The sequence below is a fragment of the Mauremys reevesii genome, linkage group 3, assembly GCF_016161935.1.
Source record: "Mauremys reevesii isolate NIE-2019 linkage group 3, ASM1616193v1, whole genome shotgun sequence".
NCBI classification, from domain to species: Eukaryota; Metazoa; Chordata; order Testudines; family Geoemydidae; genus Mauremys; species Mauremys reevesii.
In genome coordinates, this window is record NC_052625.1 from 174,775,904 (window position 1) to 174,847,992 (window position 72,089).

Genomic DNA, 72,089 nt, shown 5'->3' on the forward strand with positions numbered 1-72,089 from the left:
AGACATTTGATACAATATCAATAGCCAGGCATTCTAAGGAGGTCTTTCAGTGCACACTGGAAGGGACCCACAACATTGTTGCCTTTTTTTGTCCCATCTAGAAGGAGAAAACTTAGCAGAAACAGATAGTGGCCTGGAGTTTTTTGTGTGAACTTCCAGTGAGGTTTCAGAGTCCTTTCAGAGAAGAACTCCCACCTGGGAGCTAACAGAGTGTAGCTGAGGCCTGGTCTACACTACGCGTTTAAACAGATTTTAGGAGCGTTAAACCGATTTAACGCCACACCCGTCCACACTAAGAGGCCCTTTATATCGATATAAAGGGCTCTTTAAACTGGTTTCTGTACTCCTCCCCAACGAGAGGAGTAGCGCTAATATTGGTATTACCATATCGGATTAGGGTTAGTGTGGCCGCAAATCAACGGTATTGTCCTCCAGGTGGTATCCCACAGTGCACCACTGTGACCGCTCTGGACAGCAATATGAACTCAGATGTAGTGGCCAGGTAGACAGGAAAAGACCCGTGAACTTTTGAATATCATTTCCTGTTTGCCCAGCGTGGAGCTCCGATCAGCACGGGTGGCGATGCAGTCCCAAATCCAAAAGGAGCTCCAGCATGGACCGTACGGATGTGATCGCTGTATGGGCAGACAAATCTGTTCTATCAGAGCTCCATTACAGAAGACAAAATTCCAAAGCATTTTTAAAAAATCTTCAGACAGAGGCCACAGCAGGGAGTCAGCACACTGCTGCGTGACAAGCATAACGGAAAGCCAAAGAATCAAATGGACGCTCATGGAGGGAGGGAGGGGGGGACTGAGGACTCAAGCTATCCCACAGTTCCTGCAGTCTCCGAAAAGCATTTGCATTCTTCGCTAAGCTCCCAATGCCTGTAGGGTCAAACATATTGTCCGGGGTGGTTCAGGGCATAGCTCGTCAATTTACCCGCCCCCCCCACCCCCAGAAGAAAAAGGGGGAAAAATCGTCTCTTGACTCTTTTAAATGTCACCCTATGTGTACTGAATGCTGCTGGTAGACGCGATGCTGCGGCAGTGAACTGTAGCATCCTCGCCCCCCCCCCTCCTTGGTGGCTGATGGTACAATATGACTGATATCCATCGTCATCATCAGCCTTGTGGCAGATGGTACAGTACAGAAGGACTGGTATCCATCCTCATCATCAGCCCATGAGTGCTACTGCTTCCCAGTAATTGGCACAGAACGGCTGGTAACCGTCTCCATCATAGCAACAGGGGGCTGAGCTCCATCAGCCCCCGCCCTTCATGTGTAAAGAAAAGATTCTGTTCTGTCTGGACTATCATAGCAGCGGGATGCTGGGATCCTCTCCCCCACACTGCTTAATGTCCTGTCTGGACTATCATAGCAGCTGGAGGCTGCCTTCCCCTCATTTCATTTCACTAACAAGTCACTGTTTCTTATTCCTGCATTCTTTATTACTTCATCACACAAATGGGGGGAAACTGCAACGGTAGCCCAGGAAGGCTGGGGGAGGAGGGAAGCAACAGGTGGGGTTGTTGCAGGGGCACCCCTGTGAATGGCATGCAGCTCATCATTTCTGTGGGATCTGATACGGAGCGGCTGTGGTCTCTGGTTCTCTGATACACTGGTTCTCTAGTACACTTGCCCCATACTCTAGGCAGGACTGATTCTATTTTTAGATACCATAAAGGAGGGATTGACTCGGGGAGTCATTCCCATTTTTGTCTTTTGCGCCCCCGGCCGACCTCGGCCAGGGGCACCCATGACAGCAGCAGACAGTACAGCACAGAAGGACTGGTAACCGTCATCTCATTGCCAATTTACAATGTCAGCAGAGGGTACAGAACGGCTGATAACCATCTCTGCTATCATGCAAAAGCAAATGAATGCTGCTGTGTAGCGCTGCTGAATCGCCTCTGTCAGCGGCATCTAGTACACGTACGGTGACAGTGACGAGGCAAAACAGGCTCCATGGTTGCCATGCTATGGCGTCTGCCAGGGCAATCCAGGGAAAAAGGGCGCGAAATGATTGTCTGCCGTTGCTTTCCCAGAGGAAGGAGTGACTGACGACATTTACCCAGTGTAACCCTTCTGCCCCTCTGAGTTGGCAGCAACAAGGGCCGGGTTCAGTATCCAGGGGTTCCGTTTCAATAACACAATGCAAAACCGGCTTGAGCCCCCACCCAGTGACCTGGGACAATTACCTACCACCCCCCCGGGCGCCTCTAGGAGGCAATACTTCCCCACTCGCAAGCACGAAGTCTGAGTGTAGCAAAATCCTTTTAATAAAGGAGGGAAACAATGTGGCATCACGTTGGAGAGACACCACAAACAGGACTATACACAAACCATAAGCAAAAACCCACCTCCAAGTACATTTGGCACTGTCCTTAGGGTCTTAAGTCCAATCACCCCAAAGTCCAACAACCCAAAAGTCTCAGTCTCTGGTCAGTGCCACCCCAGAGTTCAAAAGTTTATCTGCAGAGTTTTACCCCCCCCCCAGCCTGGGTGGAAATGGGGTCACACACAGGGTGCTAGGGACACCTTACGTGGGCCAGGGCCGACTGCCCGCTTCTCCGTGGAGTTCTGCTGCAGCCTTCACCACGACTGGCTCCACTCCACCAGCTGTGCCGCTCCTCCAGCAGACCCGTGAACCACGTCAGCCGTCCCCCACAAACCGCTCCACACTGCTCACTGTTCCATGGGCTGCTCCAACTTGCTGCAGACTGCTCCGCTCTGCCAGCTGCTTGGTGATAGATCTTCAGGCTCTCCCACTACTTAACACAGCACTCAGTGATCTTAGCTTAGTAAGCTTAGCTCTTTTAGTGATTTCAGCTCCTAGTGATTTCAACTTGTAGTAGGAGAGCCCCACTGCCACATGGCCCAACGTGAATTCAGGTCAGCAGCCTCTAGATGGACTCCTAAAGAATTCAAAATTAGCTCTGCTCTTTAACAGTGGAGAGAGGAGGAAGTGCAATTGGTGTTCCAGGCCCTCAAAAGGGGCCCATACCATCAGGTACACACACCAGTCCCCAGCCTCTCTCCCTTCACTGGGTTTTGGAACCCCTGTCCCTTGTCTGGCAAGTACTATTTAATGTAGGTTGAGTCATTTCTGTCATAAAGCAGTCTCATAGTTCCTCATTCACATAATTAAGGTAACAGCCCCTTTTTTTCCTTCCTGCCCCAATAACAAAGAAATTGGGGATTCCACAGTGTGAAAATAACCTTCCCATGCTGCTGTGTGTTATGCTAAGTGGAGTGGGTTTACCAATGCAAATGCACATTCCTAAAATTCCTTTGCCCACTCCTCATAATGTACCACCAGATGTCAGGGTAGGGCTCATCCTGACTCTGCTTACACCAGAACCACCCGCAACAATTATTTTTGCCCCATCAGGCACTGGGATCTCAACCCAGAATTCCAAGGGGCGGGGGAGACTGCGGGAACTATGGGATAGCTACAGAATAGCTACCCACAGTGCAACACTCCAGAAATCGATGCTAGCCTCAGACCATGGACGCACACCACCGAATTAATGTGCTTAGTGTGGCCGCGTGCACTCAACTTTATACAATCTGTTTTACTAAACCGGTTTATGTAAAATCGGAATAATCCCGTAGTGTAGACGTACCCTGAGTGTAGTTAGGCTCAGCACCTTAATGTGAGGCTGGAGTGCTCCTGTGGGATAAGGTGTGTGGTTTCTCTGACCAGAGCCACACTAGGGAGTTCTGAGGTGTAACAAAAGCTAATCTGTTTGCACAGTTATTTTGAGTTCTTGATTTTTATCCTTACATGGTAGGAATGCAGCAGCCAAGGAGTTTTGCCAAGTCTGTGTTTTAGTTAAGCCAGAAGTCCTGAAATAAAGATGAAACCCAAGGAGGATGGGATGGATGGATATTTAAACCTCAGTCCCCTATGAATTCTTTTTATAACAGCTCAGGCCATGGGCCTTCCACACTGGCAAATAACAGGCCACTGTCCATCTTTATCCATAACAAGTTCACTTAAACAAGAACTTTGCTGCTCGTACTGTCTTAGAGCAAAGCAACTTGGGAAACCGACTAAAATATTCTATATCACATACAAAGGGCCTTATCCTGCACAGGGATGAGTGCAGGACTGGGTCAGGCTTTTCGTTATTATTTATTAGTTGTATCGTGGCAGCGCTTTGGAGCTCCAGTCATTGACCAGGATCCCATTGTGCTGATAATGGGGCCCTGTGCTGGTCTCTATTTGTGATAGAGACAGCGGAGTCTGTATCTGCACAGGAGTGGAGGTGTGTTTGAATGCTGTCCTCGTTCCTTGGCTCTAGAGAAGCTTCTCTGTGGGGTTTCAGTTCCAGGGAGTGTGGCTAATACTGTCCTTGATTCAATGCTTCTTCTTAAACCCTTGTAGGGGAAGTGGGACTGTATTAACTTTCACTGGTTTGCCTCTAAGTGTTGAGGACAACCCCTGAGGTTTGATTGGAGTGGATGTCCAAGCTAGATGTGGCTGGTGAATCTTTGGTGGCAGCAGGGCTTCAAATGGGGAGTGGGAGTGGGCACTGGTTGGCTGCTTCTGAAGGGAGAAACACCATTTCCCCCGATGGAAGAATTTCTAGGAAACTGTGAATTGTTTCCTCTCTCCCTTCCTGGTTTATTTTGGAATGGGTCCTAGTAATGATTTTTTGCATTAAGAGCATGGAATTCTATGGGGATTTCTTTTCACAATGTGCTTCATTATTGGTCAGATGATGAAACAATCATCACAGTGGAGATAGTCACTGACCGTCTCTTTCATGTGTTTTTGAGACTATCCACATTTCTAAAAATAAATAAATAAATCTAAGCACTTTTAAAATCCTGGTGCTGAAAACAAAGCTTGCTTTTAGAGAGAATCCCCAATGGAATGACTTTCAGCAGAATAATGCTTTGTCTTTTTTATTGACAGGTTTTAGCTACTTTATGCCTCTCTGCTCACATCAACCTTGTTATTTTTTTACTTTACAAGAAAGCAAACAGCCTGCAAATCTTTTCCGCAGACAAGTCAATACATTTTTATACTTTCTGGTGTTTTATTTTCAGGAAAGTTCACGTGGAGGGGTTGGGCATGAAGCCAGATTGCCTGAAGGTAATTCCTAGAGCTGTGATACACTAACGACTTCTGTGAACAAATCCCTCCGAATGGTAAGCACACTGTTGCTTGTCTATTGAATTTGTATTCAGCAGAGAGAGGGCTCATGATCTGAGATGTTCTCCCCCCATGCACTGCATTCTGCTCAGATCCTATACTGGAAGAGAGTTAAGTTGCGGGAAGATGAGCATTGGTGGGAGGCTGGCTTTTTGAAGGTTTTAAAGAAGATAATACATAGTAGCATCATGCAATCAGGGATAACAGAGTGAGATCTTGTGGGTGGGACTGAAAAAAGGACATTGGTTGATCATTTAAAAATTAGTATATTTAGAAGCTGGTGATCTAGCAGCTGGATGGGGGAAATGCACAAGATCATTTATATTTGATATTTTAAAATTTTCTTAATAAAAATGAGTGTGTGGACATTCCTGTGACATCTAGCAGGACTTTTATTTCCTATACACGTTTATGTATAAAACTGTAACTGCAGAGGAACCAGACAGAGAATCTGCAGCTGCCCCTACCTGCTGGAAGCAGCCAAAGCAGGGACTGCTGCACGGGAAGGGAGGGGAGTAAAATGGGGCCCAGCTATCAGCCTGGTATCTCCGGAGCCAGAACTATGAAGGAAGATTGCCTCACACCATGGGGCACTAGGACCTAGATTGCCTCACACCATGGGGCACTAGGACCCAGATAGCATCTGCCCTCACCAGGTGGTGGTTGGGTGGAAAATTGCTGAGAAGAACCAGCCAGAGACTCCAACAGAAGCAGCCAAAGCAGGGATCTTCAGAGATTCAGAGAACTTTCTACAGGTTTGATTTTTCTCTGCCCTGCGGTGATTGGCTGTTGATGCCAGTCTTCTCCCTCCCTCACAATCTCTTCATCTCAGCATCACTCTGCACCTGCACCTCTTACTGTCTTCTTCCATGCCATATCCTTGCCCCCATCCTTCAGCATCCCTCTGTCTTCACTTCTATTAACATTAAGCTGGTATGCTCCCCAAAACAACAGCACTCAGCACCCCCTCAAAAAACCCTCCCCAAACCTAGCTACACCTACCCTCCAAAACATTATGAAACTAACATGATGTTTGCTTGTCATCACAGTGATCACTTTGCTTGTGTTTTATACTCCTTCCCGCATCCTGCATCTGTCTTGTCTATTTAGATTTAAGCACTTGGAGCAAGGACTACCTGTCACTCTCTATTTGTACAGTGTCTGCCACAAAGGGGCTCCATTCTTGGTTGGTCCTTGGGCATTACTAGGGTGACCAGATGTCCCGATTTTATAGGGACAATCCAGATATTTGGGGCTTTGTCTTATATAGGCACTTATTACCCCCCCACCCTCTGTCCCGATTTTTCATACTTGCTGTCTGGTCACCTGAGGCACTACTGTAATAAACATGATTATTAATAATATTTCATGGCATGCAGGTAGTCCCATTTGAGTTCATATACTTCTCGTGTGTGTTAGCAGGATGATGCTCGTGGATTGCATATTGAGAAGTCTGTTTTATTTATTGCATCTAGCCAAGTATTGCAAACTTTTTGAAAAGTCTTATGTCTCTGCCTATAAACCAGTGAACTGTGAAGTTTCACCAGGATCACTTCTTTTTTCTATTGCCATCTAATTTTGGTTCAGTTTGATGTAACTGTATTTGCTGGGATGGGAACCTAATCATTTACTTTGTTTTTCTCAGTTTTTCTAAAAAGTATGTTTGCCAAGGTTGCCCCCACAAAAAACATCCTACTATAAATCCTTTACAAATAATTAGAAAAAAATTCATTTTTCTGAATATCAACAACCAAAATATAGAAATCTCAACAGCTTTGAGATTTGGTACAAAATCTCAATGCCAGGTGACTCAGCTATGATTTCTCTCTGAAAATTGCTCCTTCATGTCCAGTATAATGTTATTTTATTTCCTTCCAGTCTGGTCACACCACATGGGATGTGATGTGGTGTGTTGTGGTCTCCCTACAAAATCTTAAATCTGTTGAAGTTAAGATGCATGTTCTGTGGTCACTGCTTTAGTAAAAGATGCACTGTAAGGAGGAAAGAGTGGGCGCTAGCAATCTTAAAAATAAAGAATTTATGTTGGAAATCAAAAGTGGGGCAGGAGCACACAATTCTACCCACATTTACTTACTTCTGTGTAGTGCATTTTGGTTTCTGCATGGTTTTTATGGCTTCATCCTCTGGTTTATGAATCTGATTTTAGGCAGCATTTGTCTATTAGCCCATCTATTTTTTTTCTTATTGAACCCAGGCAGTAAATGGTCTTTCCTACCCAGACTGAAGCTTGCATGAGAGCTAGCGAGGTTTGCTGGTGTGGTGGTGGTGGTGGGGAACGTTCAGTTCAGCGGAGATGATGGAGGTGATATTTGCTTGTTTCTTTTATTAACAAGGTTTGCAATCTGGGGGTCTTGCGAAATCCTTGGCTGCTCCTTAATTCCAATGTAGACCTCACCATCATCATCCATGCCTTTGTGAGCTCTAGATTGGGTTGTGGCAATATGCCCCCAGTGGTGCTGTTCCTGAAGGCACAGCTAGTGAAAAATGTGAGACTGCTTGATTTGCAAGACTGGGTAAAGAGCACATTACACCACTACTCCAATAACTGCATTGGCTTCTGTTTGTTCTTGGTACGTTTTATGGTAGTGATATCCATCTTTAAAGCCCTATACAATTTGAGTCTTAGCTACCTGCGAACTGCCTCTTTCTCTCTCTACTCTCATGACAGCTGTGCTCAACATGCTCACAATCATGGTCTTTAGGAAGTCTCTAGATTTCAATATGTGGGAGCCGACGGCAAGACTCTAGACTTTGCTTTCCTTCATAGGTCCAATAGTGTTTTAATCTATTGCTCTTCAGAACAGTGTAAAGCTCATCTGTCCTTTCAGGGTTTTGCCTGAAGAGTTAAATGCTGAGGGTATTTGTAGCATGATTGGGTGGTAGGCTCAAGAAGAGGAGTGGATAATATTAAGACAACAATTGAGACATTGTAAAACAACTTTGTAAACAGTTATTCTATTTGTAACCCTTCTGCCTGTCAGAGTTGGCAGCAACAAGGGCCGGGTTCAGTATACCGGGGTTCCATTTCAATAACATAATGCAAAACTGTCTCAAGCCCCCACTCAATGACCTGGGACAATTACATACACCCCCTGGGTGCCTTCCCCTCTCGCAAGCACAGAGTCTGAGTGTAGCAAAAGCCTTTTAATAAAGGAGGGAAACAATGTGGCATTATGTTGGGGAAACACCACAAACAGGATTTATAACACAAACCATGAGCAAAAGACCCACTCCCAAGTAAGTTTGGCAGTGTCCTTTTCCCATTTCCCAGCAGCTCAACAGTCATCCCACCCACAGTTTCTGACCTTGTTCAGTGGAGCCCCTCCCGAGTTCAGAAGTTCATCTGCAGAGTTTACCTCCCCCTGCCTGGATGGAAGTGGGGGAGGTATGGGGGGGGCATCTTACATGCTCCGCTGCTCGGGTTGATGGCTGATTGCCATGCCTCTCTGTGGGGTTATGCTGCAGTCCTCACCACCAGCTGCTCCGCTCCACCAGCCACCCTGCTATCAGCTCTGCCAGCTGCAACTCTCAGCTATCTGCTCCTCTCTGTTAGCCATCCTGCTAGCCGCTTGCCAGCTTGTCTTCAGCCCACCCACACCCTTAACACAGCTCTCCGTGATCTCAGCATTTGGGCAAGCAGTCCATCATGCTTGGCAGGGTGGGTGTGCTCATGCAAACAAGATCAGCCCCTGAAGTTCTTTTCCACAGCTCACCACCAAATGTCAGGGTAGAGACCATTCTGACTCTGCTTACATATTGATATATATTTAAATGTGGGTGAATTTATAACAACATAAATGTCAATCTACTAAGGGAAATAGTTCATTTGTGGTGTATAGACTTGATTAAAAACTGATATTTATAACGGCAAAATTTTGGATTCCACAGACAATTAAGAAAAGCACATGCAGAAAATAACATTTGATGGTTTCCAATGTTAGCATCCTGGTGCACAATTTTGCTGAGAGTTACAGATGCCTCATAGAATAACATCCACACTAGACTGACCCAGGTTCTATGTGGTGTATAACTAGCACTCTAGAACTAGCATGGGCTAGTGTATAGAGGACTGGACTGAGATTCAGGAGACCTGGATTCTGTTCCCAGTTCTGCTACTGGCCTGGTGGATGACAATAGGCAAGTTACTTCTCAAGTGCCTATATTTACCTCCTTTATAATGTGCTGTAAGATCTATAGGTGTAAAATGCTATAGAAGAGCTTGACATTAATATTAGACAAGAGGGTTAGATCCATACTACTCAAATACAGAAGAGTGTACATTATGCCCTCTAGAAGACTGGACAGTTACATATTCTCTAACTTACATGGCTATATGTCATTTGATTAAGGGGAAAGTTTAATTAGTTTAGTTGTTCCTGATTCACATCAATATTAGTGAGAGGATAATCGGAACCATTGCCATTAAGAAGGTAGGTGGGAACAACAGGAAGGAAGTAGAATAGAGAGGGAAGAAGGCTTAGTGAATTTAACCACTCTATATTTTGTAATACATCAGCAAAATTATAGAAAGGACTCAAAATAAACATACTGTGGCAGATCTTTAGCTGATATAAATGAACAGATTTATTTCAGAGGATCTGCCCTACATGAGCTGAGGATCTGGTCCATTATTTTTAACCTGGCTGCAGATTAGGGATCTGATGGGTGAAGACATCAATTTATTTGTGAACTGTGAATTACTTGGGACCTGAACTGATCAGGAATTTTTACATAAATAACTATTTTTTTTTTTAAAATGGAAAATGCAGTTTCTACAAAATCAAAATTTCCTCAGGAAAATGTCTGCAAAATTTCAATTTTGCAATCAGGAAAATCAAAACAAAATATTTTGTTTCAGGTTAGTTCAATCTTAAACATCGTTTTCAGCTGTCTAAGGAGCCATGCTGCCTCATAGGAGTTGTAGATGATTCATGCCCCCGTTTTGTCCTGTGAGCTGAGTTCCTTCACCAAAGTAGCTCTACCATGATGCAAGGTCTTCCCTCTGATGGACCCCAATGATGGATCATGGGAGATATAGTGTGACTAGGGATCCCAGCCCACTGGAACAAATGAGGGTACAAAGCACATACACTACGACTTCCAGGAAGCTCTATCACACTTTGGCAGATGCAATTTTTAATGTCAAACTGACTCAACCTGATATGAAACATTTTGATTCAGATCAGCACTGAAACAAAACATTTAGATTCAGGTATGGTGAAATATTTCAGTTGAAAATGTCTAAACATTTCAGTTTGCCATTTTAGAATCACATCTTTTTCAGAACTTTTCATTCGGTGAAAGATTGATATTTTAACTTTTCATCCCAATTAGGGACAAAAATAAATGTCAAAATATCAGAATTTCCCACCAGGGAGAAATTTAGATCTTTCACTCAGCTCTAATTGGGAGCTAATTCTCTGAGGTTCTAAATCTTCAGCTTTCAGCTTGCATCTATGCATTTTTATTAGTAACACTGAATCACACAACTACTTCTCCCACTCCATAATTTTCAGTGAGGAGCAGCAGCATTTTAACAACTTTATTTCTGCAAGCTGGGTGGCTATGAAAAGGGAACCTGTTGGCACATTTTTAGGATTATCTGATGATTTTGTGAACACTGATTTTTTTTTCCATAGACATCCACTGACAGATATCAACAGGTAACGTAATTTTTTTTCCCCAGCCTTCACTTTTGCTTTGTAATTAAGGCGAATGGGAATTAGTTTTTATTCCAGAAAAATGCTGTGAAAGATGTTTGCTGTAAGCTTTAGTTATGCTATAAAAGTATGCTAAAATGAATAATTGGATTGAAGTTTTCTGTTGCCTTTAAAAGAAGCAAAATATATTGATCTCTCTAGTGATTTTTTTTGTAACAAGTTTGTTTATTTATTTAAAATAAGTTCTTCAAAATCAGCACAGTTGTTACTATGCTGCTATAAAATTGATAATTGGGCACCTGGGAACAGTAAACCTGCAGACGTAGGCTATTAGTGGACATTTGAAAATTTTGTACTGCTATGAAAATGCCAAATTTTCAGAAAATATCTGTTGTTAGGTAATCATATCTTCTTGTGCATCCCAGATTTGTCCTTCTGACTCATTCTGTCAATAATTTAATGTTTAATCTTAAAAAAAGCAAATTTGGAGGAAAAAGGTGTAACAGGTCTGTACAAAATGTGATGTAGTGAAATAGTTCCTATGTACAGTAGATAAACTGGCATTTCACTGTTATGCAAATAAGGCTGGCAGAATTTCTGCTGCTCTCATTCTCTTGCATCTAGATTTATACACATTGACATACCTCACCAGTAAAAACTCAGGAACTTTGCATACTTCAGTGCTCTCTGATGTCATGATCAAGTAGTTAAGACCAGCAAGGAACTATTTCATTATAAGATGATCAAAGGGAAGTGGCAAACACACAGATATTAGTATTCAAGAATGATGTGACACACAAATAGGGAAAGTGACAATTTCAGAACTTGCCTGCTTCGGAGAATTCTGGGGCTGCTGGAAAGCACTTTGCTCGTGCTGCCCCTTGCACCTTGGAAAAGACACTCTTGATGCTGATGGTTGGTGTTGTCTAACAGCCTGCAGGCATTGGCATTGGAAGCAATATGCTTACCTTGAGAGGACTCCTCAGTCCTTTTGTTGTATATGGGCACCAGCAAGGATTACCCAAAGAAGTAATTCCTGAGGGTATCACAGATGGAAATGTTTAACCCTGGTATGGGTAGCTGTCTCTGGAGATATGGGTGCCATTTTTGTCAGATACGGTCCCAAATGCTTAAATACTCTTCTGAGTCTCAGTCACTTATACATGTCCTTCAAAAGACATTTATCACTTCCTGCAGTATGATATTGTGTACTCCATTTTACTATGGAACTGGAGCCTACTGCACAGCACATATTTGTACAGATATGCAGACTACCCGTTGAGCCCAACAATCTAGCCAACTTTCTATCCACCTTATTGTCCATTCATCCAGCCCATACTTCTTTAACTTGCCAGCAAGAATACTGTGGGAGACCGTATCAAAAGCTTTGCTAAAGTAAAGGAATAACACGTCCACTGCTTTCCCCTCATCCACAGACCCAGTTATCTCATCATAGAAGGCAATTAGGTTAGTCAGGCAAGACTTGCCCTTGGTCTAATTCATGCTGACTGTTCCTGATCACTTTCCTCTCCTCTAAGTGCATCAGAATTGATTCCTTGAGGACCTGCTCCATTATTTTTCCAGGGACTGAGGTGAGGCTGACTGGCCTGTAGTTCCCCAGATCCTCCTCCTTCCCCCCCCCTTTTTTTTTTAAAGATGGGCACTACCTTAGCCTTTTTCCAGTCATCTGGGACCTCCCCCAATCACCATGAATTTTCAAAGATAATGGCCAATGGCTCTGCAACCACATCCACTAACTCCTTTAGCACCCTTGAATGCAGCGCATCTGGCCCCATGGACTTGTGCTCATCCAGCTTTTCTAAATAGTCCTGAACCACTTCCTTCTCCACAGAGGGCTGGTCACCTCCTCCCCATATTGTGCCACCCAGTGCAGCACTCTGGGAGCTGACTTTGTTCATGAAGACAGAGGCAAAAAAAAAAAAGCATTGATTATATTAGCTTTTTCCACATCCTCTGTCACGAGGTTGCGTCCCTCATTCAGTAAGGGGCCCACGCTTTCCTTGACTTTTCTTCTTGTTGTTAACATACCTGAAGAAACCCTTCTTGTTACTCTTAACATTTCTCGCTAGCTGCAACTCCAAGTGTGATTTGACCTTCCTGATTTCACTCCTGCATGCCTGAGCAATATTTTTATACTCGTCCCTGGTCATTTGTCTAATCTTCCACTTCTTGTAAGCTTCTTTTTTGTGTTTAAGATCTGCAAGGATTTCACTGTTAAGCCAAGCTGGTCACCTGCCATATTTAGGATTCTTTCTACACATCGGGATGGTTTGTTCCTGCAACCTCAATAAGGATTCTTTAAAATACAGCCAGCTCTCCTGGACTCCTTTTCCCGCCTCATGTTATTTTCCCAGGGGATCCTGCTCATAAGTTCCCTGAGGGAGTTAGTCTGCTTTTCTGAAGTCCAGGGTCTGTATTCTGCTGCTCTCCTTTCTTCCTTGTGTCAGGATCCTGAACTCGACCATCTCATGGTCACTGCATTCCAGGGTCCCATCCACTTTTGCTTCCCCTACTAATTCTTCCTTGTTTGTGAGCAGCAGGTCAAGAAGAGCTCTGCCCCTAGTTATTTCTTGGTGCAAGTGCTGGAGGAAACTGTCCCCAACACTTTCCAAAAACTTCCTGGATTGTCTGTGCACCATTGTATTGCTCTCCCAGCAGATATTGGGGTGATTTGAAGTCCTCCATGAGAACCAGGGCCTGTGAACTAGTAATTTCTGTTAGTTGCCGGAAGAAAGCCTCGTCCACCTCATCCCCCGGTCTAGTGGTCTATAGCAGACTCCTACCACAACATCACCCTTGATGCTCACACTTCTCAATGTAATCCAGAGACTCTCAGGTTTTTCTGCAGTTTCATATCAGAGCTCTGAGCAGTCATACTGCTCTCTTACATACAATGCAACTCCTCTACCTTTTCTGCCCTGCCTGTCCTTTCCGAACAGTTTATATCCATCCATGACAGTACTGCAGTCATGTGATTTATCCCACCAGGTCTCTGTTGTTCCAATCACATCATAATTCCTTGACTGTGCCAGGACTTCCAGTTCTCCCTGCTTGTTTCCCAGGCTGCTTGCATTTGTGTATAGGTGCTTAAGGTAAATTGCTGATCGTCCTGCTTTCTCAGTATGAGGCAGGAGTCCTCCCTCTTGCGCTCTCGTGCTTCCTCCTGTCATCACACTTCCCTATTTACCTCATTTGGCTTAGTTTAAAATCTAGGTAGACAAACAATACCATGCAGTCATGAAGTTCACCAGCTGATCTGAAGCTGGATTTAGCACAAAGTGGTGCAACTATTTTAGGAATTCAGTGGTGATTGGATCTGGAATAGGTTTAAGTGAATTTTTGGGTGCAAGGCCAAGAAAGGATGAGTCTGGATTTAAGGCTAAAACAATTCACAGCTGTTGTGAGATTTTTGGAACCTTCGTAGTGGAATTCTTGTGAGATCAGCTGCTGTTGTGAGATTTCCACCTCTTTCCAAATTGGAACCAGAAAATTGACCCCCTCTGTTTTGGATCTGACTGGGAGTTTGAAGTGTTTCTGATCTGAATTTATGGCTTTAGCCTGTCTCAGTCCTATTAGAAATAAAAAATAAATAAAAGGCAGATGCATAAATTTTGCAAGTGTGGAAAGCATCTCCTCATCAACTTCCTAGGGGGGAGAGCATTATTTTTAAAAAGATCCACATGATCATTTAAAAAAAAATCTCTCTACCTGGCCCCCAACCTTGTAGGAATCTCCCAGTGGATCTAAAAATCCACAGATGTCTATTATATCTTAAAAATGCTACTGATATGACATGTAATACAAAGTTTCTTATTTGAAACATAAAAAGTTAAATGGAGACATTGATATTTAGATCCATAACAGTTACTACTAGAACTGATTAATCAAGCTGTATTTGTATCTTTGTCATAACTTGCAAAAATGTTTTACAAACATCATAAATCCTGCTGCTAGTTCGTTAGTCAAAATCCCAAGCAATAATGATTTTTATAAGAATTTTTATATACTATCTTAGGCCCGGAGCTGTAAACTTTAAGTCCTTAATTTAAACAGAAGGCTGGTGTAGTCATTAGCTTGGTATTCTACAATCCCAGATAAATACTATGTAATTTGCTTCCCCCATGGTGCACATGAAGCAAATAGTGTGCAGTAAACAATGTACTGTAAAAAAACCAAAGAAACACTTCTTACTGTTTTGCAATGGTTCTTCCTTGCAAATACAAAATGTAGAGTATATCTGATTAAAAAACAAAGTAAATTAAGTGTAACCCTTCTGCCCCTCTGAGTTGGCAGCAACAAGGGGGGGGGTAAATAACACAATGCAAAACCGGCTCTCAGCCCCCCAGTGACTGGGGGGACAATTACCACCCACTCGCCCCCAGGAGGCAATGCTTCCCCCTTCCCCACACCACTAGATGAGAGCAAAAAAAATTTAATAAAGGAGGAACAAACCAGAAAAAAAAAAACCCCTCCAAGTACATTTCCTTCCTAAGGGTCTCTTCTTCCAATCAAAGTCCAAAAAACCCAAAAACCCAAAGTCTCAGTCTCAGTGTCAGTCCACACCCACAGTCAAAGTTTTATCTCCCCCCTCCCCCCCCTGGAAATGGGGAGGGGGGGCACACACAGGGTGCTAAGGACACCTTGGGCCAGGCCTGGCCGGCCTCCCCGCTTCCGTCTGCTCTGGCTGCTGCTTTCTGCCTCCACCACCACCACCACCAGCCAGCTGTGCCGCTTCCAGCAGCAACCCGTGCACCACGCCGAGCCATCCCGCCAACACTGCTCCACTGCCTGCTCTGCTCCAATGGGCTGCTCTGCTGTGCTGTCTGCCAGCCTGCTCCACTCTGCTCTTTGCTGATAGATCTTCTCAGCTACTCCTACTACTTAACAGCACAGTGATGTCCTTTTTTAGTTCTTAGTGTTTTTTGTGACTCAGTCTTAGTGTGATTTCAACATGTAGTAGTAGGAGGCCCAATGCCACATGGCCCAATGTGAATTCAGGTCAGCAACCCTCTAGATAGACTCCTAAAGTTTCAAAAATAGAAGTGCAGGGAGAGAGTGGAGAGGAGAGGGGGCAGGCCTCCGTCAGGCCCTCACCAAGGGGGCCCCTCTCTCTCCCACACACACTTCACCCCCTCTCTCTCTCTTTTTGGAACCTTACTAATAAATGTAGATTGAGTCAGTTTTGTTTAATGTCTTGTTTTCATAATTTTTCATAAAGTCTCAAGCTTCCTTATTTTTATAATTAAATAACCTTTTTTTTTCCTTTTTTGCCCCAAAAGCAAAAATAAATTCCCATTCTGTGTGTTGCAATGTGCATGCTGCTGTGTGTTATGGTTTGTGTTTCCAATAAATTCCTTTGCCCACTCTCATAAATGTACCACAGATGTCAGGGTGATCTCATCCTGACTGCTTTACATCCCCCCCCCCAATTTGTTGTCGTCCGACAAATCACATTCCCTACTATACTACTTACACAACACCTCTCCTCCTCCTCAGATAGCCCACCCACTTTTTCTTGCTCCTAAACCTGTGTCTCCTCACTAATCACTAATCAGGTCGTAAGTGCATCGTAGTTAGCCACTGGTACTGTCTTATTACTCTGTCTCCTATGGAGAAGAATCTCTGTTGCTGTGGTAGGGGGGGACCTCTTGAGTGAGGGATGGGGAGTTTTCCCTGTGAGACTCGGATAGCATAGGCATAGGCATTTCTAGTTCTAGTTCTGGAGGAAGAGGGAAGGGACAATAATCTGTGTAAGTCATTACACGGGGTTCCACCAGTGGCTCAGGAGTGAGGAATGGGGGCCTAAATTCTGCCATGGGGGGGTTTAGGGCGAAGGGGAGGTAGTCTTTGATTCATCATCCTAGGATACACCATGGTTGTGTCTTCCCTCTCAGACTCACTCTCAGATGTGCTTAGGGGGTGGTAGGTTGCAGGGGGGGGGCCGCCTCCATTGGGAGGAGGTGGCTTGCACAGCACCTTCTGTTCTGCCCATGCCCTGGTTGTGGTCCATCTCACAGGGCTGCCTCTACCACCCCCCCGAGCAAAGGTATGGGTTCTATGTTTTTGTCTGCGTCTGCCCCCTGGACTCTCTTGGTTTGATCTTGTAGACCTCAGGTCTTTTCCTTCACTCATCAAGGTATTGCTATTGCTCTCCATTCCATCTGTGTTTCTTAAATTTGCCCCAAATTTCAAAGCAGCTCTGTCCCTCCTGGCCCTGGCTGCACTCTTGAGAATACTAGAATCATCTGCGATGTTTGTTGCGGTCTGCATTCTTCCGAGCTGCAGATGGCTCCCGCAGTAGCATCCCCCGCAGCTTTTTTTCATGTACAGGATAGCGGGTTTGATTGCTGCCATGTTCCCGCCAAACATCAAGAGATATGGGGTGACTCGTCCGCATCGTTCTTGGTGGCGCTGTAGGGCGTGCACCAGAAATGCAACATGCTCTGGCATAAAGTCCCTAACATATATCTAGGGGGGTTTTGTTGAACCTCTGGCTGAGGGTCACCTGCGGGTGATAAGGCGTTGTCCTCGACTAATTCCTGCTATATCCTCGCACTCCTTCAAGAAGGTGACTCTCAAGTCTCGTCCCTGATCCGGTGTATCCGGCTGGGAATCCATAAACTGAAAATATTTTCCCCATAGTACTCGGCGACAGTGGTGGCCTTCCTGATCACGTGATGATATGCCTGCGCGCCGCACCTATGTAATGGTCGGTCACTACTAGAATGTTCCCATTCTTTTTGTATGCAGGGCCCTCATGGCCAGCCCCTGTACTCTTTCGGCAGCACTAGTTGGTTCCGTTGCCTTTGTAAGAGTCTGGGTCTCACGGGTGTGTGTGTCCCCTGAAGTTTTTTTTAGGTCCATTCTCTCTCTCAAATAGTTGCCTGCTGGGTAGGTGGGACAACCGCAGCTGGGCCTGCCTCGCCCCTCCCTTGGCTTTTTGTGTATCCATATCACAATGTGTATTTCTTGCAGCTGCTTCCTGCCAGTCAGCAAGGAGCAGCATGGAGGGGAGATTGGTCTCCAGAGCAATATAGCACACAAGCAGAGAAGCAGCCATTCAGGCAGGCAGGCCCAGAGCAGCATCCATGCTCCATCGCCTGGGCCTGGGCCTCTCTCTCGCGCTCTCGCAAATAGCCTCACTCATCACAGCGCTTGCTTGGGTCAGCAAAGACTGACAGGGGCATTCCACCGTGGCCCAAAGGGGTTCAGGGGCCATAGCCTGTGCTGTAGAAGGTATCCCCTGGTAAGATCATTGAAGGTTTTTACAATTGTAGCATAGTTTTTACATCTCTGGTATAGCCACTACTAACTACAATAGTTGCTTGACGTGGGCCATGAGTGAGTGCTTTTTTATTACTACACCCTCTTGGGACACGATGTGGCCCACATATCACAAGGTCCTGCACTTTAAGAAGTCTTCTTCATGCTCTTCAAGGAATTCATGTCTCCCACAACTTTCTCCATAAGAGCTGAAATGTGTGCAGGGTGAAGAAATCCCCTGGGGGCATGAACTGTATCCACCGAAGATCCCACACAGAGAACCACTGGCTTCCAGCAAACAGTCTAAAGCATCTTGGACTCGAGCATTTGTGTACTGGTCAAACCACAGTACGGGCGTTTTAGGTGCGTGTAGTCAATACACCAGATTTTCCATTTTTTTTTTACCACCACCCAATGGGTGGCGTGAGGAGCGCGGGGACTCTCGGAGAGAGCAAGCTCCTAGATCTCTCTGAAAGGTCGGGAGTCATGTCCTTTTCCTGGCTTCAGCAGGGTAGGTTTATGACTCACTGGGACCAGCACACTCTTCCCTCTCCTTTTAGGGTCAGGGCATATAAGGCAGCTGTGTCTACCTCTTCCCCCTCCCAGCGTGTCAAGCACGGCTTACACTCCGCCCCTTCATTAGACACCTTCGCTTTTTCATACATCGACCCCCCCCTCGCAGCATTTGGACTGGGGCCCAACAAACCCCCATAAACAGGTGCTTGCGTAGGGTACTGACCCAGGGATCCCGGAGCCCCCCCCAAAAGGGAGGGGTCGCACACACAGGGTAAGGGACACCTTCGTGGGCCAAGCAAAGTACATTAAGCAGCTATGTACAAGAATACGACTGGAGTATATGGGCATGTGCAGATGAATAATTAAATGTAGGTTTGTAAATAAAAAAGCAGACTTTTCCCCTTTTTAATGCCATAATTAGGGTTATTTGGATAAGGTCTTTAGCTAGTGTTACGCAGAAGATCAGATTAGATGATCATAATGGACCCTTCTGGCCTTAAAGTCTGAATCTAAATCTTTGTAGTCTTGTATTTAACATAAGCAAATTAGGAAAGCACACCCCTGATACCATTTAGTTATATTTGTAGTAGCTACATAGAAAAGCACTCATCCCAGGATCTAGGAACAAACTCTTAAAAGTACAGTTCATACATTTTGATTGCTACATTGTGATGCTGTCACAGACTAGATTTGTCTCTCCTCACTTAGATTTGATATAACACCATCTTCCTACATTTCTATTTTTTAAAGTTGCATTTTATTGCATCTTGACATTTTAATGTTGGTTTTCAAAGTCTTGCAGCGACATCAATTTCACTCTTTCGCTTTTTGTGTGTTTTCCTTTTTGTAATACAGTCTTCCATCATTTTCTGGTATAAAGTCACAGAGTTGTGACAGCTAAAATGAACACAATTTCCTTTTAAAATTTCAGAGTTGTTCTGGAGGTGGTGGTGATCAGAGTATTTTGAAACAAAGTCAATACCAGTGAATTTTCTAGTCTTTCCATGGCAGAACACTGGATGCTTGAAGCAATTAAAAGTCCTGCATTACCCCATAAAGGACACTAGATGGCTTAAAAATGGCTTTTGGTTAGTTTCTTGTACCATGACAGTGTAGTCTGGTTGTTAAGGTCCTACAGGCTGTAAGGTATGGCACATAACTTACTGGCCTTCATACTGAGTCTTGTTGGGCATACAGCCCTCTTGAACCAACTCTGCAGTAATCCAAAGAACCTTCTTTTCCTCTTAGTATCTGGTTGTGTGTTCTGTAGTGCATAGCAGTATAGTGATCACTTGCCTGTGTAAAGCAGACTGTAAACACTTGCTCTTTTTCTAGGTTTTAAGGCAAAGCAAGTGAATGCACATGAACAACAACTAACTAAGTTAATATCTGTTGGAGTGGCCTGTGCTCCAGTACATTGATTTCCACAGCATAGTGCTTTCCTGTTTAAAACTTTGGCTTTATCAGCTCTCTTTGTGAGTCAAGTAGACATTCATTCAGATAAAGAATGTAATTCACTGGGTGAACAACCTTGTGACAGATTTTTTTTGCAGAAATTATCTGGTGCTTATCTGGATGTAAGAGAAGGTTGCTTTCCATTTCTCTTGCTAACTTTATATTTATTCCCTCTATTAGTAGAGTGCAGAATTTGATTTGTTTGGATTTATTGAGCTCTGTTTAAGATTTGAAGCGTATGACTTGACATAACTGGGAAGTATTCTGGACTGAGAATAGGCAAATTTAATTCTCTGTTAAAGCAGACATGTGAACAAACTTCTCACAAGTTGCAGAAGATACCAAGCTGGAGCAGGTATGAACAAAACTAAATGACTTTTCATTGATGTGTAGCAGCATTTTATAAATGATTTTTAATGCCCAGTTGCACTCCTAAATGATCATTCAATTAGGAGCTCATTGGCAAATACCAAAAAAAAAAAATCCATAAGAAATTTTGTGCTTGAAATTGTACATTGATCAATTCCCCATGCTCATTATTAGTCTGCTCCAATTTCCACTTATGTCAATAATAGTGGGGATTGGATCATCCCCTATTTCTATTCGCATTTCATATAATCAGTTTCTAACCATTTCTTTTTGTTATACAAAAACCCTCCACCAATCATCACTGGAGTTTTTATGAATGTCGAGTCCAAAGTATTTTCCTTAAAATGTGAGCTACTTTTTTTTTTCTTTCAATACCCCAATTGCTCATCCCAGATAGTGATTGTAATTTATTTTTCAAAACCTAGTGTAGCCTCTTTCTCCTCCTCTACTGGATCATCTCATGGAAAAATTATATTGACATTTATTTAACATGAAGAAAACCTTACCCTTCAGAATAAACTGCCACCTAAAATGGTTTCCCACCCCCTCACTTCACTGTGTGGGTTCAGAGAACATATGGGTAAACAGTGCTTGCACATCTGTACAGCACTTGAAAATGCCAGTAATGATCATTACAACAGGATAGCAATAGTAGTCCATAATCAGTCGTAATTTTTAATACAATCCTTTGCTTCTGTTTAAAGAAAAAGGAATGTTGATTTGAATTCCAATCCTGGACTTTGTGGAGATATGATCAAGATGTGATTTGATATTACCAGTCTACTGTTTTCTGAATGCCTCTAACTACAGACAACAACAGGCTTTCAGAATGGAAGTTGAATTTTTTCCTACCTCTGGTGATCTAAGGGAGACAAACTTGTTAGTTCCTAACATTCTCATTTTCAGTTTTGCTTCATATCTCATTATTGCCTGCTAATTTCTCTCCCTCTGCTGTTGTTCCATTGTTGTTTATATCTGTACTGTGTTTTGTGATATGCTTGGCATGAAAAGATGATATATAAAATGTTTGTATTGTAGATATAGGCCTTTAAGATCTTGTACAATTTTTAAAAAGATAATAGTTGGTAGCATTAGTTGAGGTAGGCATAGAGTTCCGGACAGAGTCACCACTTGTATGGCACTGATTTTTCCCAAGCCAGCTGAACTTTTAAGTTAGGTATGTTAGGAAGCATTAGGAAAGGGATGGATAACAAGACAATATCACAATGCCACTATCTAAATCCATAGTATGCACTCACCTTGAATACTGCATGTAGTTTTGGGTGCCCCATCTCAAAAAAGATAGATTAGAAAAAGAAAGGTGCAGAGAAGGGCAACAAAAATTATTAGGGATCTGGAGCAGCTTCCATATGAGTAGAGATTAGAAAGACTGGGACTCTTCATTTTAGAGAAGACGACTAAGGGGGGTATGATAGAGGTCTATGAAATCATGACTGGTGTAGAGAAAGTGACTAGAGATGCATTATTTACTCCTTAATATAACACAAGAACCCGAGGTCACCTAATGAAATTATTAGGCAGCAGGTTTAAAACTAATCTAAGGAAGTACTTCTTCACACAACACACAGTCAACCTGTGGAGTCTTTGCCAGGGGACGTTGTGAAGGCCCAAACCATAACCGAGTCCGAAACAAATTAGATGAGTTCCTGGATGATCTGTCTACCAATGGACATTAGCCAAGATGGTCAGGATGCTCCATGCTCTGGGTGCAGGGGCGGCTCTAGGCACCAGCAAACCAAGCTGGTGCCTAGGGCGGCCAAATCTAGGGGGCGGCAGGCTGGGCCGGTGGACCTGCCGCAGTCATGCCTGTGGGAGGTCCACCGGAGCCGCGGACGACCGGACCTGCCGCAGGCATGACTGCGGAGGGGGCGCTCGTCCCGCGGCTCGGCTGGACCTCCCGCAGGCATGACTGCGGCAGCTCAAGCGGAGCCGCCGGACCCGCGAACCGTCCGCAGCCGTGCCCGCGGGAGGTCCGCTGTTCCCGCGGCTCCGGTGGAGCTCCCGCAGTCATGCCTGCGGCAGGTCCGCTCGTCCCGGGGCTCCGGTGGACCTGCCGCGGGAGCTCCACCGGAGCCGCGGGAAGAGGGGACCCGCCGCGGGACCGAGGAAGGGCGGCGCAGCACACCGCGCTGCCTGGGGCAGCCTACTTTCTAGAGCCGCCCCTGTCTAGGTGCCCTAAACCTCTGATTTCCAGAACCTGGGACAAGAGAATAGGGGATGGATCACTCTGACAATTGCCGTGTTCTTTTCATTCCCTCCCAAGTATTTGGCACTGGCCTCTATTGGAAGACAGGATACTGGGCAAATAGATTCAGGTTCAGAAATTGGGTGTTTTTCTCACCCCTATCATTTCTTGCTCTAAACAAGCAGTTATTAACTGTAATGAGGGGAAGTAGGGTCATTAACTGTAGCTGAATTCTTTGAATATTATTTATCTCTGTCCGCTACAGTCACAAGTCCCAGGGACTAAAAATTAAGCAGAGGCCATCTAAGAAGATCAACTTATTGCTTGATGGTCTTCAATTTTAAATTCTGAGATTGGATATAGATGGTATATGGATCCAGATGGTTCTGGAAATACTTTTCACATAAGAAATAATGATATTTGAATGATTTTATAACTGAGAGGCAATACTTCCCCACTCGCAAGCACAGAGTCTGAGTGTAGAAAAGAAACTTTTAATAAAAGGAGGAAAGTTAACTCAGCCTTAATTTGGGAAAACACCACAAACAGGGTTCATAAACCTAAACCATGAGTAAAAGACCCACCCCCAAGGGGTTAGGCAGTGTCCTTTTCCCCTCAGGTTCTTAAGTTCAGCAACCCAAAAGCCCCTTTCACATGCCTGACCCTTCTCTGCACCCCACTCACAGTTGTTGTCTTTGGTCAGTGCAGACCAAAAGTTCAGAGGTGCATCTGCAGAGTTCACCTCCCCCTGTAGGTGGGGTAAAGAGGTACCTTACTCGCTCCACTGCTCAGGCACTCACTCGCCACCCCTCTGTCAGTCACCCTGCTGGAGGCTCATGCCAGCTTCCTGCTCACTGCTCTCACTGCGCCATTCCACCAGCCGCTTGCTGGCTGCTCATCGTGCCTCTCTGCCGCACCAACCACTTGTTCACCAGCTGACTGTCAGTTGCCTTCTGCCTCTCTGCTGTGACCTCTTCTCATCAATCTCTTAGTAATTTTCAGCTCTTAGCAGGCTGGGCAGAAACACTGTCCCATCTCAAGTGATTGCAGCTCATAGTGATTTTTAGCTTTTAGCAGGCAGGGCAGAAATACGGTCTTACCACAACTGATTTCAGCTCTGATTGGGCATTTAACATATCAGAGGCTCCAGATGAAGCATATATAGCTCTATTCTTTGAACAGTGAGGAGGAACAGGTTAAACCAGTTTAGGGGAAGACCCTTGATGAGGGTGTGCAGCCTCCTGGCTAGGGATACCTGTCCCCGCCCTCTTTCTTTCACTGGGTTCTGACACTTGAGCCCCTGGCTTAATGAGATTCTTTCAGCTGTGGGTTGCCCCCTCATTTGGGACAGGTTAAGCACAGTCCTGCTTTCCTGTATTCCTACAATAATTACAACATTGGTAGCCATATTTCACTACCCCTGCATTCAGTACTAAGGTGATTTGTACCCACCACCAGCCAAAGTTGATCACTTTGACACCGCTGTATCTGCTGAATATGTAAGCAGAGCAGGAGCAAACTGTATTTCTATAAACACACCCGAGTCTTCCCCCTCCCACCTAGCTGTCAGGGAAGCACTCATTCAGACCTTGCTTACACAGAAATAACACTGGCAACAAACACCCAGCAAAGACTCCTACCTAAACTCCCCACCGTCATACAGACCTCAACTCATGCCCATCTTTGCTCCCACTCTCCCAACCTGTGTTAGGACGTGTGTGTGGAAATATGCTCTCCAGGACTGCAGCTCTAAGCTCTTCTGCATCAGTAGTTGGTTCCACTCCTGAGGGCTCGTGGCAGAGCACCCTCCAATAAAGTCTTGTGCTTTGGAACCTAATTCTGCTCCAACTATGCAACTCCTGATCCAACAGTAATTACAGTCAAAATTCAAATACAGGCACCAGAATATCTTATTTCACCACAATGCTATATGCATGCAAGAAGAGATTAGATGTTTGTATGGGCAACAGTAATATCTAGAATTATAAGAAGGGATTACACTGATTCCTAACTGGCAGGCATCAGGATGAGACCTTCACAGGGGGCATATTACCTCACATTTGCCTACTGTGGGGTTTCTTGCACCTTCTTCTGAAGCACCAGTGTCAATGCTGAAGGCAGGATGCTGAACTAGATGAACCCATGGGTCTGATCCAGTATGGCAGTTTCCATGTTCACATGCAGTTTCCAACATGGGGGTCTTGTACTGCCTTATTCTCCATTATTAATAACATTTCTTATACCAGCTGTAGCTAGGAGTGTTTTGGAAATGTTCTGGCATTCCGTCTCAGTGGCACAATTGTTAGGTGCGGTAATATTAATTAGAACACATTTTCTAAAGAATGATGTGCTAGAGCTTCAAGACATCAGCTCGTCAGTTATAATGCACATCCTCTGAGAGAGGACTTCCATTTTCATTGGCATAATGAACAATGCCACTGCACTTGGAACTGAATCTAAAAGTAAAATATATCAAATGCCAAGTAGAAGATGTAGAATAGAAAAGACATGTTTGTCAGTGTCACTAATCAACACAATCTGTAGGACAATGGAATGCTGACGCTCACAAAACACCCTTAAGTGGTTGTAATGAAGATGGCCTATAAATGACTAATATAATTTTTCATGGTAGTTATGGCCCATACAGAGAAGCTGAAGTCAAACATAAAATGAAATGCACACAGAATAGCTCCCACTAAAAGCATCTTAACAATTCTTTATCAGTCTCAGGTCTTTCTGTATTGCCTTTTACCACAGTAACTAAGCATTGAACAAACTGATTGGATCCTGCATGCTGCTGTCCATAATTGACTTGATGCAGATTCCACTCTACGTAATCCTTACTGTAAGAAATGAGTGAGTGATTTTTTTTTTAAATTATGCAGGTTTCTGAACACTATCTTAACTTCTATTCTAGTGAAATCCAGTGTACTGAATTTACTTTACCAAACCTATTCTTTGTTATAATTTACAAACAAAGATGTAGCGGTTGTCGGGGTTACAGGCTGAGCTACTCTTTAGACTCCTTTTAGTCCATCTCAAGTGCATCACTTTGGGGACAGGCTTCTCTACTTTCATCCTTCTCTGCATGGAACCACATGGTGCTTCCACTCTTATACTGGATCTCTGGGCTACAACCATCCTATTTATCACGTGAGTTAATCTCATGGGCCCAATTGTGTTTGTCCTGTCACAGTAGCTGAGTCAAGTGACTCAAAAAATCTTTTTCAGCATTATTTATTCATCTAAAGGTACATAGCATGCAGAGCAAAGAGATAATACAAAAGAGACGTATGCAAATGGGTCTGTCATATACCATAGTCTTTCCTTGCAAGCTTCTGTAATTTCCCCTCAGCCCAGTTTTCCCCAGATCTGGCTGGGAGAGACACCCTGCTTGCTGCTGTTTCTGTCTGTCTCTGTCAGGGAATCATCTCCAGGTGCTGCTGACAACTCAGTCAATGCCCTACCCCGTCCCTTCTTTTTCTAGGCCCACCGTCCTTTAATGGTTTATTATCCCCTTTGATCCTAGGCTCAGCCCTGGGAAGGATAATTCTTGCTAGTCTGGATGGAGCCATGCAAGGGCATTCCCCAATTCATGCCTCCCCCCCCGTTTCCTTAAGGAGCCTTGCCTATCTCATTGTTTCATTTTCTGTTTGTTTCCCCCAATGGCCTCCTTTGTTTTAACTCTGTCTTGCCAGACGGCATAATATCAAACATGTCAACTAAGGTGCATGTGATATTTATACAAAATAATACACAACTCCCTGATTCTGCATAGATGGATGTATCCTGTACTTAATTGACTGCCTCTTTCATTCTGCCATACTGCCACAGTTGCGATCAATGGAGCTTCTTGAGCTGGATCTCTAATGATTTAAAAGACATGGAGCTGGTGGTAAAATGTCTTCCATGAGGGGTCTTCACCTCTGGGAAAAGCTTCCCTTGTGTTTTGAAATATCCTATTTGTCTATACAGCAAGGCACCTCTATTTGCACAGACTGCAGTGGAAGTGATTAAGAGGAATCAGATTTACTGGGGCGAAGATTTGTGTTTTACTGGCTGTGCAATTTTATTTGTTTGTATAATTTGTGGTTGGGGTTCCTAGAGCCTTGCATCAGTGACCATCTTTGTTGAATACATTTAAGACAGCCTGTGATCCTAAAGAGGTGTTGCCCCACCTATCCCGCTACTCAGCATTCTGCCTAGTAGAGAGCCAGTTTTCTGAGTTCTTCACTATCTTTTTGTTTTATGTTTTGGAGGTTGGGAGGAGTTATGAAGTTTCAGATTTGAATCCAAATTCCCCCAGTGCTTAAGATGTTCAGATCTAAGGCTTTAGTTCAGGCCCATTCTATCTTCTTCCATGGAAAAACTTAAAGGTGATGAGCCAAAGTCATCAATGGATTTGAATGGAGTGATTCCAGAGAGGAATTTGGCCAAATGCAGTTTAAAACTTGAAGTCTGCCACAACAGTTTACAGAATTTTAATGAAAATAAAAGTAGTTTACCATCAATAATCAAAGAAGTAGACATGGGGAAACTGTTTTGGATAAAATATTTAAAACAAAACAAACCCCACAACATCGCACTTTGCTTAAATATCCAGATTAGTTCATGTTAATATGGAGGCAACATGATATTTTCTGTCCTATCCCTTTCTTAATTATTCCCAGCATTCTGTTTGCTTTTTTTGACATCCACTCAATGTGCAGCGGCAGTCAAAAAAGCGAACAGAATGCTGGCCATAATTAATAAAATATGGAGATAGATATATCTCATAGAACTGGAAGGTCATCAAGTCCAGACCCCTGCTTCCCTTGTGTTTTGAAATATCCTACATCTCTATATTCATTAGCAGGACCAAGTACTGATTTTTGCCCCAGATCCCTAAGTGGCCCCCTCAAGGATTGATCTCACAACCCTTGGTTTAGCAGGCCAATGCTCAAACCACTGAGCATTAATAGATAGTAGGACAGAAAATATCATGTTGCCTCTATATAAATCTGTGGGATGCCTACATCTTGAATACTGTGTGGAGATGGGGTGACCACATCTCAAAAAAGATATATTGGAATTGGAAAAGGTTTGGAAAAGGGCAACAAAAATGATTAGGGGTATGGAATGGCTTCCGTATGAGGAGAGATGAATAAAACTGGGATTTTTCAGTTTGGAAAAGAGATGGCTAAGGGGAGATATGATTGAGGTCTATAAAATCATTACTGGTGTAGATAAAGTAGATAAGGAAGTGTTGTTGTTTACTACTTCTCATAACACAAGAACTAGGGGTCACCAAATGAAATTAATAAACATCAGGTTTAAAACAAATAAAAAGTATTTCTTCACACAACACACAGTCAACCTGTGGAACTCCTTGCCAGAGGATGTGGTGAAGGCCAAGACCATAACAGGGTTAAAAAAAGAACTAGATAAACTCATGGTGGATAGGTCCCTCAATGGCTATTAGCCAGGATGGGCAGGAATGGTGTCCCTAGCCTCTGTTTGCCAGAAGCTGGGAATGAGCGACATTATTACTGGTTGGGTCTGTCCTCTTTTTGCTCATATTAAATATAATCAGGTCATGATCCCAAGTCCTTATGCAACCACAAACTTCTAATCCAGTGATTAACTCATCGTTATCTGTCATGATGAGATGTAGAATAGTTACTGGGTGCAATACCTTTTGTGTTAGAAAATAATCATTTTTAGAAAATTTTAATAATGTTTTACTACTGGCTACATGAGATGTCCAGTATATGCTCTTATCATAATCCTCCTGTGATGGGTTCACACCTTAAACACTATAATAATAATCTTTGTACAAGGTATGCCTTGCATGGTATCATTTGAAGACCCATAACTTGCTGATCAGTAATATTATGGTAAAGGGCACACAGCAACATTATATGTAAAGTTATAAACATAACCTAAAATAATGACTGAAGTATGTTTCCCAGGTAAGTCTCGGAAGTAGTTAAATCTGTTTCTCAGGGATAAAGGGCAGCCAGGTGACAACAAAACTAATGGGCAAGGAAATGGGGCAGGGACAAAGAGATCTGCATCTAAAAAAGAAACAGCATAGAGTGTCCTCCTTCCAGCAGTCTCCTCGTTCTCAGCTGGAAATGATTTACAAAGAGGGACTAAAAAAAACTGCCCCTCCTTTTACAAACACCCCAGCACCCTCCCCCACAACTTATTCTCTGCACCTGAGAAGACAAAGGAAAACAGCCATTGGACTCTGGGGGAGGGATCCTGACCCGGTCAGTAATCCTGCTACTATCTAGTGAGAAACTTTGCTTGAATCTAATATAGTTTTGCTAGGCACTAGAAGTCATTTTATATTTATTTTTTTCTTGTAACCATTGCTGACTTCTGTGCCTCATTGCCTGTACTTAGTTAAAATCTCTCTCTCTGTGTAGTTAATAAACTTGTTTTTATTGTTTTATCTAATTCAGTGTGTTTAAATTAGTGCTTGGGTAACTCTGTTTAAGATAACAAGCTCGTGTATATTATTCCCTTAAAGGAATAACAGACTTAATATATATATTGGACTGTCCAAGAGATGGCTGGGAAGTACTAGACATACATTTCTGGGGGGAAATCTCGGAGTTGGGAGTAGGCTGGGAATCACTCTGCCATATAACTAAGACAGGTAAAAACCAGAGTGTAACCCAAGTGTGGCTGGGAGGCTGCAGTTACACTCACACTCACACACACTCTTTCTCAGCGGGAGGCTTGCATGCAGGAAGGCTGTTTGTGAGCAGCCCAGGTGGGAGCTACTTTAGCAAGGCACCCAAAGTTGCAAGGCAGGGGTGACACAGCCCCCCACTGGTCTGTATTGTACCTCGGTATGCCACACACAATTTTTCTTTCTACATGTTAGAGGGAGGGGCTTAAGGAGTAACTCATCCTGTTCGCTGGTTTGATTAATTGGTCTGTAACAACCCCCTGCCCCTAAAATCCCACCGGCTTTGGTAGTTAATACATTGATCCATATTCATTCAAGGCCCTATACTCTCTCCTGTGCCAAGTGGTGCTCAGAAGAGAATCCGTCTGATCATTCTGTTTTCCTTCATTTCTTAGGAAGTGTGTGTGTGTGTGTGTGTGTGTACTTTTGAATTAAAGAATCTATTGATCCCTGGTACCGCCCCATTCCGATGAACAAAGTCTAAATATACTTTTTATTAATGCTTTCTTCCATATGGATCACATTCCAACAGGAAACCAAGATGCCCACAGAAATGTGTATCAATGAATGTGAAGGTTGATTTTGGCATTTGCCTAACTGCTCCCCCTCCCCCCAACAAAATGCACCCAAACACTTCAAAACTGTTTTAGCACAAATATTTTAAAGAACTCTTAAAGTTGCAATGTCACTTCAATCTGGCAATTTGTGCCAGAGTTATTTTCGCACTCAGTTTTCCTCTTCCACTCTTCTGATAGGTCTATGGCAGACATCTGGACCCAGAAAATATGATTTTGTGTTCTAAATTAAAGCTTCATTGGAAATAAAGCTGCTCTAATAACCTTCTCTCTGGAAACCCACATTGGTTAATTTAAAAAGGAAAAATGTATTGCTATATGCTTTGCCATAATAATGGTAAGAAGGCCTGAGTCTGATCTCACTTATGCTAGTTTTCACACAGATTTCAGTTTAAAAGTTATGAAAACGTAGCAGGATTATCATGTTGACCTTATGCATTTCCCCCTCTCTTCCCCCCCAAATAATGTAACTTGAATTCCCATCAGAAGCTCCTCAGTCTTGCTGATTTACAAAAAAGGTTTGAGCATCTACAGTGGTTTTTATCTTCATGAAAAAAAACCTCCATATATTTCTGGTCAATTTATCTATTTTACAGTAATGCCCAGAGGCTCTAACCAGTCTCAGGGCTCTATTGAGCTAGGTTTTGTATTAACACCTATTAAGAGTCTGTGCCTGACCCCAAGACCTTACAGTCTAAATAAAACAGAAGAAAGAGAAAGCAGGGAGGTGAGGATGTATTATACCTATTTTGCAAATTGCTTACTAAAGTATAGAGATTAAGAGCTGGATTTTCAGTGTGCTCAATATCTGTAGTCAAAACAGATTTTCAAAATAATTCTGCTCCCAGTTTAGGCACCTACATAAAGTCCAGATTTTCAAATATTCAGCAGCTTCCATTGTGGTACATAGCACTCTCATTTTCAAAAGAGTTCAGTACTCTGCATGCAGCACTCTTGAAACTCTGTCCACTTCTTTAGTGACATTTAGGCATCAAAATATATATATTTTTTTAAATCTGGCCCTGATTGTGGATACTGAACTCTTCTGAAAATCTGCCCAAAAGTCACACGCAAGGCCTGTTGCAGAGCTGGGAATTGAACCTAAACTTCTTAAGTCCTAGTCATGAACCTTAAGCATAAACTCATCCACTAGCCTTTACACTTGTGATTGTGTCTTCAGTTAGCTATCACACAACCTCTTGACTGGTAGTAGTCTATGGGTAGGACTGAGAGTCCAGAAGCATGAGGCATCATTTTGTTCATTTTCACTGTTATAACAGCAAGAGAGCGTTACTGACAAAATGCTTCTGTTAGTGTGGAAACACAAATGGATAATATTCGGTTACTGTGTTTTCAAGGACTGCTATTTGCCGGTTTTTATAGCAAACATTTTGCTCTTAATGCTCTAATGGAGGGAAACATACACTCCTGTTATTCTTTGTTCTGGCGGAGGAATAACTGATATTATCTAATGAATATGCAAATAACTCAAGGCTTCTTATTAATTGTGTCTAAACCATCTGTTCCTGTAGAATCACTTGAATATTTGCCACATAGCACTATACGGATGTGTGTACAGAAGTGTTAAAGGAATGTTGAGTAGTTAAATTACATATCTTAATGAATCTGAGGTTTTATTATTATCAATGAATGCCACAGCTTCAAAATGCTAGAATTCATTAGTGAGAATAAAAAAAAAAATCTGAACTATGTTCATATTACAATAGAGGTGAAAATATGCTTGTTCAATTAGTGTATCTAAAATATGAACTTGCAATTTATAGAATGTCTGTGTTCGGGAAGTGATTTGTATGTAGGATTAAAACAGGACAGAATCTGACACACATGCACATCCTTTCATTTCAGATTGCAATGACTGGACAGTGATAGTATGAGCATAGTGTAGGACAACATGGCATTAATTTTACTCCTACCAATAGCTCACAGCAAGTCTAGGACCCTCTCTTATAATGGGGATGAACTGGTCCTTTAAAGTTGGCCTCTGATACCCATATCACTCTGAAGTAGGGCAACTGCCTCCTGAGCACTTCCCTGTGGCCAGAGGTGACCCCGCAGCACTCTGCTTCTCTTTCCCTTCTTCAGGTCCTTTTACAATTCTCTTTACACAATCTCTCTTGTGGCTACCCTCTTCACCCCCACCTAGGGTTAGTTTAATCACTGAAACAGTTAATTCTCAAAGTCCCACAGATAAAATCCATTGCAAAGATTCATACTCATCTCAGGCTCTTCTACCAGACCTGGAACTCTTCTGTCCCACTCTGCTCTTCACAGAGCTGCTACACTCAGCGCTTTCTAGCTGGAGCTCAGCCTTTGAGTTCAGGCTCCCTTCTCCTGTCAGCATCAACTCTGTTCTTGGGTTTTGTGGCATGGAAAAAACAATAAGGAGTCCGGTGGCACCTTAAAGACTAACAGTAATCTGGGAGTCTTCTGGTGCCACCGGCCTCCCTGTTGTTTCTATGGATACAGACTAACACAGCTGCCCCCTGATATGTGACATAGCAGACTAGCTTCCTGAGTCTGACCGCCATGCACTGTACTTTGTATCTTGTTCATGACTTAGTCTTGAACCTTTCCTGATATTCTTAAAGAATTGCAGAAGAGCTTAGGTGCTGGAACTAGAGGTCCTGGGGCCTGGGATGCTGTCACACTCCCTGGCTTGAAGTGGTTTCCATTATATACAGAGTTTACAGTTTGGTTCACTGGCTCTTAGCACCCCCACTGTACCTATTGTTCCAGCTCCCCTGCAGAAGGGCTGTTTTTTTAAAAATTGGGCCCTCTTTTCCTTGTTTTCTTGATAGGTGCTTCAAGGAAATGTTACTCTAAGGCCCTCCAACTTTTCACTGGTACAATCTTTACAATGTCAAAGGATAAAACATATCATTTCCTAGACCTTAAATGTTATGCACAATCCATCTTTATGTCTGTTATCGCCTCTGTTCTGAGGGAGAAAGCATGATATATACTTCCTCTTTCAGAGGGCTCCTCTTTATTGGCTGGGAGAGATAGGAGTCCTGTCCCACCCTACGTTATAAGGTTCCTGATGTTGGGCCTTTTAAAGGGACAATGTCTGAGGGCAGAGGGAGTTCACCATCTGACTACGAATTCCCAGGGACTTCTTCCTCTAATTTGGCTTCAGCCAATTCCTGCACCTTTGTTTAAGAGGCCAGTGTACCTCTACAAATAGCTGTATAGACAACACTTTGAAGTTGTGGCTCGAGCTGGAGCTCCGGATCTTTAATTCAGTCCCCTCCCTAGGCTTCAGATCCTGAGCTCCAGCTTTGAAGGGCTGTTTATATAGCTGTTTTTAGAGCACTAGTGCAAGCCGCACTAGCCTGTATCTGTCGACCCAGGCTGGGAGGTTCGCTTCCATTTGCTCCAAAATGCTTTGTAGACATACCATAAGTACCCACAGGATTGGGGCCTATGGCAGTAGTGTTTTTTGCAGCATTGATACTATTGTAATGTGAAGTATTTGCTAGAAAATTTCAAGATGCTGCAAAAGTACATTTGCTTCAAGGAAAGGTTGGCAATTAATCTATCATAGAATCGCCATGAAAGCTACAAGAAATTGGCCAGTGCAGTGGAGGTGGGGGAGAATCTCTACTTTATGTATGTTATTACAAAACTAAAAATGTGTGTGCATCTGTCTATACCAGGGGCAGCCAAACCGTGGCTTGCGAGCAGCATGCGGCTCTTTTACAGTTAAAGTGCGGCTCGCAGAGCCCCCTCACCTTCCCTCGCATTCTCCACCTACCAGACTGGGGAAGGGGAGCTCAGGGTTTCTGCCCTGCAGCGGGGTGGGGGGGTGGGTAGCCTAAGTACTTCTGCCCTGTGTGGATGGGTGTCTTGGGGCTTCAGCTCCACGGGAGGTGCCTGCCGGGGCTCAGAACTTCAATAGGAGTGGGGCTGTAGCTCCCAGTCCCAGCAGGTGCGCCCATCTCTTGAACTTCTGAAGATTATCATATGCAGCTCAGAGGGTCGGTAAATTTGGCCACCTTTGGTATATTCACACACACAAAATTGTTTGTATCTAATTGTCTCCATTCCCCCCACTGTTTGTATGTTGCTAGTGTTTGCAGACTTACAACTTTTCAATGATCACATCTACCTGTGTTTTTACAGCCTGTGGCTCATGGGGCTCTGATTCTGGGTGCTACTCTTACTTACAGGAGAGTCTCGATGTCATCAAAATGAGTTTTCACACATCTCAACGATCCCTTCAGCATCCTTGAGATTCACTTTCTCTCCTTACTAAAACATACCTCATTTAAATACCATATACTCATTACTGGGTAGTAAACCATCTGTTTTTACTTTCCAGCTCTAATTGTGCCCAAAAAAGCAACATACACATATGCAGATTGTAAGCACTAGGGATTTAATATACATAATTTGCTTATTAGGTGCAACTTTATTCTTAGTGGCAACATCATAATTACTGATTATCTAGCCAGGCAAGTTCTGTGTACCTGAATTATGAACTAAGGGCTAGATCGTGATCTGGAATACATGTAGGTACCTCTTAAATTATCGGAATCCCTTTGTGTGTTTGAGGGGGAGAATTTGTCTTTAAATGAATGCTGGGCCCTCTCTGTGTTCCTTTTAATTAATCATTTAAGTAACTAAACCAAAAGGGTTATTCTGTTCAAATAACAGATTTACAACAAGGAGACTAATGAAACAAACACAAACCCTATTAGCCTCAAAGTGCTCACTGTAGGATTTTGGAGAAGGGACACAGAAGACTCCATCACTTTGCAACTCTCTGGTCTCTGAGCTGCTGGCTGCTTATTTTAACCTCTGACATGAATTAGTTGTCTTGGGGTACAAATGGAGTCCTTGAATATTAGCCTTACTCACTAAAGACCTGAGATCTCCATAGTAGATTTAAGAATGTAAAAGCTCCAGAAAATTTCTGCTTGCCCGATCCACTCTGTGATGCATTGTTTGCCAAAATACAGAGAACATTTTTAGCAACAATCATAATGCTCTAAAAAGCAGGTTGGAGCAGTATTTCTATACTGGTATTTTCCCTGGAAATATGTCTTCCTGCTTGCTCAGTACACTGCAAGTGTATTCTCCTGTGAATTCCAGAAATGCAGACTCAACATGTTTCATAGAATGTGATTGCAGTAATACTCTAAGCGCCTGGAAGGGTTGCAGTGTGAAACGTGACAAGGCAGTTGATGAGTGATGACCGAATTAATGTAGTCAGATAAAGTATTGGCAACATCATCTCTAGCTCTGCTGGCTTTGCTCCATTTTAAATAAAAACAAGCTGTTTGTAAGTATGTGGTTGTGCCTTTGTTTGCATTCATTTGAAGGGTCCAAATGTAAACCAGGAAGTTTTAAGTATTGTGTCAGATTTTATAGCCAAATGATGACTAAAGTGATGTCCTCTGAAAGAGGAGTGCTATCATATTAAATGATGCTTTGAACTGGATGATGGGCAAAACTTCTCTTTTAATGGTCAGGACCAAGTTGGTTTGACAGGTTTAATCTGAAAAAAAAAAAAGAGCCTTACATTATTGTTCAGATTTGAAAAGATCTGTTAAATGTAAACTCCTCACTCCAATTCCCACCCTCAAATTTTGAGTTCTTAGAAGAGGCTGTAGATGAGAAAATGAAAAAATTTGGAAATTGCAATTAAACTTTTGGGTTGATTCTTCTAGTGGCAAGTGCACTAGTGGGTTGGACAAGTATTAACTGGTGTATTGGAAGGGAAATGGATATTTGTATTATTAGGAATCGGTGATCTGCTTTGGATAAAATAAGAATTGCTTTAAACTTTTTCCTTAAACTTAACTCTTTTCTTTGAATTTTAAAAGTATGTTGCTTATTTTTTCCTGCTGTGTCGCTGCACTATCTAGCTTCATCCAGAAATATCAGAAAACTGAGATTAATAGTCCAATTTCTAGACTAGACACACAGAGTTTATGGCCAGAAAACATCTGTATATTACACACCATTAAAGTTAACCCAGTTACCGCTGTATGGAACCCAGTAAATTGTTTAGCTAACACATATCACCAGAAAGGTATCCAGTCTTGATTTGAAGACAAGATATGGGGAATCCACCAATTCCCTTGTTAATTTGTTACATTGGTTAATCACCCTCACCATTAAAAATGTTTGCCTAATTTTTAATATGAAATTCTCTGGCTTCAGCTTCTAGCCATTGGTTCTTGTTACACTGTTCTCCACTAGATTAAAGGGCTCTTTAGTACCCAGTATTTTCTCCCCTGTGAAGGTTCTTTTTTTAGATAAACTAAACACATTGAGCTTTTTAAGTTTCTCCACTGTGAGGTATCTTTTCCAGTCCTTGAATCATTTTTGTGGCTTTTCTGCACCCTCTCCAATTTTTCAACATTTTTAAAAATGTGGACACCAAAACTGTACACTGTACTCCAGCATCAGCCTCACCAATGCCACATGCAGACGTAAAATCACCTCCCTACTCTTCCTAATTATAGCTCCCCTGTTCATACTTCCAAGGATCACTTCGGGCCTTTTTGCCACAACATTGCACTTGTAACTCCTGTTAAGTTGCTCGTCCACTACGATCCCTAAATCTTTTTCAGTCATTGTTTTCCAGTTTACAGTCCCGCCCATTTTGTAGGAATAGCCCAGATGTAGATGTGCCTAGATGTGTAACTTTGCATTTGTCTGTATTAAAAAACATTTTGTTTTGAATGGGCTGAGTTTAGCAAGGAATCCAGATCAGTCTATATGACTGTACCCATGCGGTACTAAATGAAATGACTTACAAAAGTCTAAGTATATTGTATTTGCACAGTCTTCTTGTAATCTCATGACAAAATTAAATCATGTTTGTTTGACAAAACCTATTTTCCATAAAACCATAGTGACTGGCACTTATTATATTCTTGTTCTTTACATTTTATGAACTGAATCCCATATTAGCATTTCCATTATTTTTTCCAGAACTGAACCCACCTATACTTTCCAAGATCATTTTGCTTGTCCTTTTGGAATATTTGTACATCATCAGCACAGTTTTCAGAAATTCCTGTAAGAGTGCTAATGTTGGTTTCTGGAATTTCTCCGATATTTCAACCTTTGTTTTAAATGAACAGCAGCGGGTCAGAGGGCTCCTCCGGGCTCTTGTGTACAATTTATCCAGGCCTGCTGATTTAAAAATGTTTATCGCTGGGAGATGTTGTCTAAAATCCTCCTTTGTTAGTACTTCATTGTCCTTATGCGATACAAGTACATCATCCTGCTTCTTTCCAAATACAGAACAGAAATACTTACTAACTGCTTCTACCTATTCTGCATCATTATTAACAATTTTACCAGCTCCATGCAGGAATGCACCAATATCATTGTTAGAATTTCTTTTGTACATAATATATTTAAAGAACTCATTTTTATTTATTTACTTAGCCCTGCCAGGCATGGATTTTCTCCGAATGTTTTTAGATTCCCTTATCAACTTGTATACTTCATATCTTCTAATTTAGTCTGATTTCTACCTATTTCCCCCCCCCCCATTTGTTTATATATTGTGTTGCTTTTTTATTTCTAATGTTGCCTTCACTTCGCCACTGCATCAGGTTGGGATACTTAGCCAAGGTTTTCCCCTTCCTGGGGAATCTTGGCTTTTTGGCCATCTAATACACTCTCCTTAAAGAACTCCCAATTTTCATTCACTTCTTTCTGCCTAATTTTTATCTCCCAACCAGTTTGGCTCATAATCTTCCTCAGCTTTGGGAAATTAGTCTTTCTGAAGCACCAGGGGTGTGTGTGTGTGTGTGTGTGTGTGTGTGTAAAATATATAATTACTGGTTGAGACTGTCCTGTATATGCCAATATTGAATATAATCATTGGTCCCTACGCAACCATCAATTTCCAGTACACTGAACAATTAATCTTTATTCCCCATAATGGGGTCCAAAATAGTTGCCTTGTGTGCAGTGTAATACCTTTTTATTAGAAAATCTCAATTTTTAGAAAATCTAGTAATGTTTTATGACTGGCTGCCTGAGACCTCCAGCATATGTCCCCCAAATAAAAGTGCCCCATAACTCAGTTTTTCTTTCCACACATTACAGACAGGTGCTTAAGGAGTGATGTATCAAATCAATTGATGGCTTGATTTGATGATCTGTAATAGACCCCCTATGAGTGCTCCCGCCTGGGCTTCGATAGTTAACACAGTGATCCATACCAATTCACAATCCAGTGCTTCTGAGTTATCAGTAGCTGTAAAATAGATAATAGTGTTTTTAATGCAGAGTCCCCCCCAACACCTTTTACCCACTTTTTTCTTCCAGAACAAATTATAACCTGTGATTTTAACATTCTAATCACACAGTGTGTCTCACCAGTTTTCAGTAATGCCAATTATATCAAATTTCTTCCAGTTCTTCTTGCTCGTTACCCAGACTTCTAGCAATTGTATATCTTTTTCTTCTCATCCCCAGGCATCTTTACAGACAAGTGGAGCAGTACAGTATTACCATTTATTCCTGTCCATGGCTAGTTTATCCAAAAAGCCCAGACCAGTAATATCCCTGAGTATGATGGTGGTGGTTAGTCTCTAGGTTGAGCTGACATTGGTTGTGTTTGCATTCTTTCTTTGAGTCCTGTCATCTGTTTGTCTTCTAAATTGTCCCCCATCATAATCTTTTTGATTGCAGCCAGTTCCGTTCCCTGATTTCACATCCTACTCTCCTTCTAACTTCTTCATTTGTCTTAAAATCATTCCACTTTACACCTCTCATCTTCTGAAGACCTTTCATCTCTACTGCCTCCAGTTTTCTGATGTCTGCTTTATTTAATACAGCTGCTTCCAGGCCACAGAGTAATTCTATTAATACACTGGTTTGATAAACCTTCATTTTGGTACCAAACATCATGTTTCATCAGTCCATAATTTCATCAACTTGATGGAATCAATGTGGATGAAGATACAAAGTGCATGTAGTAAGACGGTATGGCTTCCCTCTGAGCCAAAGGGGGAGGGACAACCCTCCATGCCCACGTGGGCAGAGTCAAGCCTGCCTCGCTCCTCCTGCTGGACATATGTCACCAGGACAGGAAGTGTAAAGGGTGGGGCCTCCCGCTCAGTTGGAGCCGAGACACTGAAGGAGGTAGATGGACCCTGCTCGCTCCCGGCCGCTGACCCTGCTGCTGAACCCTGTGATGCCCTGCCCGCCAGGGAGCCTGCTCCTGCCACGGACCTGCTGGGACTGCCACAGGCCATGTACCCAGAGGAGGCAGAGGACACTCCCGAGGGGAGTGGAGGAAGTGCCCTAGGGGCAGCCAGACTAAGGTTGGCTGCAGCTTTGCCTGAGGCACGGCCAGCGTGTTGCAGTTGGGATCCCCTGTGATCCCCTGTGACCCTGTGACCCAGTGGCAGACCACCTCATTACTGTTAGGGCCCTGGGTCAGGGTCCAGTGGAGTAGGATGGGCCCAGACCTCCCCTGCCACAGCCTCCCCTTGCCAGGCCCAGTGGTCTGTGCCCATTGGTTGTCTGCTGAAGCTAGGAAGCCTGAACCCTGGGATTTCCTCTGGCTCTGCTACAAGATCTCAGGACAAATTGAGTGCTGGGTGTGCCCTGTCTCTGAATCAAGAGACCGGGGCTAATTGATTACTGGGGCTGTTCTGTCTCTTCAGCAAGAGCACAGGGCTCATTGACTACTAGGTGGTCTTTGGCTGCATCAAGATGCCAGAGCTGATTGACTCTGGATTCGCTGTGGCCCTGTAATGAGAGTCCAGAGCAAGTTGACTACTGGACTGCTCTGTCTCTGCACCAAGGGACTGGAGCTGAGTGACTTCTGGGCTTGCCTTCAGAGGCCAGAGCTACTGGGGTTGCTCTGCTCTGGGCTGAAGGGCTTGGAACTACTTAACGCCAATGTTGGCCTGGGCCCCGAGGCCATAGACTAAGGTGTGCGCAGCTCCTGCTTGAAAGGTATGAGGGCCCTAGATGGTTGGCTGCTCCACCCATTAAACCGGTTGGGAGGTTAATGCCTACGCTAATTCCCTTGATACTAGGCAGAGGCCCTCATGATGAAGTGAGGCAGTGTGGCCTTCCTCTGGCCCAGAGAGGGAGCAACAACAGCCCCACCACTACAGTGCACATAAGATTTAACTTGTTCGAAAACTTCCCTTTTCCAAGATAAGACCACTTTGTCATCTTGGCATTTATTGTAAGTCCAGGTTAACGAAAAACAATTTTTCCAAGGTAGTGAAGAGTATTCTCACTAATTCAAATGTATCTGTCAGTTGTATGATGAACATAACTCTAAATCACCCAGTGTCATACCCACAACTCATCTACCATTCTTAGCATCCAATTTAAGAACCTGATGAAAAGCAATGGTGCTTCCATCCCTCCTTGTCACCAAACGTTGACTTGAACCACTAGTTTAATTTTCCGTCAATTCTTATGGCATGGCAGGAGTCTTCACACGTAACATTTATAATTGCAGTTACCCTATCTGGAACATTTTATTTCACTACTTTCCATAAAGCTTCCTTCCACACTGCATCAAATGCCTTTGTCAAGATGATGAAAACAGCAAAAATCTTTAATTTCCATTTTTTTCCCCCCCATCAACTGTCGGCGTCTGAATATTTGATCGATGCAACTTTGGACTGGTCTGAAGCTGCACTGTTCCTCACCTATCACTTCCTCTAATCTGTTAACAGTTACTTTCATCATGATTTTTCCTGATACTGAAAGTAAGCTTATACCTCCATAATTATTTCAATTAGCAGGATATCTTTTCTTCTGGATTGGTACAACTATTGACTTGAGCCAGTCTCCCATACCACCTCCTTGCTTCCATACCTTCTTAATCTATTTTCCTAACGATTTCATAGCACTTGTCCCACTGGCTTTTAGCAGCTCAGCTGTTATATTGTCTATTCCTTCAGCTTTCCTATTTTTTTTAACTGCTTCACTACTCTTTCTGTTTATTCTTCTGATTGTGGGTCACTGCTGATATCCATTCTGCTTTACAAGCAGTCCTGTTCATCTAGCATGTCTAGAATGCATGCATCTGGGGGAACTATAGAGTTTGGCACTTGGTTAAAATGCTCTCTCCATACCTTCAGCACCTCTTTGCAATTTGTTGCAGTTCACAAGCAGCCTTTCTTACACTTGCATTGCTGGCCTGATTGTGGTTTTCATACAACTTAGCCTGTTTTGTATGTTATTTTCATATCTTGTTTTTCTGATGTCTCTTTCCAGAACTTTTGCATATCCATTTTTTTTATGTCTTCACAACACATTTACTTCTTCCTCTTTCCCAGCAATCTTGGCTTGTTTATACTTTTCCCTTTAATTTTCTTGTTTTGTTGCTTATCTAGCATTTCTTTGTTTGCTTACACCTTCCAATAACTTCCTTCACTGTATTTTGTATTGCTCCCCTGAATATTTTCCATCCAGTCTGAAATTTCTTCCTCATGACAAATTAATGGCCCAAAATATTACCTTATATGTATCCCTTGGAGATATATCATTTAATTTATTGAGATCAAATTTGGCTGCAGTTATAGTCATCCTTTTCTTAGACTTTAAATTAATCTTAATCTTTCCCATTAGTAGTTCATGATCACTGCCACACTCGGCACTTGTATAGACTCTAACATCCAACAGAGACCTTCTGTGCTTTTAATGATGATAATATGATCAGGCTGGTTTTTAGTTTACCATCTGGTGTAACCTTATGTATCTTTTTGTGAGGAAACTGAGTACTTCCAATAATCAGATTGTGCATCTCACAACAAGTTCTTAACGTTTCCCCATTATTGCTTGCTGTCCCAATGTGGTACACTGTTCATTTGCTTACTATGTTGGCTACCAACCTTTGCATTCATATCCCCCCATTATCAAAATCATATCATGATCGGGAATGTTGTCTACAATACTATTGAACCGTTGACAAAATCCATCCTTCTTCTCCTCTTCTTCTGTTTCTGTTGGTGTTTAACAGCAGATGACACTCATGAAATATTGCAGACCGTAGTAAGCCTTGCTATGATTAACCTACTCAGGCACTAGTTTCCAGCTGTTCATTGTTCTTGTCCACTGCTATCACAACTCCATCCCTATGCTTTGCTTGTCCACTTGAATGTCCAGAATAAAGGAAAGTATAACTTCCAGATGTGAACTCTCCTGTACCCATCCAGTGTGTCTCCTGTATGGTAGCAAAAGAAACTTGCAATTTCCTTAACTCTTCTGTTAATAGCTCAGTCTGGGCTGGAACAAATAGATATTGAACATTTCAGCTTATGTTATGTTTAGCTGTTATCTGAAATCCAAGACCATTTCCTTTTGATAGGCTTGTTAGGCCTAGGTTGAAATCCATATAAGTCAGTCTGTACTCTTTCTATAACAAGTACACTTCAGATGTAATGGCTTGTTAGGCCAATCTACTCTATCCAACTCCTGGGAATGCCATGTTATAGCCTGCTGGCCTGCTAGTAACAGGAATCAGCAATTCTACTGTAGTCCATTATGTGGACAGAATTTAGGGTGACCAGATGTCCCGATTTTATAGGGACAGTCCCAATTTTTGGGTGTTTTTCTTATATAGACTCCTTTTACCCTATCCCGTCCCGATTTTTCACACTTGCTGTCTGGTCACCCTAACAGTATTTAATCTCTCCAGCATGAGGAGAGATTAAAATGACTGGACTTTTCAGTTTGGAAAAGAGACAACTAAAAGGGGATATGACAGAGGTCTATAAAATCTTGACCGGTGTGGAGCAAGTGAATAAGGAAATGTTATTTTACTCCTGCACATAACACTAGAACTAGGGGTCACCCAATGAAATTAATAGGCAGCGGGTTTAAAGGAAGTACTTCTTCACACAACGCACAGGCAGCCTGTGGAACTCATTGGTCCAGGGAATGTTGTGAAGGCCAAAACTATAACAGGGTTCAGTTATAGGGATGCAGCACCATGCTCTGAATGTCCCAAGCCTCTGTTGCCCAGAAGCAGGCAGTGAATAGGATGGTTCATTTGATGATTGCCTGTACTGTTCGTTATCGCTGAAGCACTTAGCATCGGCCACTGTTGGACAACAGGACACAGGGCTGGATGGAAGATTAGTCTGACCCAGTATTGCTGTTCTTATGTTCCATTTGCCTTCCAAGGCTAACAAGCTTGGCCTGCTTGTATTTGAGAAAAAGAGTTTTCCTTCTTCTAGACAGGCTTTCCAAAAGAGGCCCCAGTCTTAAATCAGAGTTTCTCTTCTCCTAAGTACAGTTGGTTCATGGCACCTTATTCTGGTGCTATCCTCATCCAACACCCCTGGGAAACACACACCAATGCCATGATACCCCAGCAAGAGGAACTGTATATAAGCAATTAATTTTTTTCATTTCTTTACATTCATTGTCACCTTGGTTCAATTTGTCTGAACAATGCTGAGTTTGTTTGTACCACTTTTGCCTCCTTAGCACCTTCCCTTTGCTGTTAGTTTAACACCCTCTTGGTTGCTGCAACTAGTCTCTCCATCTGAGAAGATTAGCTTTCCTACCTGTGAGATGTAGTTCACCTCATATATATATCTTATAGCCCTCTTTCTCCCATTGGAAAGTGTCCCAGAGCTCCATGACATGAAAACTCTTAGCTTCACCAGGGGTACAGCCAACCGTTCACCCCAAATATTTTTCTGCCTTCTCCATTCTCTCTCATGGAACCAAAAGGATCTTTGAGAAGATCACTTGTGCTTTCCTTTTCTTGACTTTGACATCCCTGGAGTCTTCTATAATCTGCACAGTTTCACATGATATCAAGTCATTTATTCTAATGTATACCGTCACCAGTGGATACTTGCCAAAAAACTTCATAATCCTGTCTGTTCTTGTGGTTACATCTTGTAACATCAGTAGTTCCATCAGAATCCATATCTGCTACTCAAACAAAAGGAACCACACTCCCTCCAGAACTTGTCAGTTTGCCTGGCAAATACTAAACCTCGCTGCTCAGCTCCACCCACTCATTAATAGGGAGGGATTAACTACTCAGAGACTTCAATACTGAGTCTGTTCAAAAACCCACGTCAGTTAAATGGCCCTCACTGAGCCACAAACACACATACCTGTCTCACTTGGCCAGTGTATGGCCCACAATCCCTTACAGAAACAAACAACGAATGGGCCATGCACACCACTCACCAAATTCGTCTGCCTCCAAATGCAGGAAAAAAAGCAGGAGCTTCACAGGTTGTATTATACTTAGGATTATTTAATTTAACCAAGTAATTTAATGTGAAACACTATCAAAAGGGAGATCTGCAATATGTGTTTGACTTCCATGGAAGAAGTGCATAACTAATAGCTAGTTATAGATAGCGGTAATAAACCATTTTCAGGCTATCTGCACAGGTACTACTGCGGAGAATGATTTGGAAGAGCCATCTGAAGGAAGGGATCAGAAAGAGACCCCATCAACCAGAAGGTATGAGATGCATTGTCCTAGGGATGGGGGTTCCACGACCACCACTCCCAAGAGGAGGAGACGGGTGGTGGTGGTCGGGAATTCCCTCGTAAGGGGGACAGTCATTCATCTGCCAACTAGACCGAGAGACTCGAAGTGTGCTGCTTGCCTGGAGCTAGAATTTGGAATGTTATGGAGTGTCTGCTGAGACTGATCAAGCCCTTGGACAGCTACCCGTTCCTAATTCTCCACATGGACACCAGTGATACTGCCAAGAATGACCTTGAGGAGTCACTGCAGACTACGTGGCTCTGGAAAGAAGGATAAAGGAGTTTGAGGCGCAAGTCATGTTCTCATCCATCCTCTCTGTTGAAGGAAAAGGCCCAGGTAGGGATTGTCGAACTATGGAGGTAAATGCGTGGTTACACAGGTGGTGTCGGAGAGAGGGCTTTGGATTCCTTGACCATGGGGTGTTGTTCTGGGAAGAAGGATTTGCTAGGAAGAGATGGGATCCACCTAATGAAGAGAGAGAAGAGTATCTTCATAGGCAGGCTTGCTAACCGAATGAGGAGGGCTTTAAACTAGGTTTGCCCAGAGGACTCTGACCTAAACCCTGAGGTAAGTGGGGTAGTGAGATACCGGGAGGAAACACTACCGTTGAGCCCGACAATCAAGGCAGCTTTCCACCCACCTTTATAGTTCATTCATCCAATCCATACTTCTTTAACTTGCTGGCAAGAATACTGTGGGAGACCATATCAAAAGCTTTCCTAAAGTTGATATATCACATCCACCGCTTTCCCCATATCCACAGAGCCAGTTATCTCATCATAGAAGGCAGTCAGGTTGGTCAGGCATGATTTGCCCTTGGTGAACCCATGTTGACTGTTCCTGATCACCTTCCTCTCCTCCAAGTGCTTCAAAATGGTTTAATTGAGGACCTGCTCCATGATTTTTCCAGGGACTGAGGTGAGGCTGGACAGTCTGTAGTTCCCTGAGTTCTCCTTCTCCTGAAGTCCAGGGTCCATATTTTCCTACTCTCCTTTCTTCCTTTTGTGAGGATCCTGAACTCAACCATCTCATGGTCACTGCTGCCCAGGCTGCCACCTACTTCTACTTCCCCTACCAATTCTCCCCTGTTTGTAAGCAGCAGGTCAAGAGGAGAATGGCCCCTGGCTGGCTCCTCCAGTAGCTGCACGAGGAAGTTGTCCCCAACACTCTCCAAAAACGTCCTGGATTGTCTGTGCACTGCTGTATTGCTCTCCCAGCAAATATCAGGGTGATTGAAGTCTCCCATTATAACCAGGGCCTGTGTTCTGGAAACTTCAGTTAATAGTCCAAAGAAAGCCTTGTCTACCTCATTCTTCTGGTCCGGTGGTCTATAGCACACGCCCACCATGACATCACCCATGTTGCTCTCACTTCTAAACTTAACCCAAAGACTCTCAACAGGCTTTTCTGGAGCTCTGAGCAATCATACTGCTTTCTTACATACAGTGCAACTCCTTCACCTTTCCTCCCCTGCCTGTCCTTCCTGAACAGTTTATACCTATCCATGACAGTGTTCCAGTCATGTGAGCTACCCCACCAAGTCTGTTATTCCGATCACATTATAGTTCTTTGACTGTGGCAGGATTCCAATTTTTCCTGCTTGTTTCCCAGGCTTCCTGCATTCATGTACATGCACCTAAGATAACTAGCCAATTGCTCCACTTTCTCAGTATGAATCAGGAGGCATAAGTAGAAAGCTCTGTTCCTTAAACTCCTTTCTTAATCTTAAAACCATGTTTTAGTAAGGCTATAAGCATCCTATTTCTCTCACAGGCAAAACAATAAATTATTAGCTCTGGTTGGGAAATATTTTTGATTCCGTGACAACTTTCGATGAAAACAGGAAAAAAAAATTTTTTTCATTAAAATATTTAAAAGTTTTCAGTTGTTCACCAAAAACAGAAAACTGAAACAAAACCCCAAAGAATTTTATGTAAAAGAATATTTCCCACACATTATCTATTTTGAGACAAGAACCATTTTAATTAAAAGAAAAGTTTCATATAAAGTTTCCGCTAATCCTACTGCATCTGCCTTGTTCTCCATACCCCTGACTCCATAAATGTTACCTTGCATACAAATACAGCAATTTTCGATGGAGAAATACAGCTGCCTCTCTAATGCATGCACTAGAAAAGCAGAATGGTCTGATTGCAGTACTACTAATTAATTTGAATCTTCTAAATTGATACTGTATATTTATTTGGAGATTTAGTTTCTCATGACATATTAATCCTAGTTAAAATGAGAACATATTGCAAATATGTTCAGTGACATGTGGAACAGTCTTCAATTCCTAATAATGTAGGAAAAAGTTCCTATCTGACAATCTTGTCTTCTCTCCATAAGGCCCCAAGGGCTTGGCTTCAGCAGCCTAAGAATTATGGACAGAACGAAAGGCTAATCATGGTCCTGGATCTTTTGGGGCAGAACTTTGTGAACTCCAGATTCTGAGACAATCGGTTTGGTAGCTCATGGCCTTTTGGTGAGAGGAATGAGAAAAAGAGCAAGACAGAAGGTGGGTTGCTTCCTGATATCTCTTTTTGGGACTTGTGTTTTTGGGACTCTGACTAACATGCTTTTGACCGTCAGCCATCACCCAAACACAGTACAGTTTAGCAGTTCTTCTCCTCTTCCTCTCTAGCCAGAATACACTGGTTAGAGATAATCGTGTGACCATGAGGCAGCTGAACATGCCACCAAATCAAACAATTAAAATGTTGGTGGCTGGCACTTGTAAGTAAGCACTCTTTCTGGGTGGGAATCTTCATAGTACTGTCCACTGAAATGCTGCTAGAATGGGTGAGCGCTATTGCAGAGTGCCTTGGACCATCTACCCAAAGATGTCTTAGCAGGAGTGGCAACCTGGACTAAAGCAAGTTACCTCTCAGACCCCTAATATTAAGGAAGGAGGGCAATCTAAATGCTGCCTTCCTATCCCCCTTGATGAGGATCTGTCGAGGAGGTGCTGGGTCATTACAATAGCACTGTAACACCACAGTGGGGCTAGCATAGAGTCTTCTTCCTATTTAACATTGTTTTCCTTCAAAACACGTCACTGTTTTCTTTAGTGAAATGGATTTGAGTTTTACAAGCATTTCTTAATTAGTTTGATTCCCTTAGTACATCTTCAGATGCATGTTAACACCTTTTAAATATAGTTATTAGCTTGTGTAACATACTGCAAAATCTTTTCCTTTTTAGTTTGATTTCAGGGATTTTTGTGGCTGAAAATAATTTCTCTAGTTATATTGGGAAGGGGATATCCAGAAAGGAAATGCAGACACTTATTAACCCTGATTTTTTGGCACACTGCTTTTCTTTCAAGTAATAAACCTTGCAATGATACATATTATGAAATGTACACTTTTGTACTCTACTGAAGGGCTACAACCCGATTAACCACTTATTAAGGTCCCACATATTAAGGAAAAGAAAAACTTCAGTAAGGACTTTATTAAATTGAGACTAAAACTTGATTTCATCCTAGAGGCAGTATAGTCCTGCGGCTAGAGCACAGAGAGTGACGAGGGCCTTTGTTCTGTTCCCAGCTCTGACTGTGACTCACTGTGTGATCATGGTCAAGCTACTCACCCTGTTTCAGCCTCTTTCCCATCCTGTAATACTGAGGTAGTTCTTATTATGAGGCTTAATTAATTGATTTTAATAAAATGCTTTGAGATTGTCAAGTGGAATGTGCTACATAAGTGATCAGTATTATTACTCATTTATTATATCACTTTAGGTGTTGACGCCAGATCAAAATTACCTATTGATTTTGGACCTTGCTCCTACAGTGTCCAGTTTTGATTCTGAGTCCACCAATTTCTTAGAATTGCTCCAGGGGAGCTCAGATTTAGAGCTTTCATCCATGGAAGAGGCCCCCTCCCTCAGACAGCAAGGAGCTTAAAATAACAGTTTGCCATTTGGTATACATAGTCTATATGTAACCCTTGGCAAAAATAAATATCTGAGCTGGTTAACCCTTTGGCTTGTTAGATTGGACTCCGGATCATATAATCAGTAACGTTAAGTATACATTCTTTTCAATTTGTTAGATGTAGTGTTATGTGATCTGTCCCTACTGTAATTTTGAGTGACAGATAAATGGCATTCACAAAAATAAACTTATGTGAAATTAAAGTATTTCTCTAATAGGAGTTTTGCCCTGAATAGGGACTGCAGGTTTTGTCCCTGTTTTATCCAGTTCAGCTCAAATGATATTACGGACTCAGTTCAATGGACTCAGAACCAGCCTCAGTTTTCTGTGTCCAATCTCAATCTAAATGTATCGCTCCAGGTGCATCCTTGTTAGCTGTTTAAAATATAGTGGTTGCTTCTAGTATTATTCCTCATTATGAGTACTGTAGTAATTGCTCAAACCAATAATGCCTTAGCCACTGGCTAAATAAATAAATAAAATAAAATGTTTGAATGGTGACCACTGCAGTGGGATATAATATTGTGTTCTCTCTCTAGTCCAGTCCTTTACGAGCAAGCTGTGCTCTTCAGGTCTTGCTACATCTTCTCTGCCATAGCTTCCCCAAAGCCCTACCCTTTCATGCATGACATTCCTTTCTAAATTTCTCCATGGTGTTACCTAACCCAGAAGCATGGATGGAGCATCAGAATGAATCTTTCTGGGTCTGATCTAAAGACGGTTGAAGTCTGTGGTAGACTTTCCACTGATTTCAATGGGCTTTGGATCAGGCCCAGAAAGATTTACAGATCTGATTGAGCCGCTTCCCGACGCTCCCATTGGCCTGGAGTGGCGAATCACGGCCAGTGGGAGCTGCGATCGGCTGAACCTGTGGACGTTGCAGGTAAACAAATCGGCCCGGCCCGCCAGGGGGGCTTACCCTGGTGAGCTGCGTGCCAAAGGTTGCTGATCCCTGGACTAGATGATTGCATACTTCCAATTGATTTCTAAAATCAATTTCAATGCAGAAGAACAATGATATAAGCAGAATTTTTTATCTAATATAACTGCACTTCTTATTTTTCTATTCAGTTGTCATCTTAGTATAGCAAAATCACAAAAGAGACTAAGAATTTATAATTAGGCCAAGAAACTGATGTCATGACTTTACTCACCCCAAGACATGCTATAAACAACAGAAAAATACAGTGGATCATATCTGATTGATTGATATTATAAATGGAACTTATAATTAAAAACAGGGAAAGCAGTTAGACCAATGCCATTACTCAAATGTTCAGATGCTTGGGGAAATTAGATGTCTTAGGGGCTTTTGGAGCCTTTCATCTCTAGATCACTTGTTCAAATCCAGCCAATATACTGTGATTTAAAGGGCTCTGATAGCTATTTAGTGGACTTCGTGAAATTATTTGATAAGTCAAGTTGCTATTGGACATTTGTTCAGTTAAACAGCAGTTCCACTCTTCACTCTGATTTGCACTTTTGTTGGCAATCTCAGCAGAGAGACAAAAGACTGATAAGGTTTGGAGAAGGACCAGCCATCTCATGTCTAAGATGATTCTTGGCTAAAGCCAGTGTGGGGGGAATGCATAATATTGCTTCTTTTACATTACACTGTCAAAGTAGGAACAATTGGGCCAGATTCTCAGTTGGTGTAATTTGATGTAACTGCATTGACTTCAGTGGAGCTATGCTGATTTATAACAGCTGAGGGTCTGGTCCTTGTCTCTAGGACTGCTACTACAGCAACGTTAATGAAAACAGAATTCACTGAAAATCTTGTTTCGCCTCTTGGTGCCCCCCCACCCCAACTTTAGGTTCTTATCTAAGCCTTGCTTGAACTATCCAGATCTCTTGAGTCTGCAAAATTAGGCTGGGAATCACACTCCCTGCTATCAGTTGAGCTAGAAATGACAAGAGAAGAATTTTTCCAATGCTTTGTTCCAACTGAGAAATAGGACATCAGGTTTTGAGTAAAAATGAAAAATGATCTTTTGGGGAAAAGAAAAGAAAACAAAACTTTTAAGAATCTTGAATTTTGTTTTTTTTGTTTAAAGCTTTTGGTTCAGGTTTGGTTTGCACTCTTGGAGAAAATTCAGTGGCTCCCTCCCCCTAATCGATTATCTTATCCCTACAACTGACATGGACATGACACTCTAATTTGTGTTCATGGTACTAAAGCCATAGAGAATAAAGTTATTTAACATCAGTCATACTAAGGGTTTCCCAAAGAGCAGTGCAAGCAATGAATTAGATATTAGTGCACTGACTTTGCAGGAAAATGTAGGAGCTTTAAGTGCTCAATAGCTCATATGCCATCCTATAGGTTAGACTGGTATATTTAGGGCTCAGTTCTGCAACCCCATTTAAGTTTACTTACTACTCACAGTGTTCCAGATTTGGATCCTTAGAGAGGGACTGCATCCCAGGCCCGTGTTGACATAACACTGCTACAAAACCATGATCATGTACAAAATAACATGTAATGGTATTGTATACTTCTGCTGTCTTATTCATTTAAATAGATGTATTCAAAATGTGTGCATGCAGAGCTCTGGATGCATATATAACTCCATACAATATACTGGTATGTATTAGACCAATAGTCAAAACTTAAAACTTTCTGTTTCCTCAAAATCTAAAACTTAACCACACATTTTGCATAGTAAAGAACTTCTTAGACTGAAAAGGCATTGTGATAAATAAGACACTCTGAGTTGGCACAATGAGGAGAACATGTTGATGGTCTCGGATCAGTGAGAGCAGCATGCATCTGGTACTGGCATAGTGACAATCTTATTCTCCCTATCAGTATTTGTTAAATTCCCGTCTGGCTTTCACTTGGCTCATAATGCTAAGACTGGCCAATTGTGAGTCTCCAGTGTCATCTGCATGTTGTGGACTAGTTATATATTTCCATCTAGCTACTGTTGGATTTTTGATCTCCTTTCAAAAGGATGCTGAAACAAAACACGCCTAAAGTTTCAAAAATCATCTGTTTTACCTTGGTATTTTTCAAACTTGCTGGGAGAAAGTCTACTGGATTCTGCATATCTGTAAATCCAGTAATGTGCTGCAGAGTTACAATGGCATTCTCCATTGTTGTTTGAGTAAGTGAGAAGGTTTGAGATAAGTTGACTTTTAGACGGATTCCTAGAGTTATAGTTGCACCCTGAATGCTGCTGCCTTGCAAACTAGGAATTAAACAGAGAGCCATGTTGCTTTGTGTTCTGTTGCAATCATGAAATGGAACAAAATCAATGTTAGTTAGAAGGAAAGAAGATATAGTTAGAAGTATTTAATAATGTATGTAGTGACATGAATGTACACCTCACTCTATAGCAGAAGTTGGTGCCTAATAGATCCCTACCCCAAAGTGATTACAACCAGTACAGACAAGGCAGAAAACACACAGAGTGCAGACAAGCCATTAGAGATTGAAACTGCATTTGTGGCCTTTTAACTATTATTGACGCTGTGACCTGTTTTTACTGAATTTAGAATTTTATCCTGGTTGTCCATTACTGTTTTGGATTGGTTCAGATTTCATGTGTCTCGTCTAGAGTAATATACTACAATAATCCGGAGGGTTAGAATATCAGGGTTGGACGGGACCACAGGAGGTCATCTTGTCCAACCCCTTGTTCAAAGCAGGACCAACCCCAACTAAATCATCCCAGCCAGGGCTCTGTAAAGCCTGACCTTAAAAACCTCTAAGGAAGGAGATTCCCCCACCTCCCTAGGTAACCCATTCCAATGCTTCACCACCCTCCTAGTGAAAAAGTTTTTCCTAATATCCAACCTAAACCCCCCCCCCCGCTACCTGAGCCCATTACTCTTTGTTCTGTCATCTGCTACCACTGAGAACAGTTTAGATCCATCCTCTTTGGAACCCCCTTTCAGGTAGTTGAAAGCAGCTATCAAATTCCCCCTCATTCTTCTCTTTTGCAGACTAAATAATTCTAGTTCCCTCAGCCTCTTCTCATAAGTCACGTGCTCCAGCCCCCTAATCATTTTTGTTGCCCTCTGCTGGACTCTTTCCAATTTTTCCACATCCTTCTTGTAGTGTGGGGCCCAAAACTGGACACAGTATTCCAGATGCGGCCTCACCAGTGCCGAATAGAGGGGAATGATCACATCCTTCGATCTGCTGGCAATGCTCCTACTTATACAGCCCAAAATGGTGTTAGCCTTCTTGGCAACAAGAGCACACTGTCGACTCATATACAGCTTCTCATCCACTGTAACCCCTAGGTCCTTTTCTGAAGAACTGCTGCCTAGCCATTCGGTCCCTAGTCTGTAGCAGTGCATGGGATTCTTCTGTCCTAAGTGCAGGACTCTGCACTTGTCCTTGTTGAACCTCATCAGATTTATTTTGGCCCAATCCTCTAATTTGTCTAGGTCCCTCTGTATCCTATCCCTACACTCCAGCGTATCTACCACTCCTCCCAGTTTAATGTCATCTGCAAACTTGCTGAGGGTGCAGTCCACACCATCCTCCAGATCGTTAATGAAGATATTGAATAAAACTGGCCCCAGGACTGACCCTTGGGGCACTCTGCTTGATACCGGCTCCCAACTAGACATGGAGCCATTGAGCACTACCTGTTGTGCCGATGATCTAGCCAGATTTCTATCCACGTTATTGTCCATTCATCCAGCCCATACTTCTTTAACTTGCTGGCAAGAATATTGTGGGAGACTATATCAAAAACTTGGCTAAAGTCAAGGAATAACACATCCACTGCTTTCCCCTCATCCACAGACCCAGTTATCTCCTCATAGAAGGCAATTAGGTTATTCAGGCATGACTTGCCCTTGGGGAATCCATGTTGACTGTTCCTGATCACTTTCCTCTCCTTCAAGTTCTTCAAAATTGATTCCTTGAGGACCTGCTCCATGATTTTTCTAGGGACTGAGGTGAGGCTGACTGGCCTGTAGTTTCCTGGATCATCCTCCTTCCCTTTTTTAAAGATGGGCACTACATTAGCCTTTTTCCAGTCATCCGGGACCTCCCCTGATTGCTATGAGTTTTCAAAGATAATGGCCAATGGCTCTGCAATCACATCTGCCAACTCTATTAGCACCCTCAGATGCAGTGCATCCGGCCCCTCAGACTTGTACTCTTCCAGCTTTTCTAAATAGTCCCAAACCACTTTTTTCTCCACAGAGGGCTGGTTACCTCCTCCCCATACTGTGCTGCCCAGTGCAGTAGTCTGGGAGCTGACCTTGTTAATGAAGACAAAGGCAAAAAAAGCATTGAGTACATTAGCTTTTTTCCACATCCTCTGTCACTAGGTTGCCTCCCCCATTTAGGAAGGGGGCCAGACTTTCCCTGACCACCTTCTTGTTGCTAACAGAAGTTACTCTTGTTACTCTTAACATTTCTTGCTAGCTGCAACTCCAAGTGTGATTTGGCTTTCCTGATTTCACTCCTGCATGCCTGAGCAATATTTTTATACTCCTCCCTGGTCATTTGTCTAATCTTCCACTTCTTGTAAGCTTCTTTTTTGTGTTTAAGATCTGCAAGGATTTCACTGTTAAGCCAAACTGGTCACCTGCCATATTTAGGATTCTTTCTACACATCGGGCTGGTTTGTTCCTGAAACCTGAATAAGGATTCTTTAAAATACAGCCAGCTCGCCTGGACTCCTTTCCCCTTCGTGTTATTCTCCCAGGGGATCCTGCCCATCAGTTCCCTGAGGGGTTACTTTGTTTCTATAGCTACTACAATCTGTAAATATTATCTCTCCTCATTGTGTGAATGTAAATTGGAGAATTCAAAAAGCCATAGACCTATGCCATATTTGACTGATAATTTGCAATGGCTAGTTAGCCTGGTAAACAAGCTACAGGTAATTGTACTCTTTGGATATGTGATTTTTTTTTTAAACCTCTTTTTACCCCGTCTCTTTGAGTTGTGACTGTTCGCACAGTGGGGCAAGGTCTATATTAAAGACCTACACTATTGTTTTTAAAATGTGTAAACTGAACGTTTTTGATCTGGACAGGGAGTTCAGCGCTTATCCTTATGCGACTGTCAGTGTAAATATGCATAATTACTTACATGGTTTGCACCTCATGCCTTATTCTTGACTAATATGGGATACATTATAATATTTGCTATATTTAAGTGATAACATGAATTAAATCTGAGTTTGGATCCTGACAGTGACTTACTGGTGACAAACAAATACCAGAGAAAAGCTGTGTTATTTGTGGTGTATAAAAAGTATGGTGTTTTTCAAGTTTAATTTAAAAAATAAATTTAAAAAACCAGGCAGAATAATGCACCATAGGATAGTGAAGTAAATTGTCAGACCAATGTATTTTATTTTAAATGGTTCTGGTTGGATAGTTAAACTGATTATTGAAGTTTAAATGTAATCGCTAAAATGAGCTGATGTGCATTTTCAGTTGAGCCCGTAATGCACGTTCCTTTGTGCTACTTCATTCAGAGGTTTGGTTCTGATAGATGGGAAAGGGAACATTGTACATCTAGACACCTTTCTGGAATGGCAAGAAAATGGACCAAGTAGACAAGACGGCTTCTTTACTAGACAGTAAATCCAGCGAGGACACAGGAGTTAGAGGGAAACTAGGTTGAATCCTAAAAATACTATGTCAGCTCCTTATTTAGTTACTTCATTCTTTTTTTCTAGCGAAGTCCTTCCGTACTTTTCTTCATACTGCCTGTATTAGAGCAAGAATCCTGAGTGAACATATGGAATTGTTTGAGAGTTTCACCGAAGTTAATGCAGCAAAAGAATTTCCAAGCTGCCCGCACTGCTGCAACAGATCAGGGAAAATAGCTGTGATAGATTGAAATGTTTCTGATTAAAAGAAGCATTTCAAGAATACACTTTCAGTGAAAAGCAAAGGCCATGCACATATGAGTATACACTGGGGAGGGGAATTCTCCCTCCCACAGTGGCTCCTGAATGCTGCTGTAAAAATCCTGGAACTGGTAAAGGGAGAGTTTCTTTGGTACAGGCATTGCACAGGCAGCCCTAGTTTGTCATATGAGGCACCCCACAAGTAGGGAACATGCTAAGGACTGGAGCGGGTAGATGCACAGCCATATGGGCATTCGCAGTGTTGGCAGTACTTATGCTGGGGGATCCCCAGACCCTTTTTTCCCTTGGGCTACAAGTTCAGTGCTGCACCTCCAAAAGGCACAGTACAGAATCTCAGTCTGGGTGTTTTGTGTCTGAGTGCATGCACCCTTACAAATATTCAATGCGTTATAGGCTTAAATCTCATTGACTCAAAAACTCCATCTGCAAAATGTGTTTTTTGTCATAGTAAATGCCCATCCCATGTTCCGGGAGACCTTAAAGAATTTAAACTGTCTAATAACAATTAATATATTACATACAAAACTGCCTATATCAACTTCTCACTGCCTATATAATTGCAACTTCTGCAACCAAGTATGGCATTGATATAGATTATAATATAATTTCTTCCAGTTCTCTCTCCATTCCCCTCTCCCTCCCTGACAGAAAATACACAATGTACAGCTGCATGTCTACCAGGTTAACCAGTCAGGTCCTGTGGGGATAAAAATGGAGGGAAGCACATTCTTTCACCAAAGTGGTGGTGTTGAAGACTCCCTCTTGATAGCTCTATCTCTCTCACTCTGAGGGAGTTCCAACTTGAGTGCCTCTGCTAACTTCAACTGTGACAATATGGCTCTAGAGTGTCAATCTCTTATGTAACAGGGGTCCAAATAATGAAAGGTTTTCAAGATCAAACCCAACACCTTGAACCTCCTGGGCACCCATAGGCAGGCACTATAACTTACAAAGCCCTATTGTTATGCTCACTGAGATGTTGAAGTCAGTATTTAATATATGTAAAATGTTATATAAATCTAACAATTATTACTACATGGGACAATATCTGAAGTTCACTTTGTCCCACATATAGTACTAAGTAGATATGACTCACACTGTTGATACAATTTTCACTAGTCCTGTTTTAGGTCTTTTTAAGGCTAGATCACTACATTAAGGTAGATCAGAATTTGTGCATGTGTGTGTTGTGTGTATTTGGGTAAGCAAAATTATAGTGCTTTTCCATTTGCAGTCACATACCCAAATTGAATCCTGAGATGGTCACCTATCTTCTGCCTTGTCTACACTAGAAATGGTTTGGCAGTAGAGCTATACTAGCAAGCCCTCATAGTGTAGGGGCAGCAAACCCTCATAGTGTAGGGGCAGCTTATATAAGCCAAAGATTGTTTTGCTAATATAGTTTATACCAGTTATCCAAACAAAAAAGTTGTACTGGCAAAAGGACCCTTTCCTGGTCTAACTGCATCCATACTAGGACTTTTCTTGGCATAGCGAAATTGGTTAGGGGTATGATTTTTTCACACTCACAACTGACATATCTATATTGGCAAAACTTTTTAACACTAGACCAAGTTCAAAGTTCCCACAAAGAGTCAAAATGGTACCATTCTTTTATTAATTAGAATATCTTTCTTATAAGTATTTTCTTTTAAAACTGTCACAATTACATCACTGATATAAAAGATATTTTTGCGTGGAATATAGAAGTAGCAAGCAGAAAGACAGCTTTAGTGTGAATTTGGCCAATAAACATGTGAACCAATCAATGGCAAAAGTCAAAGGTTACTGTATTTGCCTTTAAGGTCAAAGCAGGAATGAAGCTACTATAGAAGCATCCAGAGTTGAGAAGTCAAATACTTATTAACGTTGAAGGAAAGTCTGAGCTGATTACCAGGCTTCCAATAGGATTCTAGATTCCTCTTTCAAATAAAACACAATCAATATCATCCATCACAGCAGTCCTATTTATTAGATTTTTTTTTATTTATTTAGGAGGTCTTTGCAGAGTTCAATTTGTCTTATGGGCTTCACTTTGATATACCAGAAGCAGAGTCTTCTAGAGCTATATATATATATATATATATATATATATATATATATATACTGTGTATCCCTTCCTGCATTAGTGTTCTTCTTCCAACCCAAGAGAGTAATCCATAATAAAATAAATAGATAAATATAACTTCATTTTATCTGAACTCCCATAGTTCAGGGGAGCAGGTAGAAAAGTATTAATTTTGGTCCACATCTAGTGATGATACTGAGAGTAATGCATAGTCAATGATGTGATGCTTACTGAACAGGAGGGCTAAGGTACTGAAATTAAAAAATTGCTTACTTTATGTTTGTACTTTCTCAGTGTATTACTTTTCATAAAGTTTCATTGGGACATTCAGGATGTCATTAAGCATAACCCCATTATAACACTTTTTAATAAAAGATTGCAATTATGTAAATACATGTACACTAATTACACAATTAGGCCTACAGTGATTACATTATCTACATAGACAATGATCTAAAATTACATTAAAAACAAAGTCACACAATACAAATGACATTAAAAACATTATGGTTGTCAGAACAAAAAGTAGGGAAATGCAGAGTCAAAGTTAGGCTAGATTTTCAGCTCGTATAAACTAGCGTCACGTCATTGAAACTCTTATCCATGTCTGCTCACAATTATAGCAGCCAGGGATGCCCTAATCGCCCCCTTTTTACCTTTTACCCAAGACCCCTGTTCCAGCAGTTGATAGGAAAATGACACAGGAAGAGACAATGTGACTGTACTTCTCAAGCAGAGTGACCAGCTGTCCCTAATTGGGCAGGATAGTCCTGAAATGTACATTTCAAGTCCCAGCCCCGGGCTGAATAACTCTGGGACAGCACCACCACTCCATGCCTTCCCGAGGCTCAGGGGTGGTACTAACCTATTCCGGGTGGGGGGCTGAGGTGGGACTTAGCCCCCCTGCTTCCAGGAGGCTCCTCCTCTTCTCTGCAAGGCCTGGCCCCTCGCCAGAGCAGAAGTTGGAGCCAGGCAGTAGTAACAACCACCCAGGGAACCCGGGCTGTTGTTGGGTGCCCTGGAGTCCCGGATCCTACACCTGCCCTGGGTGGGCATGCCCCGAGGAGCAGAGACATGGATCAGGGGCTGCTCTTGGGCACCTCCAGCCCCCTGCCCAGGTGGCTCTTACTACTGCTTGGCTCCAGCTTCTGGCCTGGCCAGGGGGCGGAGCCTCAGGAGGAAGAGCAGGAGGCAGGACCAAAGAGGGGGATAGGGCTCCTACATGTGTCCCATTTTTTGCACTTTGAAAAGGTTGTCACCCTATTCCCAAGGATCCTCCTATGATGTGGAAGTCCTGCTGTGGCCAGTCATGCTGACTTTAGGGAAATCTTAATAAAAGGAAGAATCAGGCTTATACATCTACTTCTGAACTTTTATGAGACTTTAACATGAGCTTTAAGAAGATTGTGCAAAAAAAGTCAATGTATCCTACAGTTAATTTTGTAACCAAACTACTTCTTCAGCAGACCAGAATAAAAAATGCATTAGTGTTGGGACCTTGGATAGCTCTAGAAGAGCATTCACATGAGTGAAATTATCCACAGCCACCCTATTTGAATTGGCCTCGTTAGCACTGACTCCCCTTCCCACTTGGTAAGGTAGCGTCCCTTTTTTCATGCGCTGTATATTTATACCTGCTTACTGTATTTTTTCACTCCATCCATCCACGAAAGCTTATGCCCAAATAAATTTTAGTCTCTAAGGTGCCACAAGGACTCCTCGTTGTTCTTGTCTACTCAGATTCAGTGGAATTAGGGTGCACAGATAAACCACTAGTGGGTGGGGAATATCTCAACAGCCAGACTCTGTCCTGGAAGATTGAACCAAACTACTTTGGCAGTGACATTTATTTCATTTATTCACAAATATGATCTGCTGCTTCTCTAATTGCCTGTTCTACAAAATAAGAACATATAAATATTTTACGAACAGAAATATCTAAGTATGTATTGACAGCACCAGGTTTCTAAGTACGTATTGAAGCATGGCTTGACGACTTTAATTCTTACATGTAAATAAGTAGATGGTTTCATGAACACTTCACAAAGATGCTTGCCCGGCGCTGGCTAATGTGTAACCTATCTTCCCACCGCTGTGCAAGGAGGCGCTGCGGCTTTGATGGGCTCCGGACGGCCAGGAAGTGATGTCATTCCTCCTCTGGCCACTGCGCTGCAAGAGCCATGTAGGCCGTCAGCTGGCCCTGGGCATGGACCCTCTTGCTGCTGCTGCTGCTGCTCCCCCGCCTGGCCCTGGGGCTCCTGCTGCTACTGCTACCTGGCGGGTCCCTGGCTGCTCTGCTGGGCCTGGGCTGAGTCCTGCAGTTTGGCTCGGGCTGCACCATGCACTGCTGCCCCAAGCCGCTCTCCCCTTGAGTACCCGCAGCCAGCCCCATCTCCAGCCCCACCACACCCCTGCCCACAGCCAGCCAGCCAGCCCCTGCTGCACCCCCGACCCGCAGCCAGCCCCTGCCTCCAGCCATTCCCGCATCCCCTTGTCTCCAGCCAGCCCCTACCGCACCCCCTGCCCTACCCGCAGCCAGCCCCACACCCCTCTGTCTCCAGCCAACCCCTGACGCACCCTCTGCCCAAAGCCAGCCAGCCCCACCCCTGTCAGGTTATTCATTTATTTTCATTAAATATGTAGACTAAATAATGAAATTAATAAATTTTCAAGCTGAACATGTATTAATTCTAATGAACAATGCCACATTATGCAGTATTCATTTTTGAAAGTTTATAATAAGCGATGCTCGGGACACAAGGTGGAAGTTTTGCCTAGGGTGCAAAATATCCTTGCACTGGCCCTGAGTGTGGTGTTTGTTTTTTGATCTATAACCACACAAAAAATCTTTCCAGCAGTACGTCTTGTTTTTCAAGAAGTTGTGACATGTAGACAGAGGTAGCTGAAGTCATTTGCTCAGCTTCAAAAGCTGTAATTTACCAAGCACAATATATATATGGAGAAATTAGCTTGATGCAGGTAATGCACTGAACTGAAAGCTATCCTCCATTCAAACCACCTTTCACTAAGGGCATAGAGTACAGTAAGTCATGGGTACAGATTTGCAATATTTGGAAGTATCAGCAATTTTTGCAACTATAATCTGTCACTTTTAGGGAAAAGAGGTATTGACCTATCCCTGGAGAGCTTTCCTAGTTAACATTATGGTTGTCATAATGTTAACTAGGAAAGGTACTTAGCAATCAGCACATCAATTAGAAGAGTGTCCTGTTTTTTTCAGAAATATGGTCCCAATTCACATAGCAGCAATGCCGGTAAAGAATTATTGGTAAAGAAACACTACCTAGTTACAAAATGCTTTTCACAGCTTATTAAGCACTGTAACAGAGTATCATTTTTACTTCCAGTAAGTAACTATTTATGTGGAGTGTTCCTTAAAGGAAATAATGCAGGTTTATTATCTTTCATTCTTCACAACATTTCTATAGCAAAAATGATTGAGAGAAATCATCTAGCTGTATGGAACCATGCAAATACAATACAGTTGTTGTTGTAGATCATCTTTCATGCAAAGTATGTTAATGTTTTGAAAGCGTTACAGAAGAGAGAGAGAACAAATTACAGAATTTGGTAGAACAATGATAATAGAAGCAGAAATGGCATCAGATACAGGAGTAGCTTATAAAAGAAGAGTGCCTTTTGCTGATTTATAATGAGGAAAGAGAACGTAATGGTGGAAGGGAAGGTGAGTGAAGTTTAGTGTCAATTATAGGTAAGGTGCACAATGCATTTGTCATGTGATAAGATTCTAGTCTATGCTGCTTAGGCTCTTGTACTGTGCCCATCTCCATGGCATTTGATGGTAAGTGCTTCAGTGGCTTAGAGGAACACTTGGCTAGAGTCACAAAAGGACTTACACATCTAATTGCCACTTCAGTGCCTAAATCCCAGAATCAGGCCCCACTGGGATTCACAAAAACCCTGCTCAGCTGCTGCTAAACTCTGTAGGTGCCTAAACTTGCTTGGCACCTACATTTTTTGCAGTAGAAGTTTCCTAGACATTTGTTTCTCTGCTTCTGGGTATGCACACGGACACTCTGCTCTAGACATCCAGACAACTTAGCTCCTGAATGATCCATGGACCGGGGAAGATAGGCATTCCTCTGCCTAGCTCACCTGTGAGCCTGATCTGATGAACTGTCTCAGAGCTCACCTCCTGGATCAGGCCCCTGTAGGTGAGCTCATATAACACTGTGTGCGTGTGTGTGTGGGCGAGGGGGGGGGTATAGAAGGAGGCCCTTGCTCATAACTTTTAGGCCAGTGGTTATGGCAATCACCTGAGATGGGGGAGACCCTTGGTTTAAGTCCCCCCTATACCTCCCATATGAGTGCCCCAGTCCTGGCCTATGGGATATTTTTATCTGGAGCTCCCTCAGTCATTCCTGTTGAAGCTGTTCCACTGTGGATAAACAATGAGACACTGGGCCAGAGAGAGAGAAAGCAAGCATGAGAATGACTATAGCCTGGTTGTTAGAGCACTTGCATGGGAGACCCAGGGCCCAGCCCCGCTGTTCCAATGACTTTTTAAATTATTTATCCACAGCAGAATAGCTTCAACAGGAGAAACTGAGGGAACCCTACATCAGAATATTCCAGTGCCCAGTGGTTGAGGAACTCACCTGAGAGGTGGCAGATCTCAGTTCAAATCCCTTTCCTCCCTCAGGTTGTGGGGGGACTTGAATAAGGGGTCTCCTCCCATCCCAGGTGATTACCCTAACCACCGGGCTAAAAGTTATAAGGGAGGTTCTCCGGTCCTAATACCAAGAGAGGGTTTGCACCTGAGACTCTCAAGCAGAGGAAGGCACCTCCCTGCAGCTGAGATTTAGGCACCAAACTCCTGGAGCGGGGCAGGGCTTAGGACACACTCCATGCCTTGGTACCTCCCATTCACTATCTTAGGCAGGGAGCTGCATAGAACGCTGTCTTTTGTGAATCCCATTCTGAAGTGCAATTTCTTCCCATTCATTGTATAGGGAGCCTGAATGCCTAACTCAGGCTTTGAGAATCCCAGTGATTTTCCTAGGTGTCTGCGTTCCTTTGAGAATCTAGCCCATAGAATTCCAGACAAATGGGATAGTGAGTGAATGAGCAAAGTCCAACTACAAACAGAGACGAGAAAGAGTTGGAGAAGAGGCCAGGTTAGAGGAGCAAAGTAACTACAAGTTGATATAAGGTCAGGCTGGTAGTGTGGAGCAAGTCACAGAGGGAAAAATTATATTGGCTAAGAAACTAGTCAAGAACTGTGAGGATTACTGACAGTATATAAGCTTCTTTGGGGAGCTTTATGAAATTCAAAACTTTTTGGCAGAATTTTGTATGAAATTGTTTCTTTCACGTAATTCTGTACCCTCTGAACTTCACTCTGATTTATAATTTTGTACCCATAAATGCCACCTAACTTATTATGTGGACTAAAGGGATGTTTTTATGTAGGTAATTTGTTTTAAAAAAACCCCAAAAAACAAATAACACATTCACCTATTTTCACTCATAAATACACTAGTTTTTGCTTGAAAATTGACTTTTTTTTTTAAACTGGGAAATATTCCATACGTTAGTGCTAAAACTGTAGAAGTGTGTTTTATGATGTGTCAGCAATGCTCTGCTTTGTGTCCCCAGTCCCTTGTCGACAGAATTGCTGATCTGGAGACAGCCACATCTGTAGAGTGTATGTGTATGGGTTTTTCCCCTATAAACCATCACTATCCATTCACTGTCCGATACTGAATCGATAAAGAATCTTTGTAACATATCTTCAGCACAACCTACATTACTGAAATGGAAAAGTAGGTGCTCTTGCAGAATCCTTTTGAAAACTGGGTTGGATTTAAAAAATAATGGCTGAGCTAACTATGCTAGATTACAGTATTGATGGGTAGATACTAAATGTGTTCCTCACAATTAAATACAACAGCATTAAATACTAGAGGAAATATTAATGATTGGAATATTATTTTTGAGGCTTACCAAAAAGTTGAATTCCTACATGCACCAGGCTGGCTAAATCATTTAATTTTAATTGCAATATTGAATTGAAAAGCTGCTGGAGAAAAATACTTATGTTTTACACTGTAATTTGTAGTATATCTACAAAGCTGATTTTCCACCTTGTGTGTAGAATATTGCACTTTGCAGAGCTTTAACTTCTCTTTATAGGCATCCTCTCTCTCTCTCTCTCTCTCTCTCTCTCTCTAAAATCTTATTCGTATCAATGTGATTTTCTTATATGAAACCCACAGCTTCAATTAGATAAAAGTGCTATCTTCTTTCAAAGGCACTTGAAGGGTCAAAAACACTCAGCTATATTTCATGCATCTCTTACCTAAACTGCTTACAGTTTGATAAATTACATATAGCCATCTTTATCAAGTGCCACCTTAAACTCAGAGGGCAGCTGGCCCTTTACATCATGATTCACCAGTGCTGACATTCCCTCATTGCTCAAGTTACCCATCCTGTCATGTTGACCCACTCCTAGCCCACAGTTCTCCCTTGCACCGTCATTTACTCTGAATGATCACCACCTCTCCTTGATACGTCCCTGAAATAGATCAGCTACCTCTCTTTAATGCTTTGAGAGCAGCAACCAGTTTCTTCTTCATTGCTGCAGTAGATGATCATTTGTCTTCCTTCCTTCCTAGCTGTGATGTCCGCAATGTATAAGAGACACAGAATCTGAAAGGACTCTGACCACTTCGCATCTGCTGCCTTGAGTATCCAGCTTTCATGGTTATATGTAGCAATAGATCAAATCATCAGTGCTTATGTCAGCTTGACCTTTATGGTGGCCTACCTGCCCTTTTCTTTTGAAATGCCTTTTAAACTAATGTCTGCTAACTGTGGCATAGCCAACCTTATCCATATGTTACTACAACTGTTGCCATCCTTATACCTAATGAAAGCCAGGTAGAACATGTTCCTTTTCTTCCCTCCCCCACCCTCTTTTTTTCATTTTAGTAGAAGAGGCCCAGTTTCTTCTCTCTATTGTTACTTGTATCTTGCAGTGGGCGAATAGCACCCAAGGTTTTAGAAATTAGCACAGATTTTTGCCTCTGTAAGGGTATGAGTAGGACCCCTTCTATTAAAATAACTGGACTGGAGCTCAAGGGCTATAACTTCATACATCAGACATACGTCATCCAGGGGAGAGACATATGAATTTTAAGAGGCTCATTCAAGCATTTCCTTGAGTTTCAAAACTCCCTGAATTTTGTTTTGAATATCAGATGTTAATAACCTCAACATCCCAAAGAAATGAGTTTCACCTAGTTTTTCCATTGAAACCTGTGTGAAATTCACTTGATTTTGATGCAAACCCGTAAATCAGCCTAGGCTTGTTGAAATGGGAGCCTGGGCTTATTCAAAAGGGTTGTGAACCTTAGCAAAGATTTAAATGATGCTGGTCAGAGTTGGAAGCTGAAACTAAGGGAGGCTTGTGTGTTTTGGAGTTTTTGATGCAAATATTTTATGGAGCTCAAGGGATACTTAAAACATGAAAAGACTCAGAAGAAAATGGAAAGATAAAATGAAGCAGTGTCGGTTTTGTCTCTCATGCTCCTTCAGCTTAAATAGAGAACTATATAAGTATAAAATCTGTATTTTAATTTACACATGTGGAAAAGAAATCATTTAATATCTATGGGGAAGATTTAAGGAGGATACTTTTACAATCAGGAAGAATAGCTAGGTCACAGCCCTACATAGGAAAGTTATATTGGTAAAATCGAAGATGTGAATTTAAACCATTATCATTATGCTGGTATAAACATCTGCATACACAATCTTACTCTGATTTAGAGGGCCTTTTTCAGTTTATCTTATGTCATTTTGGAAGGGCATTAAGGTACACTGAAAAAAACTACTCTTATACTGGAATAAGAGTGCCCACATGGGCGGGTTACATTGCTATAATAATAGCAGTTTTACTATATCAGTAAAAGTATACAAGTATAATAACTATGAAGGCAAGTCCTTGGACAGCAGGAATTTCCTTGTCCCTTTTTAAAAGCTATATGCTATTTGTCTTTCCATATCTCTCTGTGGAACTTTGGCCTGGTCTACACTACGACTTTTGGTTGAATTTAGCAGCGTTACCTCGATTTAAGCCTGGACCCGCCCACATGACAAAGCCCTTTTTTTCAACTTAAAGGCTCTTTAAATCGATTTCTTTACTCCACCTCTGACGAGGGGATTAGCGCTGAAATCGGCCTTGCTGGGTCGAATTTGGGATAATGTGGATGCGATTGGACGGTATTAGCCTCCGGGAGCTATCCCAGAGTGCTCCATTGTGATCGCTCTGGACAGCGCTCTCAACTCAGATGCACTGGCCAGGTAGACAAGAAAAGGTCCGTGAACTTTTGAAATTCATTTCCTGTTTGGCCAGCGTGTTTGCAGAGCTCATCAGCATGATGTACACATTGCCGGGGCACATTGCCCGGCCCGTACTTTGTGAGAAATCTATGACCATGTCCCTTTCGTCACCGCGCTGCAGTCGCCTCCTCGCCTGGTTTTGCACGAAACAATTGTCTGCCATTGCTCTGATGGAGGGAGGGGTGACTGATGACATGTACCCAGAACCACCCGCAACACTGTTTTTGCCCCATCAGACATTGGGATCTCAACCCAGAATCCCAATGGGCAGTGGAGACTGCGGGAACTGTGGGATAGCTACTCACAGCTACCCACAGTGCAATGCTCTGGAAGTTGACGCTAGCCTTGGTACTGTGGATGCAGTCCGCTGACTTAATGCACTTAGAGCATTTTGTGTGGGGGGACACACAATCGACTGTATAAAAACAATTTCTGAAAAACCGACTTCTATAAATTTGACCTAATTTCGTAGTGTAGACATACCCTTTGTAGTATGTGACATAACATAAGAATGGCCATGCTGGGTTAGACCAGTAGTCAGTCTAGTCCAGCATTCTGTTTTGCAGCAGTGACCAGTGCCACATGCTTCAGAGGGAATGAACAGAACAGGGCAATTATTGAGTGATCCAACCCCTGCCATCCAGTCTCCGCTTCTGGCAGTGAGAGGTTTAGGAAAACCCAGAGCATGGGGTTGTGTCCCTGACCATCTTGGCTAATAGCCATTGATGGACCTATCCTCCATGACCTTATCTAATTCTTTTTTAATCCAATTATACTTTTCACCTTCACAACATCCCCTGGCAATGTGTTCCATAGGTTGAAAAAAATCTCGTTTACCATGTGTGGAGGTTTAGTCTTTTAAGCTTAAGCAAAACAGACAACCAAACAACAAACTTGCACGTAAAACCCAGTCAAGGATTTTATCATACTTACCATTCATTTCTTGATATCTTTTAATACTTTTTACCTTAGAGCTGTTTGAAAAATAGTTTTATTCCCCACCTAATTTAGATGAAAACTTTTTAAAATTGATTTCATCCAGGTTTTTCATGGAAAAGACTTTTTGTCAAATCAGAAATCTGTAATTTTTTTTACCTGGAAATGGAACATTTTTGCAACTGTTCAGTTTTTAAACAAAAAGTTGAAATTTTCTAGAGAGAAGATACTTTCCCTAGGAAAAATATTTTAATCTAAAATCCAATATTTTGTCAACCAATCCTAGGTTATCCTCTTCCTTTGAGATCTGTGAGCAAATATTCTACATTTTGATTATTTTATAAGTCACCAGCTTTAACAACAAAGAAAAGCCCAACTGTTATCTGTGCCTTTGAAAATCTCCTCTTGATATATTAATGACTGCTTTGCTAATTCTTAATGTTTCCTTCCTGATGTGTCAGTGAGCAGAATATCTAGTAAAACAGTACTGAACTCACTGGACTTCATATAGTAAATAAAATTCATATCAGGAAACCAGCTGACCAAATATCTTAATGATATGAGACAGAATTAAATTTTGTCAAGGCCAGCGATAGATTTAATTGGGACATCTACTAACATACTATTCCAGAATAGGAAGAACTGATTAATACATGTATATAGAAAAGTTTTCATCTCTTTATATATGATTTATAAGTCTGATAAAAGCTATAAGTCAATAACATAAATAAAGGACTACCATGAGAAACAATCTACTTTCTGCTTTTTAGAAAGGTTTTCTGCTTCTAAGGGGAAGTGAACACTTCATTGATAAAAGAATGCCAAAAAGGAAAAGTAGTGGGGATTTGTTGAAAAGTTTATTGCAGCTTGGCCAAAAATGTGTGGGTGAAAATAAGGTTCTTAAATGCCTGTAAGCTGACCTGAGACTTCACCATCACTTCTCAATTTGTGGACTGACAATCTGTGGATTGCCATTGTTTGTGGTGCATTAGGTCCTTGGCCAGCTCTTTTAAAACTCTTGGATTCCAGTTATCCAGTCTGGCTGATTTGAAAATGTCTAATTTTAGAAACTGCTATTTAACAACCTCTTGAGTGCTGTTTGTCCAAACTGCAATTTAAAGTGTCTTAGACTGCATTAGCTAACACATGTTAACTACTGTGTTCTAAACGTCTAGTTTAGGCTGCCCCCTTATGGATTATCTTGACCGGTTTGTCATGTGATAAGGTATGCACCACCTTGGCTACACTGGACTTGTGGGTGTAACACACCATTAAATCCTTTCTAGACAAAGCCTTAGGACAAGATTGTCCCTGGATGTGCTGTGCAGGGTGGGTAAAGCACACAAGGTGAGGGACGATCACAGTTCCTGCACTCCAAGGCAACTGCTTCTTGTATGCTCCATTCAGACATAAAGGGGTGGGAATGAAGTGGAGCCATGCTCCTCCACGTGGCACTCTGCTGAAGGATGGTGCAGTTTATTCATTATGGAGCTTGAGGTCCGTAGGCTTCTATTCCCCTGATGCAGAACCCCTTCCCAAGCACCTACAGGACTGTGCAGCTCTCCCTTACTCTAGTGCAGGGCTATGCACAAATAGCACAACCTAGTCCAGTGGCTCTCAACCTTTCCAGACTACTGTACCTCTTTCAGGAGTCTGATTTGTTTTGCGTACCCCCACATTAAACCTCACTTAAAAACTACTTGCTTACAAAATCAGAACTAAAAATACAGAAGTGTCTCAGCACACTAATACTGAAAAACTGCCTACTTTCTCATTTTTACCATATAATTATAAAATAAATCAATTGGAATACACTATACTTACATTTCAGTGTATAGTATATAGAGCAGTATAAACAAGTCATTGGCTGTATGAAATTTGAGTTTGTACTGAAATACAAACAATATCTAGATGAGTTGAAGTACCCCCTGGAAGACCTCTGCGTACCCCCAGGGGTACACTTACCCCTGGTTGAGAACCACTCATCTAGTTCACTGCTTGAAGTGAGCTTTGGTACCCTAATTCCCCTACTCAGCTCCCGGCTATAAACATGACTCACCCAACGAAAATTCTGTACTATTTAAAATGTGTTAAAGAAGGGAAGCTTTAAAAAAAATGTTGACAGTGTCTCCTTGAATCTCATCATAAAAGACTTATAGAATAGTCTAAAACCAGATGGAATTTAAGGAGTTAACAGATACCACATTCTTTCTAAGTGCAACTGTGTGCTACTGTTTGCACTCAGTGTCTGCTTAACACTTAACTCATCATTCATCTCCCTGACTCACTTTTTTCAGCTATTTACTTTGATACAGCAATAATGGAGCCCTTTGTGCTATTGATGTGCATTCACCCATGCACACCAAATCAACAGAGAATCTCTTTTCTTCGGAGTTAGCTTCAATTAGCCCACTTAAAATCTTGGAATGAATGTCCTTCCTGACCTTCAGGCCAGGTTGTTTCTAGAAAATGATTTAACTAGACTGGACAGTAGACAGAGATGTCAGGGTTTTGTTTACTGTCCAGCTGATGGACCTAGTCTATGGTCATTAAAGAAAAGCAGTACTAATTGGTGACTCACAGCCCATAGAACCAGCAAACAAACACCACATTTTTATTTGTCCCTCCTCCCCAAAAAACTCTTTACATTAAAAAGTATCTGGGCCCATTTATCTAATGCTACTGAGACAATTTCAATTTATATCTGAGCAATATTAAATTTGCTAATAACACTTATTGCTATGGACACTAAACTGGTCCTATCACTTTTATTTCCAGTTTTACTATAGGCTCTAAACCTCTCCAAATTTAAAAAAAATGGTGCAGAAGATTTAAATTAGAGGTTCTGATATTTTTACAAAGGATTACCATAATTATGAAATTGGAAGTAAATGGACTAAATATACCTTAAATACTGTATTATCTACTTTTCAGAAATAAATAGGAATTTAACCAATTAACAAAACATCTTTTTTAGGCAAGGAAAAAGCAGTGTTATGAATGAGGCAGTAAGAAATAATGGGAGATCATTTTCTGAACTGTGCGAGAGTTTCTGCACTGAAAGAGTTAAAGAGCTTGTGTGTGTGTTTTGTGTATGGTTCATTCCCATAAGTAACTGAGGTTGTATTTCAAATGTTAATCTTGGAAAAAATGTTATCCTTAGCCAAACTATTTTTAGAAAGATTAATTAAAAATCCTTTCAGTAGGTTGAAAAGAAAGTTAACAGAGACAGATAACCTGATATGTTATGTTTTTAATTTTCATCTAGATCTGCCTGGTACTTTATATCACCACAGAGTAGAAGACTAATATTAATATCAATGGTAAAGAGTCACGTTTATGACTCAACATCCATTCAGGCTGGGGGGATTATAGAATTGTGTTTGGTATGCAGTCAATAGTAAAAGAATTATAATGAAAGGAATGAATTCACCCACATTAACAAGACCAGATACTAAGCAGAATTGTGTCTATATAACTTTCCCCATTCTATTAATATTCATCCTGTCATTTTACTGGAGGTTCACAGGGAAGATGCTGGTTTTCCATGGGTTTATAGAAATGCCATATAGTATTAAATGGGTGAATTTGATATCTCTTCTCCAGCAGTGAATACCTGCTGGTTCAGAGGACACCACCATAATTTCGAACATATATGGAATAAGCTAAATTGTGGCTCTGTGCACTGGCAGCAGCGTGAGTTTGTGCTGTCCCAGCGGGAGCTCCCCTCCGGAAATGGCCAACTCCCCTGCCTCTTTTGCAGAGCCAAGTGTCAGTCATGGTACTAGCCTTGCAACATCCTTGCAGTTGTAGAGTGCAAGTGTGATGGCCCCCATCTTCACCAACACACTGGGGACTAATGGGGACCTCCAGATCTAAACGCATAAGGCTTTACAGCTTGAACTGGAGAGTCAATCTTGCAGACTGAGCACAGTAACACACCCACATCCTCTATGGATTGGAAACAGACAGCAATGAATAACTTTCCCTGAACAGTGCGATACACAAGAACATCCATTGTGCCATGTTCCTTAACCTGCTAATAATAGTCTAATAGTATGGAATAGTCTAACCTCAGATCTGGTATAGCAGCATTTTAAGCATTGATGGATATCACAGGGACTGGGCACTGTCAGACTTAATACATAGAGCTAGTTGTGTAATACTGTACAGTAGGCGAGTGAGTAGGGAGGGAAATTCCTTCTTGCATCTTTCACATGATTAGCTTACACTTGAAGCATGAGTTTTAAATGTCTATCTTGCTTGAAGGGCTACAGCATAGACTCCATTAGTGAAGGTTCTCATCTGAATGTTCACCTCTGCTGGGCCTTCGATTGTTGAATATTGTGTATTCCTTCTCCCTCTTCTAAATCAAAACCAAAATCAAATGCCCCTCACATGTTTTATCCTCTGGTTTACCAACTTGTGTCCATTCCTGAATCAAAGCCTCTGTTTTGAACAATGAATTTAAAAACGACACAGACACTAAATCATAGGTCTTTACTAGTCAATGTAAATAAGACAATTGGCCTGCTGGCAAAATCTCAGAGATGTGTGTTAGATTATTCCCAAGTCTCATTTCAGTAACTGATGCATCATGTCTAACAGCAGAAGCTGTGCTGACCACATTTCTCCTAGAGTGTCATCAGCCAAATCCTTGGGGGTGTACTACCAGCATCTGCCTAGGCAAAGATACACATTTGGTTCCCCAGCTTGATACTGTTTGCTGCCATGGAAAGGAAACAAAGAGAAAAGCAGACCGAACTTGGAAAAAAATAAAAGGAAATGCATGACAGGACAAAGTTCAGGGTGACAGATACTTATATTCTGTAATGTGAGTGGATTTCTCTTACTGGGAATCATGTATCCTCACTGTGAAATCTACACATGTAATGTTTAACATGAAATGCCAGTGCCTGTACCTTAGGTTAATTAGAGAGAGTTTCACTGTACCTTGGAAGGGCTTTCATTGATATAATGGAACCTAGAAGCTATTTAGAGTAACCAATGACTAGTAATTTAGGAATTAAAATACAACTTCAACAAATGGCATACTGCAGTGCTAACAAGATTAGGAAGTGTGAGCCAATTTTCATATGCAGAAACATGTGGAAAATAATTTCTAATCCACAAAATGCACAAAGGGTGTGTTTATAATATAATGAAAAAGAGTATATATATCTGATTGCTCACAGCCCAGATTCTACTGTCTTATTAGCACATTTTCATTCTGAATATAGTTAAGCTCCCTATTGGAGATGGTATATAAAGAAACTGATCAGCAACCACTTGGCCCCTATGTTTTTTAAAAAAAATAGAGGAAAAAAGCACTCCATGCATATTTAGGAGGCAAATAATCATCACACCAAAACTTTTTTACATTTCCCAAGCAATAATTGATTTTAGCAGCTCTTGTTAATTCATAAAATGCTTTTTTTGTTTCCAAAATGCTAATCACTGGGACTCCT

The 72,089-nt window shown here is 42.2% G+C and overlaps 1 long non-coding RNA gene across 1 annotated transcript; it reads left to right on the forward strand.

Moving 5' to 3' along the window:
- The first annotated feature begins 5,829 nt into the window (after window positions 1–5,829).
- LOC120400147 lies at window positions 5,830–57,248 on the forward strand. Its single transcript, XR_005595566.1, has 3 exons — window positions 5,830–5,922; window positions 46,779–46,947; window positions 55,032–57,248. It is a non-coding gene; the product is annotated as an uncharacterized LOC120400147 (long non-coding RNA).
- The last annotated feature ends 14,841 nt before the right edge of the window (window positions 57,249–72,089 follow it).